This window comes from Bidens hawaiensis, unplaced genomic scaffold (genome assembly GCF_021521415.1).
Source record: "Bidens hawaiensis isolate Kalapana, Puna unplaced genomic scaffold, B.hawaiensis_p1.1 tig00011632_1, whole genome shotgun sequence".
Lineage (NCBI taxonomy): Eukaryota > Viridiplantae > Streptophyta > Magnoliopsida > Asterales > Asteraceae > Bidens > Bidens hawaiensis.
In genome coordinates, this window is record NW_027491910.1 from 430,295 (window position 1) to 502,383 (window position 72,089).

A 72,089-nucleotide genomic window follows, 5' to 3' on the forward strand; every position below is an offset into this window, starting at 1 on the left:
AGTTTGTTCATTCACATGTTTGGGGCAAAGTGAAATATGGTTTAGAAGTAGTAAATCATACTAATTTGCTGAAAATAATTTTTTTTACTACCTGTATGAACTATTCACCTGAGATTATGTAAATAATAATTAGATAAATGTAATAAATGAAAATGATACAATAAATAGAAATGAAACGTGAATAATTACTACTTTACCTGCGGATAGGAACCTAATAAGGTGCAAATGGATATATAAATTAAGAAAAATTTTACACGAGAAATCTACCTATTCTAATAAAGTAAAATAATTATGAGCACGTGTCAGTTTGTGGTTAAAACTCATAATTTTTTCCCTCCAAACTATTAAGTATGTCATAGATCAAGAATTATTCATTTTCCTTTTACACTCCATTTATATTATATCTATAACACGGTTAAATTATTCACTTTCCTTTAAACTTTATTTTATTATATCTATACATTTTATAAAAACAAATATTCTTATAAATTATAAATATATGCTTTAAATCTATCCATTTATTTTCTCAGTTAATTTACAAAACTATATATGTTAAAATATAATAACATATACCATTCACTTTCATATATAATAAAGTTTATCATAGTCAGTTTTTTGGTATTTTTATCAACGATTATTTCAGGTTTTTTTATGAAACTTAAATTTGATTGTTACGGGTCAAATGTTGGTAAATAGATGATGTGGTACAAGTTAACTACATTTGGTTCAAAATTTGTTACGGGTTAGAAATGGGTAATATGAGTATTTTTAAAAGTTTGAGAATGCAAGTAAATTTATCGTCAAATTTGTTGCGGGTTCAAAGTTTTGACTTGAAAATGTCAAACAAAATAAAGTTGGAATTTAAACGTGATTTAGGTTTTGAATTTATTTTCAATGACATTTTTGGAAATAATGAAAATATTCGGGATTTGGCTAATTGGCTATCCCCCCCCCCCCACTATTAAAATTTAAGAAAAGACGGCGAACACTTCCGACATGCTACCTCAAGGCCTATCAATGCTTCTAACTTTTATCAAATTTGAAACATTTTATGTCAGCATTACCTTTCCTTTAATGGTGATTAAAATGTAGCGTGTGAAACATGTCATACAAAATTATCCTAAAGTGAAGCAAAACATTCACAAAATTGAACAGTTTAACGTGTTATTTTTGTGTGTTGTCATTATGGCAAAGTCGAGAAGCCACATCAAAATTACAAAAATCATTTTCATGGCGTAGCTCAGAACAATTATTGTATGAAAAGTCTTTTTTGAAATTGGTTCATAACAAAATTTTTTTCAATTATACATATATGATATTGAGAATCAAATTTTCAATAGATGGACCGTTCTCAGGTATGTTTTTGCATTTGTGTTATTAATATTATTTTTTATTAAGTTATTTTTAAAAAAAAATCATTTTCTGATATAAATAAAATCAATATATGTACATATAGTATAGATATAAGCATAGATGTAATTATTTTTTTCATATACAGTATGTACTTATTTGCTTTATTTATAACTTTATTATTTAGATAATCTCGTGTGTTACACGGGATGTAAAGATAGTAAAAAGATATAAGAAAGTGATATAAGTAGGGATGGCAATCACATCCTGTAAGGCCCCGTCACCGGTAACCCTACTTTCGCGTCGGATTTACTCATAAACACAGTTCTTCAAATCAGAGTTTATTAAAACTTTTCGCGGAATATAAAACATCAATCATTTGTTACAGAACATTAAATCTTTTCTTTGATACCATAACACATAAACTTTATATTTAAAACATCTTTACTTCTTTCTTCAGATGCCAGCCGTTCAATCCATGCCGTGTGTCATCCTCATGCTAACTCTATAATCAGCTCACCAGCGTGCATACTAAAAGTCAGCTACGCTGAGTGAGTTCTAGTTAATCAAGCAACTTATCATACAACCACTTCATACAATATATACGTATCCGAAGACACATAGTCCACTGTCTAACATGCCACTGTTTAACCACGTAATTACCCCTACAGCTTAACCACTTATGCCACTGGTGCCACTTTATGCCACTTATGCCACTTTAATAACGAAGTCACGTATAGGCTTACCCTACCACGTACTATCGTCATGCCACTAACACTCTTACTAGACTCTGCCACTTCTATCACACTCTATCTCTACTTGTCTACAGCACACTTTATATCAATACAATATTTACATAATAAGCAAGTCACATCATAGAATACATACACACTAACAACCACTTGACAATCACTATCCTTGGCGGTACGTGCAATATCCGAAGATCGTTCACGTACCGACAAGCATTATATAATATCTACTTTGCCATTTTAATAACGTATAACCTGCTTACCTTACCTCTTAGCCTCTTATTTACCCCTACCACCGCACTTGCCATTTTAATAACGTATAACGTTATGCCACTTTGCCACTTTAATAACGTAAAACGTTATGCCACTTTGCCACTTTAATAACGTAAAACGTTATGCCACTTTGCCACTTTAATAACGTAAAACGTTATGCCACTTTGCCACTTTAATAACGTACAACGTTATGCCACTTTGCCACTTTAATGACGTAGTCACGTATAGGCTTACCCTACCACGTACTATCGTCATGCCACTAACACTCTTACTACACTCATGCCACTTCTAACACGCTCTACCTCTACTTGTCTACAACACGCTTCATATCATTTACATAATAAACAAGTCACATCATAACATTCATACACCCTAATAACCACTTGGCAATCACTATCCTTGGCGGTGCGTGCAATATCCGAAGATCGTTCACGTCCCGACAAGTGTTCATTTGTAATGTTCATACATCTTCCATATATAATATTCGTACCTTCATTTATAACCTGACAGTACGCGCAATATCCGAAGATCGTTCGCGTACCGACAAGCAATCATTCATACCTATCACATATATCACATATGGCATACACTTATCACTTAGGATAAATGTATTAACAACACATCGAGTATGCACACAGCCCCGAAAACATAACAAGGAATGGGGCTAGAAACTCACCTGGACTCTGCTTCTTCCTCTGGTAGCTGTAAATTCCTTCTTTAACTGAGCTCGGCTAACTGTACAAGTTACACGTATCAATACTCGCCTGACCTAATCTGGTGGCCTAGTATTAGCTTACTTTAACTTATCACTTTTTAATTTGCTCTCTAATCAAACTTGGCTTTAGGCGAAGTTAACCCTCGGGCGAACTTAGCTTCTGGCGAAGTTAAACCTTAGGAGAACTTGGCTTCAGGCGAAGTTAACCCTCGGGCGAACTTAGCTTCAGGCGAAGTTAAACCTTAGGCGAACTTGGCTTCAGGCGAAGTTAACCCTCGGGCGAACTTAGCTTCAGGCGAAGTTAAACCTTAGGCGAACTTGGCTTCAGGCGAAGTTAACCCTCGGGCGAACTTAGCTTCAGGCGAAGTTAAACCTTAGGCGAACTTGGCTTCAGGCGAAGTTAACCCTCGGGCGAACTTAGCTTCAGGCGAAGTTAAACCTTAGGCAAACTTGGCTTCAGGCGAAGTTAAACCTTAGGCGAACTTGGCTTCAGGCGAAGTTATCCTTAGGCGAACTTGGCCGTAGGCGAAGTTATCCTTAGGCGAAGTTACGCTTGAAGGCGAAGTTACGCTTGAAGGCGAAGTTCATCAGGCGAACTTAATCTTGCAGGCGAAGTTACCGCGCTGCAGATCTGTTTGCCCATAACTCCTCCGTTTCTTAGCCAAATAACTCGATTTTGGTACCCACGGAATCGTATGATCGGCGCCTACAAAACCCAACCATCAAATCGGCCTAAAATCGACGTTTTAGGGGTCCGATTTGGGCAGTTTGGGTTTCGGGTCCGGTTAACCCATCCAATCCTAACCATTTTCAGTAATACTAGCTTTGTTGGATTTGTTCTTACCTTACCAACTCAGATCTATCAACAAAATCTCGGGTCTCGGCTCCGAATCTTGATCGGTTAGAATGTGTGTGTATGTGTGTTAGGAGTTTTAGGGTGTAGGGTGAGAATGAAGATATTTTTGGGATTTTGGGGGTATTTATATCCCTGAAATCCTATTCTTATTTAACCCATCTTAATTAATCCAAGTCCACAACCAACATCCATTACCCAACACTAGCCCGACCCATACCAACTCATATTCTATTATTTATTTCCTAATAACCCGGGTAAACTTTCTCTCTAATATTAAGTAATATAATTAATATTACTTGGAAATTTCGGGATGTTACACATCCGCACCAGATGAACAAACCGGGAACGATTGAGGCATGTATGGGACTAGGTATACCAATTAGTTTATACTCCCTTGATTTCCAAATACATTTTTTTCATACAATTCTAATTTTTATGAAATTTGTAATTACTACAATAAATTAAGATATGATAAATTACATACAGATCATCGTCACTATAAAAAGTGCTATAAAATTTTCAAAATATGTATTTTTCATTATTATATAAATTAATCTTTCATATCATAAAAAATATATAATATTATTAAATACAATTTTCAAAAGAAAGGTTAATTATTCATGTAATAAAACTATTAGAATAAACCGTAAAAGAATTTTAAGTATATGTTTCAGGTAAAAAAAATATAGATTAACGAGTAATTAGGTCGGGTATCACCTAATCCATTTTGTTCTCATGCCCATGAAAAATTTTTAAACATAATCCTTAGTTCCTTACCTAGTCTCATACCCAAAAAGTTTTAAAACATGAGTTTTGTTTTTAAAGTGGGTTTAAGTTACATCTTGAATTAGAATAGTAGCTGGCTAGATTTAGTTAGGTGTTTTTATTTTTTAAGACAAAAATTTTCTGTAATCTGATATCATCTGATTTCATGTCTGCAACTGAAGATGTGGTTTGAAAGTCTACAATCTAAAAATATAATACTGTTTGTTTTATAAACTGGATATCGTCTGTATAAGCTGAAAATTAGTTACCTATCATACATATCACAGTAAATAGAAGTCATTTAACGTCTGTAGACTGTTAAAAGAATTGGTGGTGGTGTACGAACTATGGAAGTGGGTGGTGGTGGACGATTGGTGGCAGGCGATTGTAGTAGGCGGTGAAAAGTGGTGGTGGATGGTGGGTGTGGTGATGGATGGTTGTGGTGGGTGGTGAACAGTGGTGGTGGTAGTGGACGGTGGTGGTGGCCGACGGTGGTGGTGGCCGATGGTGGGTGGTGGTAGTGGACGATGGTTGTGGGCGGCGGTGGGTGGTGATGGACGGTGGTGGTGGTGGTGGTGGGTGGTGGTCGATGGGTGGACGGTGGGTGGTGGTGGTGGACGGTGGTCGTAGCGGATGGTGGGTGAAGGTTGTGGCCGACGGTGGGTGGTGGTGGGTGGTGGACGGTGGTGGTGGGTGGTGGCAACGATGATGGTGGGTGGTTGTGGTGGCGGACCGTGGGTGGTGGTGGTGGTGTTGGACATTATGTGTTGGTAAGTTGTGAAGAAGTGTGAATAAGTTGAATAATAGCTTATTTTTCAAGACCATAAAAGCATTTTTCAGATCTTTTTTTTTAACAAACAGTCCTTATGTCTGCGCGCCTGCAGACGTAAGCTCCCTGTAGACGTTTTAAACAAAAACAAACAACACCTTAATGTGCAAAGGAAAGCTGGAAAGGGCTAAAGATCACTTGCTGGAATTGGCTACGTATTAAGTGAACTCCATGAGGACTAAACACAGACAAGTTCATTTGTTGAAGGGACTTGTTGTAAAATGTGAAGAGTATACCCAAATCGTCTCATCATTCGAGTATTGTAGAATACACAATTGTCTCTTGTTTGGAACCCTAGACGACGCTTTGCCGATTGTTCTTTCACTTCATATATTGTATATCTACTTCACAATTAGATTCTTTGTAGATTTTATTTACTAAATTCTGATTTCTTTTGTCTTTTATACATGTTTTTGAGTATCGTTAAAGTAGCGTTTGGTATGCGGTAATGACAGGGGGAATGGAATGATTCATTACGTGAGAACGAAAAAAGTGGTGCTTGGTTGCTTAATGGAATGGAATCATCCATTACACATGGAATCCCATTCCATCAAAACCATTCCTTCCTACCCCCCTTCTTTTTTTTTCATTCCATCCCTCCTTCACCCTATATTCTCAACAACACCACCACCTAACAACAACCACCACCACTACCATCGGCACCACCACCTACTTTGTCGCCACCACAACCACCTTACCACCAGCGTTACCACCGCCACCGTCGCTGCCAACAACGTCGTCGCAACCACCGCAACCATTGTCATTATCGCTGCCTGACTATCACCGCCACCACCACTGTCGTTTCTTGACCGCCACCATCGTTTCATTGCCATCACTACCATTGCTACCACCGCTTGATCACCGCCACCCCTGTCTCTTGACCGCCACCGCCATCGCCATCGTCAACACCGTTTTCGTCGCCGGAGCTACCACCGTCGCCGTTGTAGTTTATTATTATTATTATTATTATTATTATTATTATTATTGTAAAAATTATTTTAAGATAGGATTGCTTTTAATATTTCTATTTCATTCTTACAATTTTTTTTGTATACCAAACAACATAAAGTAATAATTCATTTCATTCATATAGGTTAACCAAACAAGACAAATGAATGATAATGATCCTTTCCATTCCCTTGTCCATTCCATTCTTTGTTCTATTCTATTCCTCCTTTATTCCATTACCTCTAACTAAACATACCCTAAGTTTCATTTATATATTATCTAGGATTTGATATTAGTGATAAACCGATTCTCTAGATTCTCTGGTTTGATAATTCTTTTATCAAAGTTTACACCCTCTCTAGATTTATTTACTTATTTTGGTTTGTGTTAATTGCATTGCTCATGCATTTTCCTCTTGATTAACTAATAAATGGAAATTTTGATTTTAATTTGTGTTATCGTTGGGAATTGGGGTTTGATTCGTGACCTTTTAATTTTATAAAGCTCCCAATTTGCTAATAGTATACCAATAAGGCTGAGGGGTGTGGAGCGCGACAGGGGGCGCGTGAGCCCATCCGCTCGCGCCCCGGGGCGCGAGCACCACACCACCGAGGCGCGAGAGGGGCGCGAGCGCGGAAAAAGAGGCAGGCGCAAGAGGGGTAGCGGCTGGGAATACGCGTGAAGGTGTCTTGGGCTCATAAATAGAGCCGTTGGGCTCATAATGTTTATTAAAAAAAAAAAAAAAATTTCTCTATAAAACCAATATCACATACCACCCAAAACCAATATCACATACCAATATCACATACCAATATCACATACCATCAACCCATTTTAACCGTATCAAACACAACTTCACATACCAATATCACATACCATCAACCCATTTTTTAAAAATAATGTCGTCGTACTCGTCTGATTCCGACTCCTCCGAAGAGGATGATTTGCTTCTTCATGTAGGGGGAGTTTTGACCGCAACCGTGGTCAATCTCTTGCAAAATCAAGCCCATCAACCCCGACTCCCGAGGGTTAGAGCACCACCTCGTGATCGTGATCGATCGGGTGCTAACGATACTTTGATGAGGCATTATTTTAGCCCTCAACCGGTATACGCGGAGTCGGATTTTCGAACTCGTTTTCGAATGAGCAGGCAATTGTTCACGCGTATAGCGAGTGATTTAGAGGCACGGTATCCCTTTTTTCAACAAAGGGAGGATGCTAGGGGTCTTCCCGGTTTTACCCCTCTTCAAAAATGCACGGCTGCTATCCGTTAATTAGCGTACGGCATCTCGTCGGACGCTTTGGATGAGTATTTACAGATGTCGAAAAGGGTTGCACGTGAATCCCTTCATTTTTTCTGCCAAGGTAAAAAACATTAATTTTACTTTTTATTAAATATTTATTACATTTTGTAATATATATTGTACGTAGGAGTCATATCGACTTACGCTCGGAGATATCTGCGTAAACCTACAACGTATGACATCCAACGCATATATGAGGTGCACGCAGAAAAACATGGTTTTCCTGGGATGCTAGGTAGCATCGATTGTACGCATGTTGGATGGGCTATGTGTCCAACGGCCTGGCGAGGTCAGTTCCACCGTGGTGATCATGAAGGGCCGACCCTCATACTTGAGGCGGCGGTGTCACAGGATCTTTGGTTTTGGCATGCTTTTTTTGGTGTTGCTGGGTCAAATAACGACCTTAATGTTATCGATCAGTCACATTTGATCAACGACCTTATCGACGGGGTTGAACCACCTCAATCTTTTGTTGCAAATGGAGAACTCTTCAAGTACGGGTACTATCTGGTCGATGGTATTTACAACGAATGGGCTGTGTTAGTTCAAGCTTTTACAGATCCAATCGCCGACAAACGGAAGTATTTTACGAAGAAGCAAGAGTCTGCTAGAAAAGATATTGAAAGAGCTTTTGGAGCTATAAAAAAACAATATTATGTTCTAGCGAACCCGATACGTTATTGGACTCGGGAGAGGATAATGGACGTCGTCTACACGTGTCTTATCCTACACAACATGACGTTAGAAGACGAGGGCAAAGCTATATGCCAAAACTACCAAGGTGACATTCCGCCACAACCGTCCACAATCAGTGATCAACAAAAACTTCATAACATAGCAAATATCAAGAGCCGTGAGATACACGGGGATCTTCGACATGAGTTGGCTGAACATTTGTGGGCTTCGCGACCAGATGATCTTGTATTAGATTAGTTTTATTATTAAATATTATTGTTTGTTTAATTTTTAGTATGTTTTTTTTTATTATGAATTTTCAAAAAAATGTGTGTTTTTTTAAATAATTTCTTGTTTTTTTAATAATACGTTTTTTTAATACATTTATAAAAAAATAAAAAAAAAAACCGCTCGCGCCCCCTCTCGCGCCCCTCCACACCAGGGCCCGGGGCGCGAGCACCACAACCAACACCCATCTTATCAAGTTTCTCTCTCTGCCACACGTCACAATATTATTGACTGGAGCCCCCACTCGCGCCCCCTCTCGCGCCCCCCACACGCCTCAGCCTAAGTGAATGACTTAAACCAAGAGAATCTTGTTGATTTGAAAGATCTGAACAGGAGAATCTGACAACTTTTCAGAAATGGAACATCTCTTTATTGATATATTAGAGCTTAATAATAACGAATGTAAATAATATATAAACTAATTAATAATATTTTTATATTTCTTTTATCATAACCGTAATTGTGTGTGTATATGTGTAATGTTTGATAAATGCTTGAAGAAACACTAAATTAATCCTGATTGGGTTTAGCTTAATATATCAACCGAAGATGGATTATGACCGGATCGTTCATGGTTAGGACAGCTTCCCTTACAAAATAGAACGTCGTGAGCTCGTTACAAGAAGGGAATGGGAGGGGGGGGGTTTCTCATAACCCCCTCCCCTCCGGCGTGAGAATCAGTATGGTAAGTGATGAGTAATTTGTTAGAGAGAAATAGGTTGCAGTCCTCCTTACCGTTGATCCTCTATGAGTATCTATAGCTGAAGAGAAAGGGAAGGATTGGGCCAGCTTTCACACTCAATGAAACCTTCTAATTGTATGGTTGTGCATGATAACGATTCCTGATTGGAAGGAGAGCTTGCATACGGAGATGTTTGTTGTAGGCAGGTACAACACTAGCCCTCTACAATTGGTCCATCGTGTAGTCATGGGTACTGTAGGAATCTCGACCTGTGATGGTCTTTCTCTTCTTTGTCACATGCGGTTATGTCTTTTGATCCCAACATATCTTCCGTTGAACTCTTCGAGTTGATAAGTATAAGGTACGTCTTCTGATATATATCTTCTGCGGATGATCTTCCGCTTTCGCGGATGGTTGGCTTTGCTTTGCGTCACTCTTCAAACTATTTGATACCCAACATCCACAATTATCAATATTTTTGTAAAAAACATATTTATGAAATAAAGTAACAATAAAAGAGAGAGAGAGGGAGCCCCCCACCCCCCATACACAAGTGGCGGACTTCGTCTACCCGACACCCCTCTCTAAACCTTTTTTTTCAAGGGCCACCAAGAATCTTCCTAGTCCCTTCCTATTAAATCAATATAGCCGCCCAACAAATATAATCAATTTTCCCATATATAAATTCACAAACAAAAACCTATGATAAAGCAAATTCGAAATATTATATCTTGAAGATTAGATAATAATAAAGATTGGTAAACCACCACAACCATAATGCACCCTTGTTTCATATTTGACACCACCCTTTCATAGCTTTTACTGTTCTAAACCTTACTAAAAATCAATATAAACTAAAACCAAATCTTTTTTGTCTTTTTTTTTCTTAACAACCGACAAATAAAATCTGGCTATCTGGGGTACCTAATAACAAAACACGACATCATACGCTTGTGATCACATACAACGCTAGACAGCTCAAGCCTTTCTTCCTTTGTTTTAGGGTAAACTTGCCTCCCGAAGGTTCACTATGATAAAACCAGACTGTAAAATTCATGTTTTCAAGGTCCAATCCTCTTGTTTAGTGAAAATAAAATACCTTTTAATAGTAATAGTAAACTTAAATATATACAAAACATTAAAAAGCTCATTGGCTGCTCCGCACCTCCTCTCAAGTCACCATATTGTTTTATTTGTGAATGGAGTTTTCTCATTCATTTGACCCAAATTCACGAGTATTGGACTCACCACCAGATAGCCTTTAAACGGGTATGACATCTCATTAAATTAAAAATTAATCTCACCAAATATTTAATATGAAAATCCTATAAAATATGAATATACTAAAAATTAAATCCCAATTTAGAAAAAAAAAGAGATTATTTTAAAAGCGGTTTTGTAGTAAAAAAAATAAGTGAGTCATGGATCTCACCAAACATAGATAATTTTTAATCATAGTTAAAAAGTCTCATTTATTTTATGAAACCCTTTTACCATCAAACCCTAAGGGCGTGCTCGTTTCACAGAATTCGTGGGAATTCAAAGGAATTGGAATTAAAATACATGACATGGCGTATCCGTTTCATTGAAATTGGAATCTTAATTCTATTTTGGTGTATTCGATTGTCAAGGAATTAGAATTGGAATTGGAATTCAATTCCTTCAAATTTCTTTAAATAAAGGGATTCAAAATTCTTCCAAAATATGGAGGATTTCAAGTCTTCCAAAATGTGGAGGATTTCAAGTGATTTTGTTGGAATCTTTTTTGAGTATTTTTTTTTAACGAGAACAACGAATAAAATATTTTAGTTTTTTTTATTTTTTTGTTTTTGATTTATATTTTAAGTTATGATGTTTTTTTTTATTTTTGAATGTTTTTTTTTGAGGGATTTTTTTGATCTTAATAGAAAATCTCAAAAAAAAATTCAAAAAAAAATCATAACGCAAAATATAAATAAAAAATAAAAAATCTAAAAAAACTAAAATGTTTTCGCCGTTATCCTCGTTAAAAAAACTTGATTCCAATTTATTTGTCAAACAAACACAACAAGAACGGAATTGGATTTCAATTTCTATTGGAACATTCAGATTCCAAATCCAATTCCTTCCGATTCCAAAGCCTATGCCAATTACATTTTCAATTTCATTCCATTCCGTGAAACGAACGCGTCTTAATATATTATTAACTTTTTTACAATAAATAAAATTAAAATTAAAAAGTATATAAATAGTATAATGAGAAAAACAAATAAATTTATTATTACAATACATATATGTATTTATTTTCTCCCTCTTTGTTTGGTTTGATTTAAAAGGCGAAGACGCAGCGTAAACCTGGTGTTTATTAATTCAGGATCTTGCGTCTTAAAGCGTGAAGGATTGCGTCTACAAGTCTTTGAATACAGATCACTCAAGCTCTGCTCCTTTATTATTCCTCATTAATCCTCTTAATATTGCTCTTCCTCAGGTAATCCTCTGCAATTTAATCCCTAATTTTTGGTGGGTTTTTTTCATTCTTGATAAACAAAGAATCAGTTTTTTATGTATGGCTTCTTTAGATTTCAAATGAAAACAGACTAGTTATTAATGGGTGATCTGTATTCTCTTGAAAGCAATCTGATCAATGCTTCTATTGCTTTCATTGTTTTTGTTGGGTTAATTGCTTTAATTTCTGGGCAATCTTATACTAATATTCAGTTCATTATATGGATATGCATTTTTGCTTATTTTGATTTATTTTTATTTTTTATAATTAGGTTGTGTCTATAGTCTGTTGAAGAAATTGTTTTAATGGTGAGTGAAATCTTCATAACAAGTGTTTAATGAAATCAATTTTTTATTTTTTTATTTTTACATGTTTTTTGGTTGTTTTGGTAATTAGGGGGAAGCTCCAGCTTTACTTGATGATTTGCAAAGGAGTTTTGAACAAGGGTTTGATCTGAAACCAAGCGGGTTCGAAACAGCTGTTGTTGTTGGGCACAAAACTGTATGATATTGAACCAGTTATATTTTATATCAACTTTCCTTAAAAGCTTCTTGTTTCAATCTTTATGTTTTTGTTTCTTTTGTGCATTTAGTATGCTATTGGAGGGACTAATGATTCAACATCAAGTGGAATTCTTATTTTCAACAAGTTGACTGGTCAATGGTAAATTTTGAGTCTTTTTTATTTTGATTTTGCTTCATTCTAGTTTGAGTTATTGACAATTTCATGCTAATAAAGATTGTGTTTTTATCAATGATAGGGTGATACCGACCGTTCTAGGAACGAAACCGGAGTCACTCAAGGGCCACTCAAGTGTTCTTTTGAATGAAGATAGAATCTTGATTATCAAAAAAGATTCCAAATCCAATGAATCTGTTTGGTTTCTTGAGGTGGGTGTTTCTCAATAATTGTAAAGTTTGAATCTTGATCTTGAAATGATATCGTTCATTACGTTTTATTAGGTGGACACGCAATTCATTCGTGATCAAAACAAGAAATTTGGAACCGAGGTTGTTGCTTGGAGTAAGGGCGTTATTGGAAATGTTGAGCGGTCCGTGGTGATTAGTGGCCCGTCAGGGGTGGGTAAGGGTACCCTAATTAATAAGCTGATGAAAGAATTTCCGACAATGTTTGGATTCTCGGTTAGCCACACGACTCGTGCACCGAGAGAAAAGGAGCAAAACGGGGTGCATTATCATTTCACCAAACACATTGTTATGGAAGAAGATATTAAATCCGGGAAATTTCTAGAGCATGCTGCGGTCCATGGAAATCTTTACGGGACCAGCATTGAAGCGGTTGATGTGGTTGCTGACGAGGGAAAGGTACAATTACCATTTAGCTTGTGTTATGCAAAAGAGACTGGAATTAATATATATGACAGTTGTCTTTGGTATATACTGGAAATAAACCAGAAGCCCTGGTTCTGCAATATTAATAATATAATTTTTATGTTTTTGTGTAGAGATGTATTCTTGATATTGATGTTCAAGGAGCAAGGTCGGTGAGGGCGAGTTCACTTGAAGCGGTTTTCATACTTGTTCGTCCGCCCTCGTTTGAGGAGCTCGAGAATCGCCTTCGTGCAAGGTTTACTTTTTAAATTTTAAAAAAGTGTCGACGATATATTATTGTGTTTTGTTTGTCTTCAAGTTGACTAAGACAAGGTCTTTGACTTGGTCAACAGAGGGACAGAAACCGAAGAACAGATCCAGAAACGACTTAGAAATGCAAAGGCTGAGATGGAACAGGGGAATTCTCCAGGCCTTTTTGATCATATTTTGGTCAATGATGATATTGAAGTGTGCTATGACCAACTTAAGGTGAATATACATTTGAGCTTTATATCATCATCATCATCATCATCGTACTCAGTATATCCCACCAATAGCAAAGCTATGGTAGGGTCTGAGGAGGGTAAGATGTAGGCAGCCTTACCTCTACCCCATAGGGATAGAGAGGCTGCTTCCGGTGAGACCCCCGGCTCGATAGTAGTTTTGCATCAAGCCTTAGACATAAGGCACATAGCACTCAATCATCGGGACACCGGCTGATCGGTGCATGTACCCTTATCTTTCAGCTATCAACGCCACTACATGATGCCTGATTAACCGTCCGTCACTTTTAACGTTATTTTCACGAGATTAGTAAAATAACGTCAAAATTAGTGCAATTTCACTTTTGCCCACCCGAGGGTTCACACATATATACATCATATGTGCGCACCGCAAGCAGGGCTAACATTTGAGCTTTATATATGATTTAAATTCTAAAAGCCTTTCATATGATTTCACTTGATGAGTTGTTGTGATTTTGTTGTAGGATATTTTGCGCATTAGTGAAAGCATGAACACTGCACCAGTAACCGGTATGTGTTTAGAAAATCCCAGTTACACATTTGATTATAATCATTATATGTTGTTTATGCAAATTTAATTAATTCTTACTCTGTAAATACAGCAAGTAAAGTGTTTGATTTACCTGCGGACCTCTCGTTGACCAAAATCAATGAAAAGATCGTGATAAACCGCGGGGCTGATGAACAGAAGTATGTGTGCAAATTCTCTCAACAAAATAACGTTCACACTCTTTGCTATGTTCTAAATAAATTTACATCATCTTGCAGGGTTGTTCTTGATTTAACTTCAATGAAAGGTGGGGCCCCTGGTCACACGAGGGGGCTAGATATGTATGCATGCTTTTGACGAATAAACATTTGCAACTGTTGAACCGATCTTTATAGTACCGACTCTAGTGATGGATTAATGTTGTTTTCTTGTTGAAATGAAGAGTTAACAAAGTAACTTGTAGTTAGAATCCCATTTTCTGGGCTTTATGTTTGTGTTCTGAAAGTTATTTTATTGAGGGATATGATTATGGAGTAACTTTTGAGAATTTCACCTTTGAAGAATGAATCTTGACTATGCCAATTTTGTAAAATCATATATTTTGAACTAGTTAATTATGTTTTTTTTTTTTTTGAATCTTTTAACCAATTAAAGTGGAGAGAGTTGTGGGCCCAGAACATATCAAATGTTTACAGCAGCAAGATCTTGTGTTTGTTGGAAAATTGGATCTTGTGCGTTTAAGATGCTGACTAGACACCTAGTAAGTGGTGGGAGTTTATGATGGTTTTCTCCGGCAGTTGGCTGCTTGCAAGTTGCAACTGTCACAAGCAGCTTTCCACTGGCAAACATGTGATGGGAAAACAAGAAATTGATATTTCACCAATCACAACACTTATATCTAACATTCAATCATTTCTTGCAACTATTATGACAATTGTCACTTATAAACGAGTTTTTATAAAATCACACGTAGACTAGTTCCTACGGGCGGTCTTGGGGCATGGTGGGCGTCATACATCGCCACGGGGCGTGGAGAGGTGGGTGCGGAAGTGATGACCGGCGCCTTCTCTATCTCTTCCTGTCATACACATACATATGTATTTATATATATAATGGGGCGCCCAAGGGGCTTTAAACTATAGCGGGGCGTTATGGAGAAGGCTTTGAAGCCCCCGGCGCTGATGTGGCACTGTGGAGGGGCTTCGATGCCCCCCACCATAGCGTATAGTCTTAATGCAAATGTTGATGTTGTGCGTGACACCTTCATGAATTGTGAAATAGAAGCCTTCGAAGTGTTTGTAAATCTCAGTCTGTTCAGTTTGATCGAATTATATTGTACGGTACCAAAATCGGTCATTTTCGTAGATCACTCTTTGTACCGGCTAAAAGGTTTCTTGCATGTGATTGCTTGCACTCGTCCAATAAAGTGTGAAAAGTGACAATTCAAAGAAGCCTTGTGGTAGAATTTTAAATTGAGAAAAAAAGGTTGATTAAAAGGGAGAAAAGAAAACAACCTTTGATGCATCTTTAATCATGGATCACTCTATTCACATTTAAAAAGTGAGATAATGACTTACAAGTTTATTGATGTTCAAACAAGCCATTAGCATGCAAGTGTTGGGGCTATAAACCTCACTGAACGTTCAACAGAAAATTTGTTTATGTTCCATTCATTTAATGAATGAACGGACATGAACAAGGAATTTCATTCGATTAACTAAATGAACGAACACGGACATAGGCCATGTTTGTTCAATTGTGTTTGTAAACATTCGTTAAGATGTTCGTTTACGTTCGTTTATGTTCGTCGGTATTTGTTTGTTTATGTTTGTTCATTAAAGGCTCTTAATACTTTTTAATTACTTTTCTAATATTATCATATAGATTTAAGCACATTTATTAACTATGAAACAAATATATCCATATGAGCATTATGTTAATAATTTATATGCAAATTTAATGTATGAATATGAATGTTAAAAAAACACCAACACAAACTTGGTAGCTAGTCAAAACAGTTGACACTGACTATTTGTTTATGTTAATTTATGTTTGTGAACCATTCGTGAACAAGTTAATTTCTTTCACGAACAAAAAAATTCGTCTAGTTGGGTGTTTGTAAATTGTTCGTTTGTCTAATAAAAACTTAACGAACAAACATGAACAATGTCTTGATCATTATTATGTACTTTATTGAAAAGGAAAAAAAAATACAAAATAAAAATATGGCATCCCCAAGTATTAGGATATAATAACATGAAGATTGAAGTGAGACAATGAATTGTGATGTTTGGTGGATTGCATCACGGGTCCTATAAGACATACCACACAAACATGTGTTGGTCTCTTGTGTGCTTTAAGTGGTGAGAAACAAACATGTGCACCGTACCAAAACAACAAAATTACTTGTTACAACAAATAGACACGAGTTACCTATATATCGCTACATCGTATCGTCTCCAATAAGGATGTCGGAAAGCTCACTTTCATCTCCAAAAAAGTAACTGCCAATTTGGTCTAATTTCGATTTTAAACCCAAAACAATGATGTTAAAGATAGAGTGCCGGTAGGTGTTCACTAAAAAATAGTTACAACGTGTAGTTCAAGTAAAATTTTCCAATAGGATTAGGTTACTTCCTATTGTAAAAAGGCCGTTTAGGTGTTGCATGAGTGGATGACTTATGTTTTTGTCATGTGGACAGTGCAAACAAATCATCATTAGTCTTCTCATATCTTTATCATAGGTGTAAATATAATTATGATGCATGAATAAGCCGGGGTTATGGAATATGGTTACCTGTTAAAGTGCTCTGCCTAGTTATAGTCTTGGTTGAAATATTGATAATGAATGGCATCATAAATACTGGTGTAATTAAAGAAGATTTTGTAGTGTGTATGAATTCAGTTCGTTCTTTTATGGTGCATAAATATGTCATATCAAATCAATGTCTTCAAATCGAATTTTGTCTTGTCCATCATAGATCCAAATTACAGGTGGACAAAAAAACCCGGATTGAACCGTACCTAGTAGAAATACCCGCAACCGGGTATTTGGGAACCGAAACTAGGACTGGCTATATCCGTATGGTACGCATAGGGTATGCATTTCAATACAAAAATCCATACTCGGAACCAAACCTGATTTATACCAAAAAATTGGTTCTGAATCCATGCATGAAACCGGGTTTTTCCATATCCAAATCTAGTATTTCCAATAGCCCGACATATAAATATATGTTTTTATGTTTTTTTAAATGCTGTATCTAATATTTTTACTTTTTAATATACATATACTTTTATGTTATTTATCTAATATTTTTACTTTTTAATATACATATACTTTTATGTTATTTGCTTACATTTACCGTATCGATTTTGAAGTTTTTATGCAAAAAAAAAGGACTCATAAAAAATATAGAAAATAAAGCCCTTAAAAAACTCGATAACTGAAAAATATATGAATTTTTTACTTGAAAATAGGGTATTAAAATACCCGGTATAAGGTACCCAGTTCCATCCCCTATCCGGAACTGGTGACACCGGATATGGTTTTTCAAGCCAATAACTGGTTCCGTACCCTACCCAGTTATGACTAATACCCGATTTTTTCAACACCAATAACAGAGTATTGAAAAAACTTGGTTATGGCCAATACACTATTTCTCCACATCCGAACCAAAGCCAAAAATCTACCAATATAAAGCAACACAATTTTTTCACTTGTCATTCAATTAGACCCTCCACATAGGCTCCAAGTGTACAAGTTTCCATTTTTACAGTTTTTCCATCAAGAATGATAAAATGAAAAATATGTTGTTTGTGAGAATTGAACTCAATACCTTACTTTTAACATATTTATAGCTTCCCAACTCAGCTAGGATTAAATGATGTTAGTCTTCTCTTTTTCTTAATTCGTATAAATTCACAACCTTCTATTTTATTACTTTTAAAATGCAAATACAAATTATTCTTACTAATCTATTTATTTTAGTAAATTATTTATATCTTATGAATCCATAAGATATGTTAATAGGCATATTATAAAATTTATTTTACTTTTTAACAACCCGTGTATCACACGAGCTCTATCCTAGTAAATAAATAAATAAATCCCGGAATTGATTATTTTTGTACCCGGGTATTTTATATCCATAACCGAACCCGACCCTACCCTACCCGTAGAGTATAGATATGGTATTCATTTTTAGCCTAATAAACGCACCCGAAACCATACCCAATTTACACCCGAGAACCGGTTATACCCTATACGCCTTTCTTAATGCCTGATAGAATACCCAATTTTTAGGTATATTTTAATGTTTACTTCACAATTTTTATATTTAGTTTTTCTAAAAATGAATATCTTATCATAGAGCAAATACTTTTTATTTGAATCAGTTTATGTTATTGTATTCTTTAATTATTTTACAAATTACAAAATAAATTAGTTTTTAAATGAATTTATTTTTGTGTTAAAGAAAAAAAAAACTTCCCTTTTAAAATGGGGTATTAATACTCTGGCTCATGTCCGGTTATACTCGTACCGAACCCTATCCGGTTGCTTTCAGTACCCCGATCATTTTTGAATTTGGTTCCATGCCCGGAACCGACTATTGAAAATAGCCATTTTGTGCACCTCTAATCCAAATCATTGAGTAGGTTTGTCGGCCCAAATCAAATATTTATAGGTCCATAGAAGTATTTGGTGGCCCATATTTGAACTTTGGGCTTAGCCCAACTAATATGAAGCTAACAAGACCCAGATGTATGGACCAAACTAGGCTTTCAGACTTTCACCGGCCCAATTCCAAGCTATCGTTGGCGGAGTAATTTTGCATTGATTTCATTTCTGCCGTCACTAAATCAAGCCCAATCATATAATTATTAAGCTTAGTGTATCTGCACATTGACTACATTGTTATTGTTAATATATAGAAAAGAAGCAAATAATGGCAACAAAGGCAGGGCTGGAAGAGACCCAAGAACAGATTCACAAGATTAGAATCACTCTCCCTTCCAAGAATGTCAACAACCTTGAAAAGGGTATTATTATTATTATTACTACTTTCAACCATTCTTCTTTTTTATGATTTAATAATGTAACATCTTAGTTGAAGAATTTTATAATAGTTTGGCTTATTTGTTGGGATCTGATTCGTTGTTTTATGGGGGTGGTTCAAAAAACATTTCCATATCCGATGCCTATATTTTATATACATTTTTTTATACTTTGAAGCTGGTATTTCATGGACGAAGCAAACAAACAAATAAATAATATCAAGAATGGTGAAGTTAGCGTGGAGCTTATAGCGGGAAGTGATCAATGGGCTGGCCTGTTAATTAAAGCTCAACCTCTGATAAAATTTGGCGAGATGCAAGCATCGCTAGGCGTAAGATTGTTGAAGCCCCAAACTGAGATTAGAGGGGTGAATGTTGGATCTTTATATCCTATTTGTTCCAAACCCACTCGAGCATATGAGTGGCGGCTTCTTTTGGTTGATCATGCAAAATGGCAAATGGTCAACCGGATATAAGATATAGGTTTTGTCTCATTATGTATATATATTTAAAAGACAAGTGTTGGTTGTCTCACAACAAGTACTGTAGCAAAATGTACAGGTCTTTATGCTTATAATGCAAGTTACATATAACCTTGGTTCTTTACACGTGTTTTCCACCACACTTTCCAATGTTGAGACGGTTATTCTTATCTTTGCCCACCACCATCGTCTTTTACGACACGACGCGACACCTCTACCGTTGTTCTCAATAGTGCCGGAGGTCGATGTTGATCTGGAATACATTCCGTCACCCCCGCTTGTTTCTTAATTAATTGGAGAAAGTATAAGCCTAGTTAAATTAATAATTATATATACCTGAGCAGGTGGGTTGTATAGATCAAATGGTTGTACGTTTCCTTGCTCCTTCTTCTATTGTTGCTTCCATACTCAATCTGCGTTCTTGGGATATATGTTTATATTCACGTAAACTTGCCGTCTAGACCTTTATTTTCATTTTGTGATTCGCTTATGAATTTTGTTGTTCATGTTCAACTCCCAAATTTCTAGGAGGTTTTTCCTAGCTACCTCTTATTGACTCATTGGTAATTTGTTTTGCATGTTAAAATTTTGAACTTATTTTGAATTGTTTTGTACATTTTAATTTTGAACTAACCTGCTTTGGCCATAAGTGTACAGCAAAAGCATCAAAAAGTCAAAAACATGTTACAGGCTTATAGCATAAATGTAATCATGCGAGTAAGAATCTTTATGATACTATATTATATATATAGTTATCATAGAGTGTGATTTAAAACTGACCGTTGGATAAGAACCAAGATTGATTCTTAGCCCTTCGATAAGTCTATATGAAGTTTAAATCTAACCGTCCGATAAGAACCAAGATTGATTCTCAGCCCTCTGATAAGATAAAAAAACAGTTTTTTTCCCTCTACGTGTTATCAGGTTTACTGCAGTTACCAACGGTTTTCCCCCACCCCACCCCCCTATTTTGCTCCGGCATCCGTGGCATATTCATATCTCAGAATCCTAATCGACGTACAATCACATTCATTCATCTTCCAAATTCAGTTTTGCTACACCCACCGTCAGTCCTTCAATTCCATAGCTAACCCAAATTGCGGCCGGAAGGTGATCGCTTTAACCGCCGACAATCGGAAACAACCATTTGATTTAGGGCTCGGTGTTTGTTTGTTTGTCTGTTTGTTTGTTTGATGATTCTGATATTTAATTTTGGATTAATTTTGTACACATCGGTCTTTAAAGGTTTTTCGAATCCTCTTGTGTGATATACTTTGATTGATGATGCCAGAGAGGAGGAGCATGAAATGAAAGTTGTAATTCTAATTATGTTCTCAGTTCTCAAACTTTCAGGTATCATTACTTTGGGTGTTCATAATCATTACTTTGTATTGCAATTAGCTGACTAATGGTTTTAATTTCAATAGGCCAGGGGACCTCAACCAAATTTATCAACTACCCCACCCATGTGAAAATGATAGGAAGAAATGAAGACATTAAAAAGGTTTGTGTTACCGATTTTGTTTTACTAATTTAATCCATATTGTATTCATTAATTTGTAGTATGTTTATCGTCATCATTTGCAATCCTTCATTCATAACAGATGTTTGATGTTCCTACCTTATCTTGCATCTCCTACTTAATTTCTTTCAGTTATTGTCTCAAAATCTGTGTGAAGAATGCATGTTGTGAGTAAACCATGCTCCTTTCTAACCGACTAATATAAAAGGATAGCTCATTCTAGAAGCGTTGGCAATCACTCACAGAACAAAAAGGGTATGCATACTGAAAATTCATTAACAATGCACTACCAGTTAAACCAGATATAGTGATGCATTGAGCATCTATATTAGGAGCATGCAAAGTCGGTTCGGTTCTGTTATGGAGGATTAACCATAACCAAGCTTCGGTTATAGAAGTTTGCTTAACCATAGCCATAAATGATGAGTTAACCATCAGTTATGGGTCGGTTTGGTTAAGTTCGGTTAATTATCGAATATATATTTTTTCTTTGATCCAAAACAAGGTACACCTCAGTACGTATTTACCGATTATGCAAATGAACGCCTTTTGCGTAACAAACGAACGATTAACCGAACGGGTCGGGTTATGACCCAGATATCTCGAGGGGCCATCTATAAGTGATATACGATCTATACAAGCTAAAATATTAGAAATATGGCCTTAGTTTGATAGCAAACAAGTTAAACAAAAACATGCTCGTTTAACTACCCACTATAGATTTAAACGCGAAAGATAGTTACAAACCAAGCATTGTATCATCCGTTAAGCCGAAAAAGACTTATCAAACACTTATTTGAAATGTTTTAAGCGATCCGTGAAAATATTTTTGATTTTTACAAACATATAGTATGTTTTTATAATTTTACACAAAACTAGCCGAAAAACACCCGTTTTCGCGCTGTTTAACGCACTCGATAAGTTTTTCGCGCCAAAAACCGAACCCGAACTAAATTTGGACAGGGCTTTTCGTATTTGGGCTTGAGGAATCAGAAACTTGGGCCAAAATGGGCCCAAGGTGGGCCCATATAATCCCGATCGCAAACAGCAGCCCCCCCCCCCCCCCGTTTAGTTCTTTCACATATAAACTAGATACAAGATATTTTAACATCATTTTCTTGAAAATTCTGGACACAACTTCTTCTCCAGCCAAAAATAGCAAGAAAACCTAAGGTAAGGAGCTTAAGCTTAAATAAGTAGCTTTTTTACTTGTTTAAACTTGTTTAATACCATAAAAACATGTCTTGGTTACTAAAAATCATTCCTAACCGTGTAAAAATCCTAAAAATGGTCCATAAACATTTTTTGATCATACACATGGTAAGGAACCTGTTTTGATAGTTTTTTTTGGCCATAAACACGGATTAAAGGGTTGAAACGACGTTTTTACGGTTCAAAAGTTCGTTTTTGTGCATTAGCCGAAACCCTAAGTTAAGGGTTGTTATGTTGATGAAAAAATTTCTTGGTTTGTGATATAGGACTTTTACCTAGCTTGCTTAGAAGCACAAGAACCTGCAAACTTGATTAAAAAGTCGGAAACGAGCCAAACCAGCTAAGGTAATGCCGAAACACTCGCTTACGGGCTACTTAGGTTAAGGTTATGATGTCCATATTGTTAGGACTTGAAATTTTGCAGGGACATCAGGGAACATGTCAATAAGTCCCTGTTTAAATTTGGTAATTTTTCGACCATTCGAGAATATTTGGCGAATTTATTACCGAATTGGGACGTTTATTTGGGAAAAATAGCTAAAATACTTCAAAAATTATGAAAATTTTCTGGCAACTCAGATTTGATGTATTTTGATCACATATGAATTTTGGGATCATTTGGAGAAGTTTAAAGGTGTTTTGTTTATATGCGTTCGTGTGAATTTTTATAACCGAATTTGGGCCGAAAAGAATATTGCACGAGCTTTTTACTTTCTTGTTTTGGGACATGATTTGAGTATTCAGGAATTTTTTTGGAATTTTTGGAAATTGTTTGGGGGTAAACGGACGATTTCAGGCGAAATATAGCTGATAAAATGAATTTTTATAAATTAATAAATCATTAAATAAATTCCAGAAATATTTTTATTAAAATATACATATTTTAATTGATAAGTGGTTAAATTTTCATAATTTAATGATTAACGGTTAATTAATTATACTAATTTGAATATTAAACAAATTCAGTTTTTATAAAAACCGGCAAGTTTACAACTAGCGAATCTGCGGGAATATCAAAACACCAAGAGTGATCAAAAATCATATTTTTGAACTAATTAAGTAAAAACGAACTTTTCTATGAATAACCTGGACAATCCGGATGGATTGTGCGCGTGTCTTCTTAAATCTAACTGAATAAACGGAAACGGGCCCCGTGGCTAATCCAGGACCCCAGTATGTGATCTTTCTTTATAACTTAATCATTTTGTTAACCAATACATTTACCCAAGCTTATTTTCCCATAACTGTTTTCTGAACGCTTAAACGAACAACTTGGCACAGCTGGGAAAACGGGAATCTGAGCCAAGTTCAGTTTTTAGTATTAGACATTGAACAACATCACAACATAAGCCTATTGCCACTTTCTGGACGTTCCAGCTACACCCAGATTAGTTATACAGCCCAAATTAGTATTGAGATTATAATAATATTAAAATATTAAAATTATTATAATATTGATTATAGGAACTACTGATAGCGGACTGAACAAACCACGAGTTGATACAGTACTGAATATCTACTAAACCGTGAGTTTCATGACCCCACTTTTAAACTGTTTTACGAACTTTTGGGGTGAAAAGCATGTTTGCTTATATCTATATACTTATCCGAAACATGTGATGATGTGAATTATCTAAGTGCTAACACACGAAAGTCCTCACGATCACAGTGATTAACTTCGAGCCAGTGGCTTATGAATAGTACTATTGGTTTGACAAACCCAGGCGGGGCCAGCACGGTTGCTGAGGCATTATCCCGTTTGCACATGTCCATATTATTTGTACGAACCAGCTATGTAGTGTTAGACATAGCTACCGGGGCATGTTGTGGGCAGAAAGGGGCCACAGTGGTTGATTGAGCGTGGGAAATGGAGGCACGCAGCACGAACAGTCCAGGCTTCACTGTAGCTTAGCATAATTACATCACATACATCATTTACATACATACATACTTATTTCATGATTACAAGTGTTGACTTGTGAATACTCATTACTGTTTTCTTGAAACTCGTGAAACTCACAAACTCTAGTAGTTGACCCGTTTTAAACTGCTTTTCAGGTGTACCTAAATCGGAATGATTTGGTGATCTGTTACTGCTCAAGGTGTGTGGTTGATGCTATGTGAATAGAGGCAAGGGTGTTAGTGGTAAGAACGTATAGTTAATGAACCAGTTTTGTTTGTATCGCCTAGACTGTAAAACAATAATAGAACAATGAGTTGTAATATATTGTAAATTAGTTTGTAATGTTTCTTTATAAACAATGTGTTGATACCAGAGGTGTCTGTTACATTCCCGTTTTACGCTTCCGCATTGTGCTAGTCGGGGTGTGACATAAGTATTGGTGGCTGGTTTTTTTTTTTTTTTTACCCTTTCTGCAAGTAACTCAGAAGTGCCATTTGTCCTAAAGTTTTTGCAGCAGGGGAAGTTAGGCGCGAAGAAAGTAAAGTACTTATGTGCTACTTGAATCAATTTATAGATGCCACCTGATGTTAAGAATTAGTTTTGTGGTGGCAATTTTGACTTATGTTTACCAGGAAAATCAGAAATGTTAGCTTAAAAGGAATTGGGTCAAATGGGTCGAACGCTGCGAAAAAGTTTATTTTTAATGCATAAAAACTCATAAATCTTCTTTCTTTCTTTTTTTTTTCTAAATTAGATTAACATAAAAACCAAATAATATAAAAAGATAAAATGAATCACTACAATGATAAACTTGTCAAAAGTGTATTTTTAACGCATAGAATACTCTACTTAGATGGTTTTTTTATTTTCAAAGTTAGATTACATTTGAATGATATAATTCTTTGTTTATGTGACACATTTCAAAGTTCCATAAAAATTTATAGAAATATGATTCTATTTATTATTTTACGGGTTTCAGAGCTAAAAGGCATTGCAAGGTATTCACCATCTAATATAAGTTATCAACCAATATTGAGCTATTGAATTTTGGGTTGATTTGGGTTGTGTTCGATCTCAAACGCGTGCTAAAGTGAGTCAAATGGTTCTATCTTTGTTTGGTTGATTTGGGTCGTGTTTGGTGATTGATGAAGCTGCAGCTATTCAACTTTTCCATGTCCTTACATAGGCTTTCCAAGTCCATACTCCGTACTCAAAGAACTCTGCAGTCAACTGGTCTCTGTCAGGCAAAGATCTTTGTCTAAACTGTAAAAACATTCTCAAATAATTGAATGTATTTTAAGGTTGTTGATGAACCTTATGAACAGTTGAAGCTAACTTTTTTTTGGTTGATTGATGTATCAGGTGCAGATGGTTCTGAAGGCATGAAAAAAACGTTAAACCGGTGAACTTCAGCTTAGTTTTTGATCTTTCGTTAAACGATTTTCTTGAATTGTATTATAAGTCACAAAATAATTAGTACAGCGTTATTGGATATGTTAAGAAACTAATATATATTTATTGCGTACGTTATTATTTTACTATTTTCTGAAAACCATTGGTAAGCAAGTGGTTCCTATATTCGTGAGCCACCCGTTCTACCGGGCTCTGTCAAAGTTTGACAGCGCATCCTTTAAGCAACATGGAGTTACGGTTCCATCTACTGGTTTCTTTCTTGCTGGAACCACCGAACCTTGGTATGAATTTTGTGTTGTTTTATACTTTTATTCCATTTTGAGATGATGGTTTTTTAATTATCATTTTTGGGTCAATTGAAGGTATAACAATTCCAAGGTTTCTTGTGCTCCCGCTCAACTAACCATCTTTTATGGCAGGATGGTGAATGTGTATGATGATATCTCCGTTGAGGTATATAAATCAAATCTTTATTGTCAAAAATTAAATCTTGTTGATAAAAACTTTAAGTGTTTATTATCTTCTAGACTATTTTATTTAGGCTCAACCTGTCATGTTGTTGATGGGAAATGGTGCATTCACAAGCACACCTCAGGCTAGGGTTCAAGCCCAGGTGCCGGTTTCAGGAACACCCATAGGAAACGTGGTTTATGTGATCCAACCGGTTAACCCGCAGCCTTGCTTAGCCATCTCGAGCCCGATGTTGGTGTCCTCCCACCCTCTTGGCCCCACTTACAAAGATGAAGGTGCTACAACGTTTGGCGGCTCATGTTTACATGTTAGCAAAGTGGATAGCTCAAGAGTTATTAGTTCACTTGAAGAAGTTATGAAATCAGGTATTCAGCTATTCCCCAAGCGCAAGCAAGGCAACTTTGGCTCAGTTTCTTGAGAAGCACAAAGAAAGGAATATACCTTCAAGAGTGTTTTGGACTTTTAACCCAGTAGTCAAATGTAAGCTTGGTAAAAATGGGTCAAAGGACTCAAAACAGGTTCAAAGTTATAACTTTAGACCAAATGTTGACACAAACATATCACCATTGGTCCCTAAAATAAATGGAGGTTATTTTTTTCCATAAAGTGCACATGAAATGACCAAAATACCCCTAAGTTTAAAAATGAAAAAAAGAGTTATTAAAATCTCATGGCCCCCACTCTTTTTACTAATAAATTAAATAAACCAAAAAACCAAAAACAAAAATGTATTACTAAACCTTAAAAAAGGTATTTTAGACATTTAACCCAATAGACAAATATAAGGCTGGCAAAACAGCAGGATTTGGTTGGGTGACTTACGGGTCAAAACAAGTTTTGAACAAAATGGGTGCGGGTTAAAATGAGTCATTTTGAAAATGATTTTTTAATTGTGTTTGTAGCTTTTACCATTAAAGATAACATTTTTATATTAATGTTTGATTACACAAAGTAATGTCTTCGGTTCCTTACATTGTGACCGAGGTTTCAATTGTCAGCGGTGGACCAAGCAACATGAATGTTGTAGCTGCAGCTGATGTCGGTATACTTAACTAGTGTTGGATGTTTTTTGTTCATTGCATGTTTTAGGAACTTTGATATATGTTTTATTGCGTGTGAAGCATATAAGGGAATTTGTGTAGATGTTGACCACGTAGGTAAAAAAAATACCATTTTTAGTGAACGGGTAAAAAATATAATTTTAGTAAGCGGGCCAAAACTTTCGATTTTAGTAAACGGGGCCAGCATATTAGTTTTAATTAGCAAACGGGTCAAGACTATCATATTAAGTGAACATGTCAAAATTATCATTTTTTTAAACGAGATAAAATTGTTGTTTTTAATAAACGGGCCAAACTTCTCATGACATGAAACATGTCAAACTTGTCGATTTTCATGAACGAGTCAAAATTAACTATTTTCAGTGAATGGTTATGAAGACTACAAAGCTCAAATGTTATGCAGGTGAACAACATGTCGGCTTATTTCATGAGGTTTGAAATTCTTTGCTAAGGCCCCCATTTTTTTACAATTTGCTACTGAAAGTCTAGCAATAATTTTTTAATGTTTTTTTAACTATAAACAAAAAAAAAAAGAGAAATTGGAAATCTATAAAGGGGTCAGGTTGGACCAGTTTACATCATAACCACTATACGTCTGCTAAACTCATAAAAGTTCTTTAATATCCACAAAAAACTATTTGGTTGACTTGGTGATGCAAGTTTTAAATAATATGTTAACCTACTTTCTTGCAGGTTTTGGTTGATGTATATGAAGATCCAATCTACTGGTGGCATACGGTTAATAGGTTATTATTTTTTTTAAAATGTTTTGTTCTCATACAAACTTGTAATCTACTTTCTTGTGGTGTATTGAACCACTTTCAATTATATGATATATGGTTATTTTTTTGGCAACTATCTTTATGGGATTTTAGTAAGTATAGCTATCGTTCATGTTACTGAACTGTGTAGCGTCATATTCTTGCATTGATATTCCTGTCCACCAGACGGATAAAGTACTAGTTTTCTTGGATGATCATAAGCATAAAAAACATGTTAGGATTTTGTGAGGTGAGTTTTAGTGCAGTTGTTGAAACTTTGACGGTGATTATTTTCTATGGACTATGGTTACTTTTTTAGACAATAATTCTGTTGTAGTCAAATTCGAGGTTCTTGAAATTCACTTTAATAGTTGTTGAAAGTTGATGGCTACTATTTATTAATCAAATCCATTTCAATCCCTTACCCAAGTATGTTCTATGAGTGGATTCATAACAATATCTAATAAGTTCTTCGGGTTAGTGGTCCTTAAACATCTAAATTTATTTAATAAATTTTTACTCCTACTCGACTACTCTACACCAATACTACATGTTTTTGCCCAAATTTAAATAAGGGGCCTCCCCTCTAATAGACATGTGCGTCTACCAAATGGGTTAACCCACACACACCCAAAGACTCTAAATTCAAAAGTTTAGGAAGTACAAAGAAATTTATTTTTTTAAATAAAGAATTAATAAGCTCTATCTACGCCCTAGATTTTTAGGGTTACTTGATGTGCATTTTAGAGCATTCTCAATCCATTATTCATTTTCATTTTTAAAATTACATAAAAAATTGCTGCATTCTTTCTCTTCTTTTTAATTAAATAATATTTTTTTATATCTTATCATTACATTTTTTTCTTTCCTCCACTCATAACCACATTAAAAAATATTAAAAAGTTTAGAGTTTGAACATTGTTTCTCTAAATTTTGCCGTGAACAATAAATTTTCTCTATACTCTACTCACAACCATTAGAGGTGCACAAAAAACCTGAATCCGGAACTGGACCCGAAAAAAATACCCGGAACCGGTTTTTTTAATACCCGGGTTTTTGATACCCGACCCTGCCTATAGGGTACGGCTAGGGTATGCATTTCATTACCAAAAATCATACCCGGAACCGAACCCGATTTATACCCGGTAATACCAAAAAACCAGAACCGGTTCCATACCCGGAACTGGGTTTCTCCAATACTCGTAACCGGGTTTTTCAAATACACGAAAAATACCTGAAAAATACCCGAAAATACACATAAAAAGTGCAACATCTTAAAAAATCTAATCTATACCCGAAAAATACCCGGAAAAAAGCCCGAGACAACCCATACAAAACCTGAAAATAGGGTTTATTCAATACCCGGAAATAGGGTATTCAAATACCCGGTTCTATACCCGACCCGAACCCAATGCATAGGGTATGGTTTTTAGAGACAATACTCGGACCCGAACCCGACCCGGGTATTGCCAATACCCGATTTTTCAATACCCGGTCATGTCCGAACCCGATTCCATACCCAAACCCAGATATTTAAAAAACCCAATTTATGCACCTTAACAACCATAATCTAAAAAATGAAGAATGAAATCACATAAATTTGAAATGCTCTTAAAACTCTATATCTAGCATCTTTAAGGCCCATTAATCATTACAAAAGATATTTGTAATTTTTTTTGTATGGAAAAGATATTTGCAAAACAATAATGTTTTATTTCTTGTAAGACAAAAAAAATAATGTTACACGCCAATTAGTGTGATAATTATTTTATCAAAGTCACTTAAAAGTATTTTTTCATGTGACCTTTGTTACTAGTTGAATTTGATTCAATCTATTGTAATCTTTTATATGTAAATGAATCGTATTTTAGATCAACATCTACACTACTTAAAACTTTTTTAAAAAAATAATAATGATTTATAATTGGAACAAGTTCATAAGTATCTCTAAAATGCTGTGATACTATTGTACTTACTCAAAACAAAAAGTAGTATCAGATATATCATTTAAAATAACTTAAACGTTTGAATATTCTTATTTCATTTACTTTTATTTATAATATTATAAGACAACAGTATTAATGTTAGAAATATAAAAATGAGTATAGTATGTATATGAAATTATCTTTATTCTATATACATTATTCGTTCTAGAAGAATTTCATTTTCATTAAGAGAGTCAGTCGTTAATAAAAAGTCATATTTGACTTCCAAATATAAAACCAAAGATTTCAGGCAGGTTGATGTACCCAATTGATTCATTTCTGAAATAGTTGCTAAAATGAAAAAGACATACTTTCAAGTAATAATTTCTAAAATGAAAAAGACATACTTTCAAGTAATAATTTCTTTAAAAACTAATGTTGTAAAAATAGGTTTATTAAGTATTCGCTACAAACTATGTATCAAATGGGCTAACCCACACACCCAAAACTCTAGATTCAAAAGTTTAGAAAGTACAAAGATATTTATTTTTTAAATAAAGAATTAATAAGTTCTGTCTACGCCCTAGATATTTAGGGTTGCTTGATATCGATCAAAGCATGCCAACCTCATCCAAAATCACATCTTATCGATGAACCATCGATGAACCTGTACCGATTTTGACTCAAAAAAATAAAACCATAACTCGCACTTCTATAATATTAAAAAAACAAAAATATCATTTTTTATTAATTATTAGCAATTTTTAGATTATTATATTATTTAAAATGTATTGCTCTTATTTATATTGATATTTACCTATTTTGTTATAAATATTAGTAAACTTATGATATGTGACACATAAATAATATTCAAAAACTAATTTTCTTTATATTTACCATGTCCGAGTACTCCTCGAGTTTGAGTACACCCGACTTTCCAGTCAGCCGCCTAACGACTTTTGCAACCTTGTTAAGAACTCACTTGGTCTCTGGCACATGCAATAATGATCATACTTCATTTTCTTTTAAAATGATTGTTTCTTTATTTTCAATCCGTTTCGAAAAATAATAATAATCATTTCAACCACACTAAAAACAAACCAACCTACCATATAATTATTAGTTATCTTTTTATAATTATTGCAAGTTGCATAACAAGGCGAAATTATGAGAATTTTGAAGTCATATGAGCATTGAGCAAGTCAAGTTGAGCAACTTTTTAAATAAAGTGACACAAACAAAATAGAAAACGTCTAACGTTGGATTAATTCATCAGCCAATTCAAAAAACTTGTACAAATCTCTAAGTTAGGCTTAAATACAAACAACAAAACAGCTAACAAAATTTGGTCAATGCATCACCACTAATCACAGTCACTAGCTTCCTAAACATCCGAGTCCGATCCCGTCCCGTACTCTTCCGTTGGCGGTCTTCCCCGACTAGCGGAAGGCGGCGGTGGCGGATCAACCGGCATCGCACCCTCCAACACGTTCACCACCTCCCCCATTGTCGGCCTCATACGCTCATCCGACTGCAAACACCAAAACATTATCCTCAACACCCGCTCCAATTCATCGTTGTCAACACCGCCTTCTATCGGTTTATTCACAATCTCCGCTGCATTGCCACCCGCCCACATCTCATAAGCCGAGTCACAACCGTTGTGACCGCCTGGACCGCCACTTAACACCGCCAAAACAACGTACCCAAAGTCCATAATGTCCTTCGCGCTACCATCCCCATCATCCACACCGCCACCTAGAAAGCTCGTTAAACCGTATTCGGTTACCTTGGCTTCCAAATTCTCATCCAAAACAACATTTTCACAACTTAAACTACCGTGACCGATAAACTCCCGACACCCAATGTGTAAGTACGAAACTGCCCTTGCGACAGCTAAGCATATATCCAACCGTTTTCGCCATGCCAGCCTCCTGACCGTCACCGGGTCTGCCAAACACTTGGCAAGCGACCCGTTTTTGAGGTACTCGTAAACAAGATATTTATAACCCGATTCGCAACAATAACCCTCGAGTCTAACAAGGTTTCTATGATGAATACTTCCGAGCTTCAAAACCCCACATCGAAACTTTCGTGGGTCTACCTTTACTGTACTATAATCTTTCACCAAAACGGGCTGCTTTTCCGGGAGAATACCCTTGACCGAGTTTGATCCGACTCGATGCTTAAAGTTATCGGTAATGTCTTTCACTTCGGTGTACGATAAAGCGAGACAGCCACTCAGATTCGGCCCGTCTTTGTAGGCTGCATAGTCGCGACCCGTGAAACTATACCGTTTTCGGTAAACCCAATATCCCATTAGTCCAAAGTGGATAATAATAAACACGATGATCGTCCCGGCCCCGACTCCAACCACACACGAAACACAGACCACGGGATTATCTTGTTTTGAATCAGTGTTTTGTGAGGTGGGTTCGGGTTTAGATTTGGTTAAATTTGGTATGCCCGCTAATGGATCGTTACATACTTTAACGAAGGAAACAGAAGATACAGTTAACCCCGACTGACCACCCGCGTACTGGGTTTTCTTGATCTTGCAACTTGTGGTTCCATCGTTCATAAACGTTGCAGCCGTGCAAAGATGGTCTTCTTGACACAAGTTTTCACATTGTTTAGAGTTGACTTGAGAAACAACGGTCTCGTTTGGCGGGTAAATAGCATATAATAAAGTGTGATCGAGTTTAACCATTGCAGAGCCCGATTCACAGCTTTGCTGATAAGGAAGCAAGCATTTGGAAGCCGAAGATGATAACACAGAAAACGGGCATTTACATACAGGCGACCCCGACTCGTTAAACGCACATATCCCCGCGAGCCTGCAAGTTGCGAAAACGTCACATTGATTCTCAACAGCCTGCCAAACTAACTTCCATGAGGTTGACTTTTTTGACCATGAATGTAACCGAAGGTTTCCGTCAACATCCAACCGAAGGACCCGAAACTTGACATCCGGTTCACCATGATCATCACTGAACACTGACCATATTGGGCTTGACATGTTATTAAACAGTTGGAAGGCTCCATCAGAAGCTAGCACAGCTCGGAGAGCCGGTGAAGCGAGTGATGCACTTTTCCAATAAGCGACATCATTTTCCCATTTGAGCTCTAAATCACCCACTGCACCAATCCTAAGACTATAATAACTGGAAATCGAGTTTCGGCTAGCAGCCCGTAAAACTTGATTCGTTGATAAATTCTGGCCCGGGAGAAGCGTATCGGATGGGGTATCAAAGCTTTGCCAGACAATGTCTTTATTATTATTATTCAAAAGAACCAAATTGCCATCATCTTGTAGAACTGCTGACTCAACAGATGAATTAGTGGTATTACTAGCCCAAACAGTGACTCCTCTTGTGGAATCATAAAGAACCAACTCCCCGGTTTTCATTAACTCGAAATAAGACTTGTCTCCTACTCTTAAGTCACCACCAGCAGCCCACACAACGGGCTGTTTGTCAACCGGTATCAAACCCGAGCTTATACGGATCCCGATACCGTACTCGTTCATGCGGTTAAAGAACCCGATTTCAAAATCGCCATTTGGAGATACCCAGTGATTCTTATCCTCCACCGATAACTTTGAGCCCAATGGAATATTTGAAGAAACAACCGGTAAAATAGCAATAACGAGCAAAAAGATTGAATAAAAATGTGATAATCTTTCTGTTCCAAGCATATCTGCATATGCATAAAAATGCAATCTTGATCTCTGCACATTCATAAAGACTGAATTTAGCTTAAAGATTTTTATAAAAAAAAAAAACTTAAACTAATGGCTTCTAATAATAATTAATTAGCATGTGATGAATGAAGAATCAATTCTTGTAATTGAGGGCCCACCATAACCAAACCATGTATGAAAATAACAAAATTCATGGGCATGAATGTATGTTCTAACTAAAATGTTATGAATTTATCAAAATATTGATTAGTTGGTGAATTGAATTTTTGGTAAAATGGGTCCCAGATTAGGCAGATAAGATGATCATTTGAGCTTAAGTAAACACTTTCTACATGTCAAACAAAGTATTATAAATAAGTTATGCTAAACAACTTATACATTCAAACCATGCATTTATTTTATTAATAGTAAACTAAAGATTCAACTTTGACAAACACAATCAATGAGCTTAATCTATTTTTAGAGCAGATTTGGTTGAAAGGTTGAATATAATATATATATTGTTTGTGAACACAATTGAGAGTAAACTATAGAAAAAGCAAGAAATGAAAAATACAATGGGAACCCACAAATTAAATGGGTAAGAATAGCACACAGTTGGGAAAACCTAAATAAGGAAAATAAAACCTTGAGAATCATTTGATTGGACCCATTCAATCACTTTCATATCTAAAGTTGAATCAAGGGTTTCAAGAACAGGCAACTCACAATGCTGCATCAACATCCATGAAATAGTTAAGAGTGTGAATTAAAGATTGTGTTTGATAGTTATGTAACAAGATTGAAGAAAATGAGGAAATATGAGAATCCCAATAATAAAGTTTTGTAATTGCATGAAAAAGGAAGGATCTTGAAGATGAATCTTGATCTAGAAAAAATTCTTGAATTTCAGTAAATGCAAAAAAAAAAAAAAAAAAAAAAAAAAAAAAAAAAAATTCTTGAAGTTTTGTGTGGCTATGAAAGATTATGAATTAAAAGTACAGAAAGTGATAACCCTAATGTTAAAATCCATGTAAATGAAGATAAAAAGGGATAATGTGCTCACACACATACATTCAAGATTAAAAAAAAAATCAAGAATCCATGGATTGGTATTGAGATTGTGAATATAATTTGGGTCAGATTCAGAAAGATGAAAAAATGAAGTGATAATTAGAGAGACACCCACACCACAAAAGTGTAAGTGCATCAAATAGAATAAAGATAACAGAATAATAAAGACAGAGAAGTAATACTAATTGTACTAGGTTGGAAAACAATGGTAAAGATGTGAATGTGACCAACCAGGAATGAAAGGTCAAATCCAAGTGTAGCACATTTATGGTGAGGTTGAGTTCATGGTTGCCGGAGTGAGCTGAGAACTGGTGGCCGGAAGTTGAGTTTTCCGGCGAGTAGACGGAGTGGTGGTGGGATGGGTACAGAGAGTACAGAAAGTGGACGGGTCCATGAAAAAGAGTTTGTGGACTTTTGTAGCTTCTTGGTCTGTCCTTTAGTTACACACTATTATTAACTTTGGTTGGAAAGAGGAAAACATTTATTTGTTCTTTACAAAGTTGTCCATAAGTTTGTCAAAATTTCATAAAGGTCTCTTCTTTTTTTTTTCTTTTTTGAATTCATGTTATACTTGTTATTTACCAACATTAACTCTTGCAACTTCTTTAGAATGTCATTGTTAAGACTTTAGCTTTTGGGCTGTTAAAAATTGGGTGTGAAGGTCAAACCCTATACAAATTGGAAATTTACAAGAATCCAAACATTATATGATCTTAAAAATCATGTGTCACATATGAACTAGAACGTGACATGTGTAATACACTATATAAAGATGTGTATGTGTATGTGTATGAGTAGATATACGAGAAGGTCAAATATGGTTCAGGATGATTTCAGACTTTGAAAAGTTAAGGGATTAAGATTGTAATTTTACAAAGTTTAAAGTTCAAGGACTAAATCGAAATTTTTGAAAAATAGGTCAAGCAGACCGTATTGTTTGTCAAATCGTTTGTATTTTAAGTTGTCATCTATATTTATCAAGACGAAGGACTACATTTAAGACATTTAGACTTTATTATGGTAATAAGACATGTATCATGCTCTACACAGATCTGCCATCTTTTGACACTGAAGAGGTAGGTCCCAGCAGAGCCCAGTTGGACCCGCAATGCTCACCTTGAAAAGGGACGTCTGCGCAGAAACCAACTAGATCCGCAGGACCAACCATGCTCAGAGACGTGACGTCCTTACGCGCAGTACGCAAGCTGTTCCCGCAGGAAATGCCTCCCAATGGTGAAGGACTCTGCCTGTTCCCGCAGCTGCGGATACAAGCCATCAGGGAAGGCCACCCGCGCAGCAAGGCTACACGCACAAGGCACTTAGCTCTCAATCACTCAGTGTCACCTGAAGGAATGAGCAAAGCCGGGAACAGTCCCGCACAAGGGCGGGAGGGGGAATACTCCCGCCCAAATAAGCCAGTCCGTACGATACGGGAAGATCTTCTGTACTGTACCTGACGAGGTATGGGCAAAAGATCTGACTAAAGATACGACAGCTTATTGACAACAGTATGGCGAGCAGCATGCTCCTGTACTGTATGTCACTATTAGCCGCTGCCTACTCACCAACTACTGCCATACCACGTGCATAGCCGGCAGTTGGTGGAAAAGGAATAGTACACAGCAGGCCTGGTCACTATCAGCAGCTTCCTACCCACCAACTACCAGCAGGGCACGTGCGTAGGCCACAGTTGGTAGAACAGGAATACTATTCAGCCGGCCACACCTCCTTGGAAACCTACATTCGGCTATAAATACCACAAATGGTATGACCATCTCATCTCATCATATCTTATCATATTATACCTGATATCTGCTCTAGCAATCTTTTAATATACATTTATATTTAAAGAGCAATCTAGTCTGATTCTAACGCCGGAGGGTGGTCACAAGGAGGAACCCCCCCCCCCTTCTCAGTGACAAGCTCACGGTGTCTGTTTTGCAGGTTATCAGAAGAACCATCTTCTCCGGGTCTAACCCCTCGTGGGAAACATCTATCTAACCCCCAGGTTACCCGTAATCTGCCCGGGGTCCGGTTAGTGTTTCTTCATTGGCGCCATCCGTGCATAAAGCTAGAACTTCATTTCTTTTCAGTTTTTTCAAACTTCTAGAAAGATGGTTAAAGAAATTCCGGTAACCACAACCCCAGCTACTGGGGGGAATACCGGCTACACAGTCTTTACAAACACTACCCCGGTTACCCAAGCCGGGGCAAGTGAAGTAAATTTTACGAACACTACCCCAGCTGGGGCAAGTGCAGTAAATAATCGCTCACTGGGATTCACCGATACCCAGTTAGAGAAACGAACAAGACTCCCCCGCCAAACACTCGATGAAGTTAAGGCATGGGCGGAGGCACGTCAGAAGGAATTCCAAGCTGAGTTGGACGAACGCTTGCGTTCCGTCCAACAGGCTGACGAATTCGAATACTCGGACGATGACTCGGAGGAATCCGACTCCGACGCGAACCCTCTCCATAGGGCAAAAGGGAAGCGTAAGGAAACGGACTCCCAACCGAGAAGGCATTTTGGAGAAGCCTTCAAACCAAAAAACACAGGTGGAAGTCCACGTGACTTCTCCAAAACATTCAGACCAAACGTTGCAAATGCGGGAACGTCCAAATTTGCAAGGGACATTGCGGAAGCAATTGCCCCAAAAAGTGCCAAACAAATGTCCAGCATAGGCACATATGATGGTATATCTGACACAGATGATCATTTGAACAGATTCATAGCGGGGGCAACCGTCAGTAGTTGGACGGAACCTACGTGGTGTTACATGTTCCAAATGACGCTTGTTGGGGCTGCTAGAGCGTGGTTCGATCGTCTACCGGTCAACCACATCTACGACTGGGCAGACTTCCAACAGAAGTTTAGCCAACACTTCAGCCAGCAAAGAAAGTATACGGAGGAGCAATGGACAATCCTCAAATGCATTCGAGAGGAAGATGAATCTTTGCTAGACTTTATCACTCGCTTCAACTCGAAGAAGCTAAGTCTGGGTAACATTAGCGAAGATCTTGTTCGCGCTGCTTTTATTCAGGGCGCGAACGACCCAGAGCTCATCCGCACCTTAACGGGTAAAGATGGCATGCCATCCACATGGGATGCCATCATGACAGCAGCTAAACGCTTTGCGGAAACGGAGAAGCAACTGGGTAGAGATCTCCCACAGAGCACAAACCTCTACACCCAGAAAACAAGGGAAGACAACGTCCTTACCGCCCGATTAAACAAAAAGCGAAAGCTAGGCATTTGGCAGTCAAGGGTAAACTTTGACACCTCATCCGGCTTGCAGCATCGGTTAGGCAGAAGGGATAACGTACAGTCAAACAAGAACTCCAGATGGACGCCGCTCACCAAAAGCGTCACCGAGATATTCGCTACTGAGGAGCTCTCATGGCCAAAGCCTCAAATAATCCGACATCGTCACAATGCTGATCGGAGCAAATACTGTGACTTTAACAGGACAAAAGGCCACAACACCGAAGAATGCATAGACGTAAAGGACATGGTCGAAGCATTTGTCAGAGATGGGACGCTCGCGCACCTCGTGGCGCAATGAACGCTGAGCAGGCTGATGCGTGTAGAACCCCAGCTGGGAAAACACGAATAAAAATTCCAGCTTCAATGTGGAGACTACATGCTGCGTAAAGAACGAGATCCCGAACCAGGTGCGTATCAGCTAGATGGCACTCCCATCCCAACAACATGGAAGGGAGCTCAATTACACAGTTTGCATGTAGATCAATTCCAAATTTGTAAAGAAAAGGCCAAGAGCCACTTCTAATGGAAATGATTCTCCTTAGAACATCGACGCTGATGATTTTACATTTATACTTTATGAACTATCAACACTGATGTCGGTTTTCACCGCATACATAAGTGTGAAAGTCGTTGCATGGGGAAGGCGGCAAAACCCGCATAAACCCAAAAAACGGCAAACCTTCACGCAGGTCAGTTGAAGGGGAAAAGTTCAGTCATCCTACTAAATGAAAGTGCCGGTCTATCCGCATGAATCATGATAGAGGAAACTGAACACTAACCTATTAACAACCGCGCGTCGAACGGTTATTTTATTCAACACGGATATGCCGGTTTTCACCGCATAAATACGTGGAAAGTCGTTGGTTGGGGAAGGCGGCAAAACCCTCATAAACCCAAAAAACGGCAAACCTTCACGCAGGTCAGTTGAAGGGGAAAAGTTCAGTCATCCCATTAAATGAAAGTGCCGGTCTATCCGCATGAATCATGATAGAGGAAACTGAACACTAACTTATTAACAACCGCGCGTCGAACGGTTAATTTATTCAACACTAATATGCCGGTTTTCACCGCATAATTACGTGGAAAGTCGTTGGTTGGGGAAGGCGGCAAAACCCGCATAAACCCAAAAAACGGCAAACCTTCACGTAGGTCAGTTGAAGGGGAAAAGTTCAGTCATTCCACTAAATGAAAGTGCCGGTCTATCCGCATGAATCATGATAGAGGAAACTGAACACTAACCTATTGACAACCGCGCGTCGAACGGTTAACTTATTCAAGAGAATTTCTAACAAAAGGATGAGGAAAACCTACACGCAGGTCAGATATGCGTAAAGTTTAGCCATCCTACTAAGTGCAAGTGACGGTCCTACCCGCACAATCACGAAAGAGGAAGCAAAACTTCAACCTATTATCTACCACGTTCAAAGGTTAACTTATCCTAAATACTTAGAAATTTCAAAAAAGATGAGGAAAACCTCCACGCAGGTCAGACGTAGGTAAAGTTTAGCCATCCTACTAAGTGCAAGTGACGGTCCTACCCGCACAATCACGAAAGAGGAAGCAAAACTTCAACCTATTATCTACCACGTTCAATGGTTAACTTATCCTAAATACCTAGAAATTTCAAAAAAGATGAGGAAAACCTCCACGCAGGTCAGACGTAGGTAAAGTTTAGCCATCCTACTAAGTGCTAGTGACGGTCCTACCCGCACAATCACGAAAGAGGAAGCAAAACTTCAACCTATTATATACCACGTTCAAAGGTTAACTTATTCTAAACACTTGGAAAATTGCTAATTTAAACTAAAGTATGCAAGTCATATAACGTTTACAAAGCAAGGAATCCAATGAAAGTAGCGGTCTTACCCGCAAAAAGATTTATATTTCACAATGATTCATTACAAGAATGGCCGGGTAACTACCCGCCTACAAGAAAATAAATCTATACAAGCTAAATCTATCCTAGCAGTGGGAAGGGATCTTCAGGATCAGGCTTCAGGGCCACTTCCACTTGGACCCGCACCATCAGTAGAACGTGGCGGTTCAAGGAAAGCTTTAAGGATAGCTAGCCCATCATCAGCAGCAGCAACTTGATTCACCTTCTCCACCACCGGATGCGGGAAGGCGGCGTACTCATTCACTGCTTGGTCGTAAACAGCTTCAGTATCAACATTGTACAAAGGGAAGTTGGAAGGCGGGATGCCTTTCTCAACGAACCCTAGACCAAGCAGGAAGCCGGCCTTTTCCCCATCCTCGTGAGAAGCGTTGAGGGCTGCGCTCATAGCATCATCATAAGACGTCTCTGAGAAGACTCGATGCACAACCTACAAGGAAATATACAAGTATCAGAACCTTTTCTATTTACAAAGAAAAGCGTAAAGACATGAAAAGCATACCTGAGACAACGCTTCTCGAAGAAGCCATTCCTTGGCAACCAGAGCTTCTTGGAGGGCAGCTTGAGCTTCGTTATGGGCGCGTTCGGCTTCACTCTTGTTGAGGTTGGCAAGCAACACTTCTTTAGCCGCAGCCTCTTCGACGCCCTTTAGCTTCCGCTCAGTATGGTCAAGCACCCCCCTCTGGTCCAAGATCTCCTGGAGCTTTTTGGCGTCTTCCATCGCCAAGGCATCATGAGCCTGCTGGAGAGCCTATAATTTGGCTTTAAGCTCTTCATTCTCCACGCGTAGAGGCTCAGCAACAGCTTTTGCCTTGGTGGCCCTCTCGGTTGCGTTCCTTGCAGTTTCCTTAGCCAGCCGAAGCTGTTCATTAACAGCTTGGGCAGCCTTGGAACGGGCCTCGAGCCGGGCCTGAACTTCAACCTCGAGGGCCTTGAAGGCCTTCTCCTTTTCCGCAGCAGCTGCGGTAAGCTTTACGTTCTCCTCCCAGACAGCCCGCGCCCGAGCTACTTCTTGAAGACGAGCTGCTTTTAACTTGTCGTTTTCACGACAAAGCAGCTCGACGCGCGGCTGCATCCGGGCCAGGAGAACCCGAAGCTCATTGGTTAGCCTACCCTCCTGGTAGCTAGCCATGGCTTCCCCCAACGCACCACTGGGAGCAGCGTGACGAGCCCACTCCACGCACTCCACAGGGGTGCGAAGGGTTGTTCCTCGGCGAATGTTCCATCGTGGAACATACACTTCATTGGAATCCGACACTGCAAAAAACATAAAGCAGTTAGGAAAAGATGATAAAAATATATATATATATATATAAAATGGGCCAAAACAACCCTACGCACCTGTAAGGTCAATAACAGGCCGATAGCCGCCAAACCCATCACCTGAACCCAAGGGAAATCCATCCAAAAGGTCAGGCAGATGGGAAGGAGGCAGAGGTTGGCGATAAACCCCATGCATACCTGAAGGTTCGGCCGTCGTTGCCGATGACGGAGGCATGGTAGAAGCCGCCGCGGTCGCCGCCGCGGAATCCGCAGCAAAAGTAACCGCCGGCTCGGTGAAAGATGCGGTAAAAACAGCACTCACAGCCGGCGGTGACGTCATCACAGCTGGAACAGTCAGCTCAAAGGAGTGAGCAACTGAACCAGCGGAAGCAGGCGCAGGCGCCTGGGTCGTCGCCTCAGGTAGGCTGACCAAGCCTACCGTCATTGGCGGAGAGGTACTCCTCTGCGCTCCACCCTGGAATGCGTCAACATCCACGCCTGCGTAAAGAAGATAAGTATTAATGATGGAAAACTATGAAGTTAAAAGATAAAGGAAGTTTGTACTTACGGGTTTTCTTGAGCCTAAAGGTACGGAGAGGCGGGGACGAACCCGATGGAGCCGGCCTCTTTGCGCCGCTCACCGTCGTCTTCTTGGGCTCTCCGGAGGTGACAGTCGCAGCCTCCGGAGCGGTGGTCTTATCACCACCGGGATTCCCCGCCACCTCTTCGCTCTCGGTCTCCGAATCAGACCGAGGCGCCGGATCGGCAGTGGAGGCCACCTTCTCCTTCCCCTTCCCGCCGGCAGCCTTCTTCTTCTGCACCAACGGAGGACCATCTGCGGATTCCTCATCAGAACATACGATTAAAGGAATTCCAGCAGAGGTTTCAACATTGAGGGGTCGAGGGTCGAATAGCGCCTTACCTGGCCGCCTGGCGCTAAGGATCTCGTGGCCTAGCGGATAGACCTCCACGAACCGATCCGCCGTTTGTTCTAGGATGGGCAACTCGTTCTCGTCTAGAGCGCGAGTACCCATCCGAGCGGGACCGTCAGCCTCCCGTGGGTTCAGGAGCGACTGCAAGTCGTTCCCCTCTGAAACAGGAAAAAAGTTAGAAGAGATTCTAAATCAACAAAAAGAAACAAAGCATACCGTAAGGAACAGAGTTCGAACCGTATTCGAGGACGATTGGGATCTTATGCGCATCCGCATCCTTCCACACCCGGCTCATCCCCAGCATCACCATCCCGGACTCCGCAAACCGGTAAACCGGAGATTGGACTCGGGATATCTTCGAAAACCATTCCGCCTCCTCGTAGTTGGAGGCGTGAAGGCTGGGAAGTGCTTGCCCGTTCTTAAATTTCATGGCAAGGGGGATGGCGCGAGCGGAGATGTAGAAGAACTCTCGCTTCCACGAGCGAAGACTGCGCTCGGTTGCGCAAATCTTCAAACCCTTAATCCGGTTTATCAACGTGTACCACCCCTGGATGCACCTCCAAGTGTAGAAGGTCATCAGGCGGTCAACATAGGGCTCAATGCCCAGAATCCGGCACACCCACTCGAAGTGCCGAATCTTGGCAATCGCCATCGGGTGCACCTCGGTCAGGTGCACACCGTGCCTCTCAAGGACACGGTAAACAAACTTTGTCAATGGGAACCTAAGATTCCCATAGACAAAGAATGCAGCATAAACCCCGATCTTGCCTCTGGGGGCATCATACACCGTCTGGTGGGGTTCAGGAAACTCAGGCTCGAGAGACTCGAGCATGAACTTCCTGACGACGTACTGGTACAGATCGCCAGGCAGAGCACACTGGCACTCGCTAGCAGTACTCTTGTCATCGGCTGTAGATTCGAGATCACGAGACGACATCTTGCAAAAAGAAAGAAGAAAACGATTTCAAGAGAATGCTCGACTGAAAGATGAGTATTCGCCGGAAATCGTTCTTAAGATGAAGAGAAGAGTGAAAGTGTGGATTACAAAGAACCCTCTCCCCCTTTATATACTAATCGCAATTAATGCGATGCATTTAATGCGGAAGAGAGAGAAATCGAAGGTGCAATGAAACTATGACACGTGGCAAAGAGCAAGCTGGCAACAGCTGTTGACAGGACGCATACCATTAATTTCGCGGCCACGCGCCCGAAAAATCGCGCCCACGCGCCTGAAAAAGCGTCTGGAATGACCATGTACTGTCACGTCACCATAACTTCCTGCACGTCCTGACACAGTCAAAAGAAACCGTCGCACGACGTTTCAGAGGTTTGGACTGTTCTTATCCTTTCACCAACTCTTCGAATTTCAAAATTCAAAAAGATTCAAAGTAAGCGGGAAAATACCCCTTACATTGGCAACCAAGTAACCATAAGACGGGTGCGGGTACAGTGTAAAGGCAAAACCCTTCACATACCTAGCACCCGCAGGGAATTGAAGCCAAGAATAACTTGGCAACCAAGTAACCGTAAGACGGATGCGGGTACAGTGTTAAGGCAAAACCCTTCACATACCTAGCACCCGCAGGGAATTGAAGCCAAGAATAACTTGGCAACCAAGTAACCGTAAGACGGATGCGGGTACAGTGTTAAGGCAAAACCCTTCACATACCTAGCATCCGCAGGGAATTGAAGCCAAGAATACCTCGGCAACCAAGTAACTATAAGACGGGTGCGGGTACAGTGTTAAGGCAAAACCCTTCACATACCTAGCACCCGCAGGGAATTGACGCCAGGAATACCTTGGAAGTAAAGTAACCGTAAGACGAGCGCGGGTAGAGTGTCAAGGCAAAACCCTTCACATACCTAGCGCTCCGCTGGGAATTGAAACCAAGAAGGATCTTTTGGGCAATGCTTGCGGAAACGGAAATAACATCCCCGCATAGCGGGAACGTCGAGAACTACAATGTTTGAAGTTCCAGGATGGAATTGATGGTTTTAACATAATTGATCACTATGTTCAAAACTACCAAAACCTCAGGGAGAATCCACACAAGTGGGACTCAACGCTCCTGACTTGCGAGGAGGTTACAGACCTACCCGCATCATACCCAAAGATCAAGCAGGAAAGTCGGGAATTTCTGCAAGTGACAAGGACTTCCGCGGGAAGAATCCCCATGGAAAACCTTAAAAAACCCTTTTCAAAACCCTTTGCTTAAGTCCAAAAGTTCACCTCACTTTATTAAACACTCATGAGAAGGACATTGGACTGGGGGGACTTGAAGAGGTAGGTCCCAGCAGAGCCCAGTTGGACCCGCAAGGCTCACCTTGAAAAGGGACGTCTGCGCAGAAACCAACTGGATCCGCAGGACCAACCATGCTCAGAGACGTGACGTCCTGACGCGCAGTACGCAAGCTGTTCCCGCAGGAAATGCCTCCCAATGGTGAAGGACTCTGCCTGTTCCCGCAGCTGCGGATACAAGCCATCAGGGAAGGCCACCCGCGCAGCAAGGCTACACGCACAAGGCACTTAGCTCTCAATCACTCAGTGTCACCTGAAGGAATGAGCAAAGCCGGGAACAGTCCCGCACAAGGGCGGGAGGGGAATACTCCCGCCCAAATAAGCCAGTCCGTACGATACGGGAAGATCTTCTGTACTGTACCTGACGAGGTATGGGCAAAAGATCTGACTAAAGATACGACAGCTTATTGACAACAGTATGGCGAGCAGCATGCTCCTGTACTGTATGTCACTATTAGCCGCTGCCTACTCACCAACTACTGCCATACCACGTGCATAGCCGGCAGTTGGTGGAAAATGAATAGTACACGGCAGGCCTGGTCACTATCAGCCGCTGCCTACCCACCAACTACCAGCAGGGCACGTGCGTAGGCCACAGTTGGTAGAACAGGAATACTATTCAGCCGGCCACACCTCCTTGGAAACCTACCTTCGGCTATAAATACCACAAATGGTATGACCATCTCATCTCATCATATCTTATCATATTATACCTGATATCTGCTCTAGCAATCTCTTAATATACATTTATATTTAAAGAGCAATCTAGTCTGATTCTAACGCCGGAGGGTGGTCACAAGGAGGAACCCCCCCCCCCTTCTCAGTGACAAGCTCACGGTGTCTGTTTTGCAGGTTATCAGAAGAACCATCTTCTCCGGGTCTAACCCCTCGTGGGAAACATCTATCTACCCCCCAGGTTACCCGTAATCTGCCCGGGGTCCGGTTAGTGTTTCTTCAGACACCTAGCCCTATGTCACCCTGTCTACACCTTGACTCCACTACTTTATTTATGTCCCTTAAGACTTTTTGATCGGCTCCACGCCTCATTCAAGCATCCAGACTCTCTTTGAATCTCTCTTATTCCAAATTTTGGGAAGAACTAGGTGTTCTTCATCTTGTACTTCAACTTCAAGTAGTTTTACAAGTTTTAGAAGATTAATCATGTCGGAAAAACCTTTTGGAAGTTGGTGGTTGAAGCATTGTTGTTGTGTTTGTTCTTTGGTGGTATGTTTTATATCCTATACCTGTTATACTGGCCTGGATTAACATTTTAAGCAACTATTACTTTACTTGCGGGTTGTTTACGTGTTTAGGAAGCTGGATTTGATCATGTAACAAACATCAAAAACCGGGCTTTAAGCTCAAAATAATCAAAGGTTCATATAGGCCCAACTGAAAGAGGGGTTGAAGAGGGCGACAGACCCAGACCCATTCTCCTGAAAGACCCATAATTATTATAAAAATTATATGTTGTTTTTTATATATATTTTGTTTTAAAACATAAGGCAATAAAATGACCCTTGGTACAATGGTAAGACCATGTGTAGTAAAAAAACCCCTTCCCATGGGCATTTTGTGCCATGTGACGCCTGATCAGCTTTTCAAGTTTTTGCAAAAATGGAGGGTAGTCAAATTGCTCATGCAATTAAACCTAAACAATTTTATTTTTGATTTCTAATGTTTTTTAATAAACCTAAACAAGTTTGAGCATATCAAGTTAAGAAAAGGAAAAACGAAAAAGAATAAAGAAAGCAACATCATCAAAATGTGTGTCACACTAACTTTGTGCACATAACGCTACCTTGTAAAACACCACCCACAATACCTAGGGGGGCAATGTTCTCAGGCATTATGGCACTAAAACACCACATAAAAGTCCCCACTACGGATGGCCTAAGAGTGGTAGTGTATGTAATTAAAGGGCATGTATTAGACTAAAATAACTCTAAAGATATCAATCACCAAATCATTGCCTTGATTCCCTCTACGTCAACAATCACAATTAAATACTGTATATTCAAAATCTTTTATTATTGTAACTGTAGCATATTTATCTCCTTAATTCTCTCATTTGTTTTAGTATTTATGTATCCTCTTCTATAGCTGTAAAGTATGTGAGAAGAAATTAAATAGCTTGGTTTATATGGTATCAGCCAAGTGCCTATCCTAGCCGATCCTCTATCTTTCTTTTTCCCTATTCACCCCGTCCCTCATCATGTCCACATCCGATCTAAGTGCTATTCCCCTTCATTCTCTAAGCCACCTAATTAACATCAAATTGAACTCCACAAATTACTTACCATGGGAGAAACAAATCACTCCTGTCCTCTCGTATCTCAATCTTCTCAATCATATCGATGGTTGGGCAGATCGTATGGTCCTTTGAGAGGTGGAAAAATTTTCAAACGATGCACCGAGGCCACAAAGAAAATAGTGTCATTTGTCTTCGTCACTTACCGGGTGTCCGATAGCGGCGAGTTAGTCTAGCTAAAGGCACGTGCGAAAATGGCTTTTATGTCTTAACTCAAAGCCACAAGTCTCTAGTTGCCGCACTCTCCGCTTCAAATCTTCGTGCTTCTTTCAATAAATGGCATGATCGTCTTGGACATGTGTCTTTTGACACTATATCTACTTTAAATAAAAACGGTCATGTTTTTGTTACATCTTTGTTACCCAAACCGGGATTATGTAATTCGTGTAAAATGGCTAAAGCTAAACATTTACCTTTTCTTGAAAACTACAAATGTGCTAATCATGTTTTGGACCTTATTCATTGTGATTTGTGAGTACCCGCACCGGTCTCATCCACCAATGGATACCGGTATTATGTCATCTTTATAGACGACTATTCTCGCTTTACTTGGTTTTATCCGTTAAAAGCTAAATCGGAATTTCCTAACATTCTTAAAACTTTCTTAACATTTATACATAATCAATTTTCTTCAAATGTTAAGGTTTTTCAAAGCGACGGAGGAACCGAATTCACAAACCACCAAGTACAAGCATGCTTTCAAGAAAATGGTATTCATCATCGGATTTCTTGCCCTCGCACATCGAAACAAAATGGGCGAGCCGAACAGAAACACCATCATATCACCGAAACCGGGTTGGCCATAATGTTTAATTCCCATGCACCCACAACCCTCTGGTTTGATGCTTTTACCACCGCCACATACATTATCAATCTACTCCCCACCAAACTCCTTAACAACCTCTCACCCTTTGAAATATTATTTCATCAACCACCAACCTACTCAAACCTTCGAATCTTTGGTTTTCGAGTATATCCATACCTTAGAGACTATGCCAAAAACAAACTACTTCCTAGAAGCACTCCATGCATTTTTATTGGTTATAGTCCTAGGTACAAAGGTTTTCGTTGTCTTGACCCCACAACGGGACGCATTTATACAACTCGACACGCCAAATTTGACGAAGATATTCTTCCGTTCAAAACCAACTCTACGTCATCCGACATCTCCTCACTACCCATTACCAATTTTGAAGAACACTTACCTACACCAACTACAAATATTCCTAATCCTCCTACCACACCTAAAACCACTACTATACCATTTTCATAATCCCATTTTCATTCCTTCACAGCCTATACCACAACCACCCCAAAATCAATTACCTACACCCTCACAATCACGTACGGACCCATCTCATACCTCCCCAATTTCTGAGCAAACCTCACCCACGGCCCACTCAACTCCACCAACACATACCCAACCCATGGACCAGTCAACAGAACCGAACTATTCCCCATCCATGGCCCAATCTTCCACTGCCAACTCTTCCGCTTCAAATCCAACCACAAACCTACACCCGATGACAATTCGCTCCAAAAACATTCTGTCAACATTTCTCACCATCACTCTCTCTTCTCAAGCCACATTCCCAAAGGGATCAAAACCGCCCTCAAAGATCCTAAATGGGCCACAGCCATGCACAACGAACTTGATGCCCTACATCATAATCATACATGGAATCTTGTTCCACGACCAACCAACACCAACGTCATCGGATCCAAATGGATCTTTCGAATTAAATATAAATCCGATGGAACCGTTGATCGCTACAAAGCGAGACTTGTAGCCCAAGGCTTCTCTCAAATCCCGGGTCTCGACTTCGCTCACACATTAAGTCCGGTTGTCAAATCGTCCACCATTCGTGTTGTTCTTATTCTCGCAACCATAAATCGTTGGAAATTACGCCAACTTGACATGAACAATGCTTTCTTAAATGGCCATCTAAATGAAACGATCTTTATCGAACAACCTCCAGGTTTTGAAGACCCGAAACATCCAACTCATGTGTGCAAATTAAATCGTGCTTTGTATGGCCTAAAACAAGCACCAAGAGCTTGGTTTCAACGCCTAAGCACTTTTCTCATTGCTCTTGGTTTTCGAAATAGTAGAGCCGACCCATCCTTATTCATTTACAATCATCATGGAGTGCTAGTCTACCTTCTTGTCTACGTAGGCGATATCGTTGTCACAGGTAACAACGATAAATTCATTAATACCTTTACATCTCGTCTTGACAAGGAATTCAAAATCAAAGATCTCGGCCTACTAAATTTTTTCCTCGGTTTGGAAGTCACATACCACATCTGGTCCTTTTTTAAGTCAAGCAAAATATGCTTCCGACATTCTCTCTCGTGCGGGTCTACTCGACTCAAAACAGGTTTCAACTCCGTTAAGATTCAAGGATGTTTTCACCAACCAAGGTCAACCGTTCCATGACCCTACTCTCTATCGATCTCTTGTAGGGGCTCTCCAATATCTCACTATAACATGTCCCGATCTTTCCTATGCCGTAAACCAAGCCAGTCAATTTCTTCAACAACCCACCACTACTCACTTTCAATTACTAAAACGTATTCTTCGATATGTAAAAGGCACTTTATCTTATGGTTTAACATTTGATCGCCCGCCTAACTTTTTTTTGCAAGGTTTTTCAGATGCAGTTTGGGCTCGCTGTCTAGACACTAGAAGATCTACCTACGGCTATTGTATTTACTTGGGAGGTAACTTAGTATCTTGGAGCGCCAAGAAACAACCTACCGTCTCTCGCTTAAGCTGTGAATCTGAGTATCGGGCCATGGCAAACACCGCTGCAGAAATAGTTTGGATAACCCACCTCCTTCGTGAACTTCAAGCTTTACCTTCCACTCGTCCAACGCTTTTATGCGACAACAAGAGTGCTTTGTTCCTAAGCCAAAACCCCATTTCTCACAAACGAGCCAAACACATTGACATAGATTATCACTTCGTTAGAGAGCTCGTTACCGCCGGTCACCTCGACACCAAATTTATCCCAACCGATCAACAAGTTGCAGACATCTTCACCAAAAGCCTGTCACAACCTCTTTTCAACAAGTTTCGTTCAATGCTTCGTATCGGACCACCTCCATCCTTGCATTGACGGAGGGTATTAGACTAACATAACTCTAAAGATATCAATCACCAAATCATTTGCCTTGATTCCCTCCACGTCAACAATCACAATTAAATACTGTATATTCAAAATCTTTTATTATTGTAACTAAAGCATATTTATCTCCTTAATTCTCTCATTTGTTTTAGTATTTATGTATCCTCTTCTATAGCTGTAAAGTATGTGAGAAGAAATTGAATAGCTTGGTTTATAGCATGGGTTCAATTACCTCCTGTTTATTTTTATTTTTATAGAAAAAACTTTAATTTGTGTTTTATATGAGTTATTTTTGTAACCTTTTATTGTTATTCTTTTATTTTTTTTTGTTCGTATTATGCTTTGGAAATGCAACAAAAAATTGGTAAAATTGTTAAACTATTTATCACATAATTAAAATCTTGATTTTAGAGGTCTTTTTTATGCTCGTCCCGAGCCCAAAATTTAAAAAAATTCTTGGAGGCAGCCCTAGATTCATACAAATTGTATGATCCATGATACGGTCTATATGGGGCGTGAATTTTGAATCAAACTGTTCTAAATAAAATATATACTCAGTTACTAAGTAATACGGTACGTATAATTCTAAAGAAATAACCCGGACCATTTTCAAGCACACCATGTAAATATGACACTATACCATGTAAATGTGGCATTATATACTTTTTAGAAACTTTCCGATTTCAACCACTATATCATAGATCCAATAATCTAGATTTATTCTTATGTTTCTCTCAAAACTGTTTTTTTTAACCCTACCCTAGGGGAAATGCCCCATCCTTAGTATTTAACTCAACTCACCTTTTTTTCAATACGATCAGTTGTGGACATATGTTATAGGCATGGGTAACCTGGGTTACTCCTCAACTTCCATTACGTAGTGTAAAAAAATTTTATTTTCGTCGTTTTATGTATCGGGTTACCCCTAAACGAAAACTAGGTTACCCCTCAAATGGTTTGATAAGTCCACACATTAGTTAAAAGCCCACACATTAGTTAAAAGCCTATACAACTTGAATAAAATAAAATAAAACATAAAATAAAACATATTACCAGATACCATCGATACCTCTCCCTCTACTCCCACCACATCCAGACCAGCCACCACTCCACCAGGTCCACCACCGTCGTTCGCCGACCCCTTCTCCAGCCAACTCCACCATCCACCTCCGATTCACCATCAAGAACATCTGTTTTAGTCAAATAATCAAAGATTCAAAGGTATTGTTCTTTTTTGTTTTTTTTTTTTATTTTAGGGTTTATATGTAAAAGGAATGAATTGGACTTTAGGTTAAGGTTTGGTTGCTAAATTTAGTTTTTATTTTGTCTTTGTTTATAATTAAAATTGTAATTCTTACTTTCTTATATAATTAGGTCATTAGGGTATTTGAAACTTTGAAGATGAAACCACATCCTAAACAAGTTCTTATTGGCAAATTTTTTAAAAGAAAATTTCAAGAGTTTGACGACATTGATAGAAGTCCAAATATGCGTAATGATGTGCAAGAACAAGATGATGATAATATTGGTCCAAATATTCCTTCGACTCCAAGTCCTTCAATTCCACATACAATTGATTTGAATGATCTTCATTCGGATCCCTTTGATAGGCCACCTATTGCTAGTTATCACCCTAATCAAAGAGATGACATTATCTTGTTAAAAAGGATTTTCACCCACATAATCATAACTTTCCATGCAAAGACTATTATGGTAAGCCGAGACGTTTTAATGTAGAATGGTTTGATAAATATCCATGGTTAGAGTATAGTATTAAAGTAGACAAAGCATATTGCTTATGTTGCTACTTATTTAACGAAACCGTTGGTAATCAAGGTGGAAGAGATAAATTTTCAACTGAAGGCTTTTGTAATTGAGTAAACCGTGTGCTTTAAAAGAACATGTTGGGATGGTTGACAGCTACCATAATAGGCGATGCAAAAATGTGGCAATCTCTTGAACCAAAAACAATCTATTCATGAGAAATTCCATAAGCAAAGTAAAGAAGAAAGGATTGGAAATCGGTTTCGATTAATGGGTTCTATTCGTAGTATCATATTCTTGTTAGAAAATTCTTTATCATTCTGTTGTCATAATGAATCGGAAGACTCTTTTTCTAAAGGTCTTTTTCTTGCAACTTTAAAGTTGATTAGTGAAAATAACCCGGATATTGGTAAGTACACGTTAGGGAATGCAAAAATAATAACAAGTTGACAGCTCCATCAATACAAATAGATATTATCGATGCTTTGCAAAAGAAGTAACCAAAATGATTTGCGAAGAAGTTAAAGACATTATTTTTGGTTTGTTAGTAGATGAGTCTAGTGACGTATCTTTAAAGTAACAAATGGCTGTAGTCGTGAGATATGTTGATAAACTTGCAGTTGTTAAAGAGAGTTACATTGGAATTGCTCATGTGAAAGACACATCTTCCTCAACTCTTAAACAAGCCATTGTTTCTTTATTAGCAAGTAACCAGTTGAGCATAGATCACGTAAGTAATAAGTTTCATACTTTAATTAAAAAAACTTTAATAGAGATGATTTAATTTATCTTATAGTTTCTTTTTGTTAAAACAGGTTGGGGGTCAAGGTAACGATGGTGCAAGCAACATGCCGATGTTCGGTTTATTTGTACATATTTATGTGTGTTAACTTACTCGTTTTACTTGTTTAGTTTAGGAACTATGGTACTTCATACATGTTTATTGTGTTTCAGGTCACATGTACTTAACGCGCTTAATTTGGACCTGTACGAGCATGGAATGAAGACCCGGGTTGTCCAGCATGCTTACCGAGACAGTTATTTGAAGTTGCTGAGAAGAGAGATCCATCGCGTAGCGTAATGGGTGTTGAAGGTGGGGCATCGCGCTACGCGATGCCCTGTATTTTATTGGCGTTGACTTTGGTCAACCGCGTAGCGCGATGGACCAGGAGAGAGGACCATCGCGCTACGTGATGGTCCCAAGATTCGTGAAAGTTAGGGTTTTGTTTTATATTACGTTTTGACGACCCTGGACGCCATTCAACACCTTCCAGGCGATTTTCAGAGCAGAAAAGAGAGCCCCCATCACTTCCAATCATCTCTAAGCATCATATATGGCCTACCAGAACATAACCGAAGCCCGAGAGATGCCGATGCGCGGCTAGTTCCTTCGAGTCATACCCGGGTTGTAGAGTATTGTATCTTTCAGTTTTTCTCATGTATTAAGAACGAATTGAGTGTAACTATCTTTGATTAATCTATGAGTATTGATGTCTAGTATTATTGTGCACTCAGTCAGTTTAGGTTTATTTCAATCAGAACGATTATTGTGCCAGTTGCTATGATAATTGCTTATAGGATTGTAACTAGTTGAATGTGATGAAGCATACGCTTTCCCTTAGTTGAGTCACATTGGCAGGGACTGTTTGATAACCAATGCCGTGTGTTAGTAAGCGTGGATGCCTAAGGTTTATCTAGTTAGTCAATCGGTATTGATCATTGATTGTTAATCTGTTAAGTTGCATGAGTTTGCTGTTAGGTTAACTGCTTGGATTCCCGGGTGTGATTTGCTTTTGTTAATTGTTTGACTGTCGCTATCTAGTCAAAAACTATTAAATCAGTGTTCTTAATCACCTAAGCAAGCTAGGGTAAGTAGGGTGTCGAACCACGAGGAGTATGTGGTCAGTGTGCAGTGACAATGATTCCTAACATTATGGAGATATTCAATTAACTAAGTGCTGATCACACTAGCAAACAAGTTGGTTTTAATATTAATTAAACAAGCAAACTACTTTCAAACAATAAACAAAAGCAAATCACACCCGGGAATCCAAGCAGTTAACCTAACAGCAAACTCATGCAACTTAACAGATTAACAATCAATGATCAATACCGATTGACTAACTAGATAAACCTTAGGCATCCACGCTTACTAACACACGGCACTGGTTATCAAACAGTCCCTGCCAGTGTGACTCAACTAAGGGAAAGCGTATGCTTCATCACATTCAACTAGTCAAAACAATCCTATAAGGAATTATCATAGCAACTGGCATAATAATCGTTTTGATCGAAATAAACCTAAACTGACTGAGTGCACATTAATACTAGACATCAATACTCATAGATTAATCAAATATAGTTACACTCAATTCGTTCTTAATACATGAGAAAAACTGAAAGATACAATGCTCTACATCCCGGGTATGACTCGAAGGAACTAGCCGCGCATCGGCATCTCGCGGGCTTCGGTTATGATCTGGTAGGCCATGTATGATGCTTAGAGATGATTGGAAGTGATGGGGGCTCTCTCTTCTGCTCTGAAAATCTCCTGGAAGGTGTTGAATGGCGTCTAGGGTCGTCAAAACTTAATATAGAACAAAACCTTAACTTTCATGATTCTGGGGACCATCGCGTAGCGCGATGGTCCTCTCTCCTGGTCCATCGCGCTACGCGATGGACCAAAGTCAACGCCAGTAAAATATAGGGCATCGCGTAGCGCGGTGCCCCACCTTCAACACCCATCGCGCTACGTGTGACATTCGTCAATTTCGGGTCTTGTTTGTATTCGTTTTTGTATTTGTTTATTATGTAAACCGACCCGATTTGTAAACCAAAGCTTATGTTATAATCAAAATAATGGATTTATGTTACAATATTGTTTCACACTTGTTGGATCTTGAAAACATCCTATTTTTATTTTTATTTATTTATTATTTATTTATTTTTTTGTTGTTTTGTGTTTTTGCCTTGATCCATTTTGCATGAAAACTCTTGTGTCTCACACCCATATTTGACCACCAACATTACTCTATATATACACCACCTTTCCTCTTCATTTTCCCTTGCTACAACTCAAAAAAAAAACTCTCTCAAACATCAAAGATTCAAGGTTATCTTCTTAAGTGTTCTTGAAGGATTTTGGTCTTTCATCTTAATTAGTTTATGTAGCCTTATTAATACTTGTTTATGGTTGTGCAACATATATATAATATACACCCCTTGTTTACCTTTGGTAGTTACTTCTCCGATTCCGGTCGGTGAGGTTTCGGACCCCATAAGGCAAGGATTCATGGAGGACTTCGTGTCCTTGATATATATACATCTATATAACTTGTTCATACATATTAATCTTGCTTATTTTAGTTTGTTGGTCATGTTTACAAGTTCCATGGTTATGGGTTTTTAAGAGTCTATGCTTCGGTTTAACCGTAAATAGCTCTAAACCGTAAACCGAACTTTGTTACTAGTTTTGTTTGTTTAAACATACTTAGTGTTAGATCTAAGTTTCTAAAATCATTTTTACAAATTCTATGGTTATGGGTTTGTAGAATCTTACCTCGGTCTTAACCCGAAACACGATCCGAACCGAAAACCGAACTTTTGTTTAAAGACTTTATTGTTAACTTTTGGTATTTTTTTATTTGTACATTATTATACAACCCGGGTCTTCATTCCATGCTCGTACATGTCCAAATTAAGCGCGTTAAGTACCTGTGACCTGAAACACAATAAACATGTATGAAGTACCATAGTTCCTAAACTAAACGAGTAAGTTAACACACATAAATATGTACAAATAAACCGAACATCACATCCCCACACTTATCTTTTGCTTGCCCTCAAGCAAACTCTAAAGTAAACATTAACCGCCATCATAGGTCAACCAATTATCACCATTAATACTAGTAAGGTTTAAGGTCATACCTAGTTTCCTAGACTGGCAATTTCTAGATTGACAACCCACAAATAAAGTTAATGCTACCATAAAACTATAGAATCGTCCAGACAAGTGTACTTTGTTTCCAGTTAGAGCATACATGTTCACACCCCTCACACTATCAACACTCCTCTCGGTTTAATATCTAGACTGACAAAAGATGTGCCAGTATATGTCTCTGCCCTCAAATACCTAGTATGAGTTACAACTTAATATGCTTGCAAGTCAGTCTTATCTCCACCCATTAACCACCGGTTAGATAAAGACTCGGACTAAGGTTTTGTTGAGGCTTAGGTTTGGGTGCGGATTAGGCTTATTTAGTGACTCAAGTGGATGAAACCCAGTTAAACAAACCAATGTACAGACTCACAAATACAAACAAACTAAATACAAACTCAACTGCTATTAACAACTGAAATACTGAAATGATAACTTCTTTTTATCTTTTTGCTAATTTTTCAATTTTTTTAATACTACTGAAATGACTGATAATTACAACTCAGAACTTGAAAACTTTACAACTCGTCCGACTAAGTACAACTCGATATATACAATTCGATAACGAACCGGATTTCATCACACGCGTAGAAATAAAATAAAGGCTAAGGCTGAAATGGTGTGTAATGTTCAGTTTAACAAACGAAAAAGGAATATGGTCCAAACGGGCTCGTAGGGGATAATGTCGGGTAAGGAATTTATTTAGTGAGGAAAATATGTACGGAATGGGTTTTCTAAAGTCTAATCTCCATACAAGTGGTGGTATTAAGATCTCGAAAAGCATGTGACAAGCAAGTTCTAATTCTGTAAAACATACCAGTTTCCCTTAATAAATGACAAGACATGTTTTATATCTATTATATAATATGGGTATTAAGTATAGGGGCTAATCTCTCCTGCTCTGAAAATCGCCTGGAAGGTGTTGAATGGCGTCTAGGGTCGTCAAAACGTAATATAAAACAAAACCCTAACTTTCACGATTCTGGGGACCATCGCGCTCTCTCCTGGTCCATCGCGCTACGCGATGGACCAAAGTCAACGCCAGTAAAATACAAGGCGATCAACACCCATCACGCTACGCGATGGGTCTCTCTTCTCAGCAACTTCAAATAACTGTCTCGGTAAGCGTGCTGGACAACCCGGGTCTTCATTCCATGCTGGTACAGGTCCAAATTAAGTGCGTTAAGTACCTGTGACCTAAAACACAATAAACATGTATGAAGTACCATAGTTCCTAAACTAAACGAGTAAAACGAGTAAGTTAACACACATAAATATGTACAAATAAACCGAACATCACATGCGAGGAGAGTTTAATGGGTTAAAAGCTTTGATTTTGAAAGATAATAATCCGCTAGCACATTACTTACATTGCTTAGCTCATCAACTTTAGTTGTTGACTATGGCTGTTCCAAAAAAACATATTGGTGTTAAAATTTTTTATGAATACCTTGCCATGACTGTTAATACGGTTTCTGCTTCTTGCAAATGAAAATATATGATACGGGCAGCAAAAATATAAAGAGTAGAAAAAGAAATTCAAAAAGGTGAAATAAGACCGAAAAAGGATTAAACCAAGAGTTTTCCCTTGTACGAGCTGGAGATACACAATGGGGTTTTCATCATAGAACAATCATAAGTTTGCTTAGATTATTTTCAGAAGTTGTTGACGTGCTTCGTTATATTCAAAAAGAAGGAAATGCCACTCGACAACGATCTAATGCAAAAGGTATTTTATCATATATCGAAAAACTTGAATTTGTTTTTTATGCACACTTGGTGGAAGATGTTTAAGCCACACAAATGCCCTTTCAAAACATCTTTAAAAAAAATAAAAATAAAAAGTCAAGACTTATTAAGAAACAACTAAGTTGATAAATGGAACAAAACGAACATTGAATGATTTAAGGCAAAACGGGTTTGCTTCGATGTTGGAAAAAATAACTTCTTTTTGTGTAAAAAAAATATCAAGATGTTAGATATGACAGAAACGTGTGCAAAGGCTAGAAATCAAAAGAATGTCATTACTAATCGACATCATTTTGAAGTTGACATTTTTAATACGGTTTTGGATATGTAAATTCAAGAATTTGAAAATCGGTTCAATGAGGTAACAGCTACTTTGCTAGAAAGCATGCCGGGTTCAAATCCTTATGACCAATTTTCTAAGTTTGATACGTTTAAGAAAATTGCATTTTCTGAGATGTATGAGAACGATTTTACTACAAGACGGATATACGTAATCGAATGGGTGACGATTATTTTAACAATACTCTAGTTTGTGCGGTCGAAAGAGAAACATTTGATAAAGTAACGGAAGACGATGTAATGGCTCGATTTCAAGCTATCAAATGCCGAAGAGGAGAGATCATCTATTAGGTAGGCGTGTGTGTTAACTTTATTTGTTATTGTTGTTTTTTTTTCTTTTTACATGAATGTATGATAAAAACAAAATTTTTAGTTACCTCTGGAATTTAGTTCTAGATCCGTCACTAAATACGGTTATAATAATTTTAGATTTGAGACATAGTAAAAATTTTAAAAAAGAGTACCGTTTACAAAACAAGTCAAGTGTTGATATATTGATCTAATGTAATAAATTACATTTCAACAATGGGTTGCGAATTATGTTTGTTCTGAGCAAGCATGTGAACCAAAATATGCTGCGTGTTCAAAATATTAGTAAATTGGGTTTTATCTTTTGTATTACGGGGTTGTTTTATATTTTTTATTTTTTGCATTTTAATTTTATTTATTATAAGAAAATTAATAAAATACTTAGGGTTTAATGATGAAATGGTTTCACAATAAATAAATGATATGTTATAACTCGTTTAAAAGCTATCTGGATTTTGTGACCATAACATGCTTATTTTTTTTTACTATAAAATTGTTTCTTAATTATAAATAATATATATTTTTTTAAAAAATCAGATATTTAGTATATCCCTATTTTATAAAAATAGGATTTTCATATCAAATATTTGGTGAGATTAATTTTTAATTTAATAAGATGTTATAACCCGTTTAAGGGCTTACGGGGGTTGTTTTACATTATTCGTTTATAATATTTATATATTTTTTCGAGTACTAATTTTATTTATTGTTATGAAGTTAATAATATACTTAGGGTTTGATGATAAAAGAGTTTCACGAATAAATGAGATATTATAACCCAATTTATAAGTTATCTAGGTTTGGTGAGACCCAAGACCCGCTTATTTTTTAGTATAAAATTGTTCTTAATTATAAATAATATTTTTTTAATCATATATTAATTTTTAGTATATCCCTATTTTATAGGATTTTCACATAAATATTTGGTGAGATTAATTTTTAATTTAATGAGATGTCATAACCTATTTAAGGGTAATCTGGGTTTGGTGAGACCCATACCCATAAATTTGAGTCAAATGCATGAGATCTCTTCATTTATAAATAAAGTAATCTGATGATTTGAGAAAAAATAGGAAACAATCAGAGAAATTTTAAATGTTTCATTTATATATATTATAGATAGTTATGTAATTTTATTTTTTAAAGCTCAGATGTTGTATTATTATTAAAACCAAACCAAAAGTGCTTGAAAATTTTATAATGCTTTTGGAAATAAACGAAGGGCACAACACACACACTAAGCTTTTGTTTGGTATGGATAACAGAATGAATACATGAATAAAATTGATGAGAGAATGGAATGGACAATATAATGTAATTGATCATTACTATTTCATTGAGATGCTTGTTTATTATGTAAGAATGAAATCAGTTATTACACTGTGTTGTTTGGTAGCCAGAAAAAACAAAATAAAAAAATGATAATGATGGCAGTGGTGATAGGTGGTGGTGTCGGGCGGTGACGGCGATAGCCGGGAGCAATAGTTAGTGTCAGTGGGTGGATATATGGTGGTGAAGGTGGCGGAATGTGATGGGTGGCGATGATGGTGGTGGTGGGCTGTGGTGGTGCCATTTGAAAGAGGGAACATAATTAAAAAGAAAAAAAAGCAAGTGAGTGGATGGAATAAAATTGGGATGTTTTAGGGGAATAAAATTTATAATGTAATGGGTGATTCAATTCTATTGACGAACCATTCAACCAATCACCCCTCCCCCCCCCCCCCCCCCCTTTTCATTACCTAATAATGATCCATTTCGTTCCGTCTGTTATTCCTACATGAAAAAACGCTACCTAAATGAGAAACAATGTCCATACATATAACTCATTACTCATCCCTGTTTAAAAAACCCTTCTAAAAGACATGTACCTCACTCTCTCACATTTTTTTTCATCTATATTGCATTAGCCTAGAAAGATTACATTGACTTATTCTTGCGTAGGAGTTTGATACGAAACATCACATGACTACCGATGCTTTTTTAAGTTTATTTGTCTTAATTCGAGACAGTCGAACCTTCGAGTAACAGTGGAGTTGTGAACTATAAACTTTTGCATCTCTTTGGTTTCAAGAAGGCCATACGGCATGGATTTCCAAACACACCGTGGTCTAGATGTAGCCGTAACCACTGGGAACGCCGCACCCTCCCTCGTGGTTTATAGACATGAATAAGTGGACAACGAGCACGAAGAAGAAAACTGAATTTGTTTTTTATAATTAATTAGGAAGATTCCCGGCGCGTTGCGCCGGGTTGATGTTATTGACAGTCGTACTCATAAAACTTATCAAATCATGCAGTGCGTCTACTAGTCGAGGTGAATTTGATCGGTTCCGGGTTACGAAACCAATAATAACCCCCCCTCCTCCCCCCCCCCCCCCCCAAGAAAACTTTGTTAACGCAAAAAATACAACAAATAAACATAACAAAACACGCATTGCGGTTACGAACCAATGAAACTTCGGTTGTTATCTGGTTACGGCACCAAAAATAAAGCAAACCATAAATTCTTCTACACCAAATACAAGAATTTAACATATTTAAAATATAAAAAAAAACGTGACGAACAGAAAAAACAGGCACGCTGCAATTGCAAATTGATACGAATTCGTTGATTCTGGAATCGAGGGACAAAAAAAGGGTGATAAAAAAACCCGTGTGCTGCATTTGCAAACTAACGTGAATTCAATCGGAATTGACTTTGTCAACACTAACTCGTACACAGAAAACCATGTGTTGTGGTGGTGAACCGACACGAGATCTGTTGGATCAGGTTACGACACCAAAATTAAAGCAATAAGTTAATTCGTCCACAATCAAAATACCACATATTAACATATTTATATAAGAAAAGACCGCGACGGAAAAAAAAATATATGTCCATTATGGCCGTGACCTGACGCGAATTCGTTCAAAATCGATGAACAAGAAAAAACTCGCTGGAAAAAGATCTTAGGTTGTGACCGCGAGTTGATGCGAATTTGGCCGGGATCATTTGACGGTATCAACGTTAAAAAACCAGTATTTTACGACGGCGAACCGACGCGAATTTAAAAACGAAAAACAAAAGAAAAGCAAACAAAAAATCCGACTAACCACGTGAGGTCACGTGGACCAATCACGTAATTGCGCAGCCAAACTTCTTAATTATTATATATAAATATAATAATAATTATTTTAGCACCTCAAATGAATTCCGGTTATAACTTGTATTTGTAAACGTTTTAAAATAAAAGTACTTACAGTTGTTTATCTTTTCTGTGAATATTTTGATAACTATTTCATTGAAAACCGAATATGCATCACAGTACAATATTAATTTTGGTCGTCTATACGGGTTTTAGCACTCACTTATTTCTGTAATTTTAATAATGTAATGTGTTTGACCATTAATGTAACTTGTTAAATTAAGTTTCATTATCGTTCTATTACAAATTGTTAAAACATAAAACTATTATTCGTATTTAAAAAATTAAATATAGCGTGGCAGTAAAAATTTATTGAAGCAGTGGAATCACATACTCAAAGTGTAGAGAGATTGGTGAAATTTGACGTGACGCTAATATAACAGTGACAGCTAATTGATATAAGAAACAACACCTCATACTTAGATAATAATAATAATAATAATAATAATAATAATAATAATAATAAAACAAAACCACTAGATAAAATAAACTTAAACATATTATGGACATCGTCTACTTAGTGTACATTTAGGCGGGCGATAAATCCCCTAAAATTGGGGCGATATATGCGATAAGTGGGACGACAAGAGAGGGGTGACGAATATTTGTCGCTGGGTTGAGTTTGGAAATAATAATATTTTAATTTTTTGTATGTAACATATATATATACACACACTCCACACACACAACTAAATTCTTTCAAACAAAAGTTTATCTTTTACTAACCGGAGGTCACATGACACTTATCGTCCCAATTATAACCCTTACACAACACATGACTTTATAAAAGAGTGTGTCCGATAGGTAATTATTTTCTTTTGCAGATGAAGTGAAAGTTGAACCCCTCACATCCAACTTTTAAGCAGAGAGAGAGAGGAAAAAAGTTGGTCGAAGTACAAAGATTCCGAGGGGCAGGTGGAGAATGTCGGGAGATGCAACTCAATTGTATATTGACGAATTTGATCATGTAGTTATTTTATTAGAGCATTCTCATCCAACCCCTCATATTATGTGAGGGGTGTTTTTATAATTTAAAGAGTGATTTAGGGTGTTATGAGTGAAGAGTTTTTATATTTTAGAAAAAGTAGTGACTTTTCTGTATATTTGAAAAGTTACTGTTCATCCCCTATAAATTTTTAATATATTTTTAAAGTGGTTGTGAGTGAAGGAAAGAGAAAAGGTAATAATAAAAAGTATAAAAAGCATTATTTAATTGAAACAGAGAGAGAAAATAAAGTGAGTTTTAGTATAATTTTTAGTTTGAAGATATGGTGTGGGATGAGAATGCTCTTAGAGCATTCTCAATCAATTCTCAATCTTCATCTCTATAATTACACTAAAAAAAAATCTTTTCTCTCTTCTTTCAATTAAATAATACTTTTTTTATACTTTTATCATTACATTTTCTCTCTCATTCATTTACAACCATTTTCAAAAATATTAAAAAATTATAGAGATGAACAGTATGGATCTTCAAATTTAACCATGAACAGTAACATTTTCTCTCTTCTCCTCTCACAACCACTTTTAACCATCTCTAAAAAATAAAGAACCCCTGAAATAATTTGAAGATTTCATTTGGAATGCTCTACAACCTAACACTTTCCTTTCTAACATTTTTTTCCATTTTGTTTTTAGAAAGTGTGACATTTAAATATTAAATTGAGATGATTTATGAATAAGTAAAGTTGTCCTTGTATTTTTCTATATTTTTATAATAATAAATTTCGATGCAACGTTTTGATCATAGTGCTTCATGTGTCCCTACTTTTGATGTCTCGATGCGTTCAGGCGCTTTTAACCATTCCCACGTTGTCCCACGTGATACTTAAATATTTAAAAAATGTCTATTTGCCTATTTTGTATGTCTCTCCTCCATTTACTTCCAACTTAAAACGGAGACCTTTTTAAGCTTAACACTTTCATAGCCTGGATGATCATCTAGTTGGACGTCAATTGTTTATGTTGGCTCAAAATGTTGTTTTGTGTTGGGTTTCAGTGGTGATCGGTCAAAATTTTATTATTAAACCCGGTTTAATAATATATGACAAATAATTAATTAATCCAATAAATATGCAGTGGAAAGTAAACGAGTAATCAGCATCGAAACTAAAACCCTACAGGATCCGGTTACCGACAATACGAGTACGAGTCAAATAATAAATATATAATTAAAACTAACAATATATTTAAGTTTACCTCGGTTAATAAATAACCGGTTGAGACACCGAAGGTTAACGAACTGCGCTAGGTGGCACAACGAGACAAACGACCGACAGTGGCGGTGCACGATGGCAACTCGGCAGCGGCGGTGGTATGCGGGCAGCAGCTGGAGGCGTGGTCGGCAGTAGTGGACTGTGGTTGGTGGCAACGGTGGGCAGCGACGGCTGGGTATGGTGGCGGGCGGCGTCCGGCGGCGGGCAGGCGGCTCAGGTGGAGGAGGAGTGAGTTAATGACTTGTATTAAGATTAGCTTAAGGTTATAAAATATCATATAATTATATAACCTTTAATTAGGTTATAACTAATCTTATTAGTTATATACCCAACGGGCTAATAAGTCCATCTCCAACTCCAAAGCCCGCTCCATGTAATTCTATCTCGTTAAAGCGTCTATCTCGGTTAACTAACTTAAGCGGGTTTATTGTTCTCACCTTACGGTGTAACTCTCACGGGTCATAACCCGGTTGGCCGTATTGACTTACCTTACGGTGTAACTCTCACGGGTCAATAACGTAAATGGAAATACCTTTAGAGGAGCTTTCACCATTGGTCCTCTGCCTTTTCAGCTCAGCAAGATAGTCGGGACGGTTACGCTTCAAGTGCCCCATTTTGTTGCACTTGTAGCACTGGCGCTCCTCAGGAGGCGGCGGTGGTACCTTTGCAACACCCTTGTTAGTGTTGGTGGCATACTTGGCAGCAACAGTAACCTTCTTCTTGCTTTTACCGTTATGACCCCGGTTCTTGGGTTTAGGCTTCATGACACCAGCATATCGAACCATAAGAACTTGATTAGTTTTAGCGGGAATATTTATCTAAGCCGTTTTGAGTATTCCATGAAGCTCCGGCACTGTCTTCACCCAGCCATTCATATTGAAATTCATTACGAATTGGTCGTAAGAGCTGGGAAGAGAGTTCAGGATGAAATCCGCTGCCATTTCATCTGACAGGGGATAATCAAGTTTCCTTAACTAGTCGATGTACCATTTCGTTTTGACGACATGCGCACTAACAGGTGATCCTTGTTCCATTTTGCAGCTAATGAGCTACTTCATGGTGTCATAGCGTTCTTGACGGGCTTGTTTCTGGAACATGCCATTGAGTTGCTCAAGCATCTCATAAGCACCAAAGTCTTCCAAGCCTTTAGCAAGCTCGTAAGACATGGTGGCTAGCATAATGCATGCTACTTCAGCAGAGTCGTCCATATGTTTGTCAAGAACCTTTCTGGCACCAGCAGTATTGTTTTCAGGCTCGGTTGGAACAGGTCCATCGAGAACATAGTGCTTCTTTGCCATCTTGAGAACTAGTCCTAAGTTGCTTTGCCATTCAAGAAAGTTGGTGCCATTTAGCTTTTCTTTCTCATGAATAGCCTTGAGGGTGAATGAGAAGTTATTATCAGTTGACATCTGTTTAAATAAGCAAAGGTTAATTAGTATTTTCGATGTTTTAATCCTATTATCAATGACCCAATAACAGTAGTAAAATAGGAACTTGAGAATCTGGCTTCCAGTTAATAATGGCAGCTGTAGCACACAACAATAGTAAGTGGTTAGGCAGACAGACAACGATTGCCAATTATGAATAAAGCACAACTCTCGGTTATGAGGCCTATTAAGACAACACTTGCCTAAGTAGATACGTTTAGCCTCATCTAGGCCTGTAAATGAACCGAACGTTCGGTGAACCATCGTGAACCGTTCGGCGGGAAGTTTGTTTATGTTCGTTTATTCAATAAACGAACGAACATGAACGCATGTTCCGTTCGTTCATTTATGTTCATGAACGTTTGTTTATGTTCGTTTATGTCTATTTATCTATGTTCATTTATGTATTAATATTAATAGAAAATAATTAAATATTATCTGAATAGGCCATCTGCTTAAAGGTTTTATATTTGTTAATTTGTGTTTATTTAAGTTCGTTTATATTTGTGTTCATTTACGTTTGTTCAGTTATGTTAGTTTAGATTTTAAACAAACAAATACAAATGTCCATTTTTAAATAAACGAACATCAACATAAATATTTGTTCGATTAAGTGTCCGTGTTTTTCTAAAGTTAAATGAATGAACACGAACATGCCCTCATTCGTGTTCATTCGATTCGTTTACAGGCTTTCATTATTCACATTGATGAATACGTCGGTCTCAATCTCTAGGCTCTGCCGATTTTATTTGTGTTTGTTTGTGTTCGTGGACCGTTCGTGAACACATTAATTTCCTTAATGAACGAACACGAACATAAAATATCGTTCGGTTCGTTTACATCCCTAGCCTCATCTATGCCTACTTTAGTCTCCAGACAGCTGTAGCACGTAACATGAGAGTAAAATAATAGTCGCCCTAGTATAGCCACTTGTGAAAGGGCTGGATGTGTCAACGAAACCATTTTACCTTGAAGGGATAGGCTAGAAATCAAGTGCGGTGCTGTAGCTCCAAACAGTTGAAGTTTCGCAGTATGCCTCAAGTGTGACTTATAGTAGGATGACATAGACTATTGATTTAAGATTGAGATTAATTTTAAATATTACCGAATAGAGTAAAAGTTAATTTTTACTGTATTAATCGGGACAACTTGATGAACCCTTTCATCTCTCAGACACTTAGTTTTATATAACCTATTAAAACTAAGTTTGTCGCGATAATAACCAATTCCCTTAATTCCGACTGAGGGTAATTGGGGCTAAATTTGAAATTTTATTTTTAAAGCAGGTGTATTTGAGCTATTTAATTTTTAATCACTTGGGTTTGGTTTTTCTTTTTAATTACAAATTGAGTAATAATATTTGATAATGGCGAATAAGAGTTTGGGTATAGGCAATGTTGCAAAAATCACGACAAGGCATTGATTAATCTCGCTAGTCCATACTTCACTGATTAATTTTGGGCTAGTCGGCCAATTAATCGGTCAATGGTCAAATATGACCAAAATCGACGGTTTCCGGCGAGATTCCGACCTAAATCAGCGGTTGTTGGCGAAATTCCAACCAAAATCAACGGTTTCCGTCGATATTTTAGCAAAAATCAACGGTTACCAACGAGATTCCGGCCAAAATATGTTTGTATATGTATAAAACTGAAAATTACATATAAAAATGTGTGCATGTGTATAAAACTGAAAATTATACATTAAAGTATGATCCGTTAATCCCAATTAATCTCGATTAATCCTAATTAATCGCTAGTCCCCACCCCCACCGCCTGACTAGCGATTTTTACAACTCTGGGTATAGGTGTGTAAGAGATGGTCAGAGAAGGGTGTCAGATCAGAAACCTCAATTTCCATTGACAGTGGCGAATAAGCTTAATCTCGTTTGATAGTGGCGAATAAGAATGATTTGACAAAAGCTCACGCGACTAGATGCTATTTATACGATTTCTCATCAAACATTCTCAACCTAAATACACCACCATCTCTAAAATTCTATGGTTGATAAAAAGCGTAACCGGCTTTATGATTATTTTTCAAAAATAACAAATTGTTGGCTAAAGGATCGGAACTGAAACGCCGTGCCATTTTTTAACATGAATGAAAACAAATGATATGGAAGGTGATCAAAGATGTATTGTTATGCGTTTTTTAAGAAATAAGAAACAACTATCTGGGTATTTAAATTGCAAGATATGAATGTGAATACTATTTTTGAAAGATATAAATGCATGTGATATGTAAATGTGATTTTTAAGAAGCAAATATCTCCAAAAGCTCTATGTGAAAATTAAAGAGAGGTGATTTTTGGAGATGATACGAAAGTGCCATTTTTTAGGCTTCTTACTTTTACTATTTCATTTTTTTAACAAAGTTTTAAGCATTTGGTACAACATTATAATGTATATTCTTTTTGTTCACACATGGGTGGATAGAAGTTACCAACAAAACCAAATCTTCAAAACATTGTTACACTTTTACACCTCAAATTTTATATTTCACTCCCTTTAAATTACACATATTTTTTTTTGACAAAATCTCATTTCTTTGTTTTTTATTGTTTCTTCTCTTATTACTTTATCTACTTTTTGATGTAAATTTCATTCAAAACGAAGATATGTTTTCATAATGTACAAGTCATCGAAGCACACATACAAACCCTCAAAGTTGTTTCAAGGTTTTGATTTTTTTTACAGATTTTTTTTCTCTTATAATATTAAGAACTTGGGTGCTACTGTTTTTTCAGAGGTAAAATGTCTGCAGTCTGCGGACCACATCTGCAGACATCTGTAGAAGAAGAGGTGGACCAAGCCTCTACAGTCTGCAAGAAGAAGATTGTTTGTTTTTTAATATCCACAGATTGCTAAAATAAGCTGGTTGTGGTGTACGAACTGTGGTAGTTGGTGGTGGTGGTACTGGATGGTGATAATGGTATTGGGTGGTGGTGGATGGTGGTAGAAGGTAGTGGTGGTGGTAGAAGGCAGTGGTGGGTGGTGGCCAATGGTGGTGGTGGCAGACGATGGTGGTAGACGGTGGTGGCAGTGAGCGGTGGGTGGTGGTGGCGAACGGTGGGTGGTGATGGCAGACGGTGGGTGGTGGACAGTGGGTGGTGGTAGGGTGTGGTGTTTTAACCCTCTACATACCTTAAAAGATCTCAAAAGTGGATGGGCCAAGTCAGCACCAAGAAGAGCTTGCATAGACGTTTTTTAATGAAACGTCTTCTAAAAAACAAACAGTCTACAGATAACAATGTCTGCGCGTGGTCTGCGCGGCCCAGACAAAAGAGCCTGCATAGACATTTTTCAGAAAAACAAACAATACCTTGATGTTTTACAATATTCGGATTTTCCATTGCAACATCTTTATTTTTATCAACCTTTTGATTAAACAACGTTAATTTTTTTCAAAGCTTAGCGTGCCGTAGCGCGACGGTCCGCGGCAAAGCGCGGGTCCTAAATATTAGTTTTGATTAAAAATATGAATATTTGATGACACAAAAATGAATTTAATTCAATCAGTGGATTTTTTAAATCTCGCTTGGATCAATGCTAGAATTTGGGAATTAATATAAATAATTTGAAACATTTCTTTATATAACACAAAAGACCTACATGTTAGTTAAAACAGGTCACGACGCATTAGTAGTCAAAATAAATATCATAAGATCCACCTACTGGAATTACATACTTAATGTGGCCTTAAGACCATTTACATTAATTAATTAATTAATTAATTACTATTATACTTATGCTATATAATAATAGTTTAACCAATATGATATAACTAGTCCCTAACAATTATTTGATGGAAGTAATTGTAATTATTGATTAGTTAAGGGGGCAATTATGATTACCCTTTAGATACCTTTAATTAGTGAGAATTGCATGAAACTAATACATGACCATTCAAATCAGATTGATTCTTATAAGAACACCATCACGAATTATCTCTTAATTGCTCCATCAAATCAAAGTATCATAACGGGAATAGATTATAGTTGATTATGGTGCTGTCTTTATTATCAAGGGCTTCAATTCCTACAAGTAAGTCCCCCTAATTTTGATTTCTAATTTCATGTTTATGATTGATTCTACATGATTAGGGTTAATATAATTGTTCATGTTTATATAATCAACATGTATCTTGATTATATCAATTCAATTATGAAAATAAGTTTGACAATAGGAGATTCATGTTTTCTTCTTGAAGTTTAAATTGGTGTATGTTCTCGAAAATTAATAATTTCGTTTTCTGGACATAATAAATCAATTCTGGTAATTCAGTTTAAAATTTATTTGCGGCAAATGTTTTGAAAACTAAAAAAACTTGGGATTATCAAGACATGTATTTTATTCAACAATATTGGCGCTCCATTATAGCATTTAGAGAACGAATTACCAATTTACCACATAAAATTTATTTGTGTGGCCATTTGAGTGGCTTTTAAGTTTCTGCTGAACAAATTTTGGGAAATCTCTATTTTCATGAACAAATTTGATTAATCAATTTTTCTCAAGGGTAATGCGGTCGCAAATTTTCATGCGCAAATTGCATCTGTAAATTAATTTATTTGTGAATATTGTTTTGGATAATTTGACAAAATTAATTGACATCGGATAATTCATGGGAGCATAATTTATTTCGAATGGCCAGACTAGCAAATCAAATCTTTACTTTGGATGTTGTTGGCTTACTCAATCGATTAAATCTTTAGTCCGAAGAGATTATCGGTTCAGTCTATTAAAACGAAAGAATTATTATTATTATTTTTTTTTGTAAACGGATTAATATATCTGTACTTTTGTATAAACCTCACAAAAGTCAGAATTGATACATGGATTTTTTTTTCGCATGACTTAAAGCATGAACCGTTGAAACAATGAAACCTTATGCATGGAATAAAATCGGTTTCATGAGGCCCACAATGAGTGCATACAATTTCGTATACAATTTATGTATGCTGAAAACAAAACAAAGCTTCGTGATTATTTTGCATTGATCACATACTGAAATGTGCTTAATTTCATTTCTTTATGTAGTCCAATTTGGTTTTATTTCGTGCTCAAATGAGATTGTTTTGTATGGCATTAAAGTTTCGCACATTAATTTCCGGGCGTACGAAACCAAACAACTTCCGTGTTACGAAACTAAACAATTTTCACACATTATTAAATTTTTATTCATGAAACTTAAACTTTTGCTAATGAATCTTACGCGTGATGTCGTAGTTTTGTATACGAATAACTTACGAATGGGCTAATTTTGCATAACTATCCGAATGACTTAATATTCGTATAAATGTTTAGAAATTTATGGCTTAATCTCTGGAATAGCCTAACTTATGAATAGCCAAAACTTTATGTATGGCATGCACTTATGCATGGCCGAATTTTCGTATGGTCTCACATTTGCATGAAGACTCAAACAAAAAATTTAACTTTTGCATAACTTTCACCAAAATTTTTGCATACATATTAACTTTGTTATGCAATATAACATTTTTTTAGCTGAAAAATTAAATTATGGAACCAACATAATATCATTTGATTTGACATTGAGGTTTAAATAATGTCATCTTATGTAATTATGTGTGTTGTTAAAACAATATAAACCAAACAGCTACTTGTTTTGTGATACACATGGTGAATTATTAGCCTAATTTACATAAATATTTCATTTCTGTCTAAAGGTGATATGCTGCATTTATGTGCATTATTTCTTGCGTATTTTCATCATACTTGGATGTTGGCCATAGCCAACGCGAAGTCAACATTCAAGTAGAACCTTACGTTAATTATGTTCACAATACTTAAATGTTGGTCATAGCCAACACAAAGCCAACATCTAAGTATAACCTTATTTTAATTTGTCCATAGCACTTAACAATTGGTCATGGCCAACGTGAAGCCAATGTTCAAGTAGAATATTAATTTAATTTGTTTATAACGTTTGAATTTTGGTCATAGCCAACGTGAAGCCAACTTTCAAATAGAACCTTACTTTCTGCCTATTATTTTGATGTTAGAATAGGTTTTATATTCAATGTATTCAATTCTACCTACACTAGTTGATTACCCCTAATTTAAAATAATTATTTGTATCAATCTAATAATATCCACTTTAAGTCCTAGCCTTAGAATTGATCTTACCTACGTGGTGAACTTTACCATACGGAGGGACTCAATTAGACCAACTCTTGGAACAATGGATCTTGATTATGAATGGAGGCATGACACTCACAGTGCTCTTACTGCTGAAGTCATAAACTAGAGCACACAAAATAGGAGAGGTTAAACCAAATGTCTTTAATGGCTATCAAGAATTCCATCTCAAGTGTCATAAGGAAGCTATACCAAATTCAAAGAATGCCAAAGCCAATCTGAATTCAGTTGAGGTTTAATTTAATTGATCTTCTATAACACATAAGAGCACTCTAAACCAGAATATGCTCACTTCTAAGTATGATGGAGTAAATATTGTGCATGATCACATAATGATGATTAGCAACATGTCCCATAAATTAAAGGGATTAGAAATGGAAATAAGTGGTGGTTTTCTAGTGCATTTCATCATGACTTCTCTTCTTGCACATTTTGATTTTTTATAAGATTAATTATAACACTCAGAAAGATAAATGCTTAATGAGTGGGTTGATGCATTATGTGTGTGCAAGATGAAGAATGATTAAAGCTAGACAACATAAGTTGCTTACATTGTTATCACTAACTCATATAAGAGGAAGAAAAATTTTAAAAGGGGTAACTAAGACTAAGGCCCTAAAGACAACGGTTCATTTACCAAATAGGTTTCCTTCTTAATTTGTTACTAAAACTTGTTTTGAGATTTAGAACAAAAGAGTCCTAAACTTAAAGTATATGAAAGTATATGTTGTCCTACCAAAGCTACAAAAGAAACATGACTTAAGGACGATTAGTTGTTTCTTTATAGTATATCACAAACGTTCAAAAGGATTTAGATTATATTTCCCTTCCAGTACATTGTAGTTACAAGATATCTCTAAGGTCAGTGGGAGTAGCACAAACCAATTCTTTTATGTCCAAGAAGTGCAAGAGAAAGAGGGGAAGAGCTCTTCTTCGAATTTACCTCTTATTACACCTCTTGTATATAACACTGCACCACCTCATGTTTCCTCATAAATGAATGCTCCTAACATCTTTGATAACAAAGGCACATCAAACTCACAAGAGTAGAGCCAAATCACTAAACAAATTAATGA

The 72,089-nt window shown here is 37.4% G+C and overlaps 1 protein-coding gene and 2 pseudogenes across 1 annotated transcript; 2 read left to right on the top strand and 1 right to left on the bottom strand.

Moving 5' to 3' along the window:
• The first annotated feature begins 11,796 nt into the window (after nt 1–11,796).
• LOC143538461 (guanylate kinase 2-like) lies at nt 11,797–14,650 on the top strand. Its single transcript, XM_077032025.1, has 11 exons — nt 11,797–11,901; nt 12,191–12,227; nt 12,316–12,420; nt 12,512–12,582; nt 12,680–12,809; nt 12,882–13,244; nt 13,385–13,506; nt 13,604–13,739; nt 14,239–14,284; nt 14,377–14,464; nt 14,543–14,650. Exons 2-11 carry the CDS (start codon nt 12,225–12,227, stop codon nt 14,619–14,621), a joined length of 1,143 nt encoding a protein of 380 aa, XP_076888140.1. The 5' UTR covers nt 11,797–11,901; nt 12,191–12,224; the 3' UTR covers nt 14,622–14,650.
• A 4,563-nt stretch (nt 14,651–19,213) lies between these two features.
• Nucleotides 19,214–27,484, top strand: LOC143538472 (protein TIFY 6B-like; annotated as a pseudogene).
• A 3,961-nt stretch (nt 27,485–31,445) lies between these two features.
• On the bottom strand, nt 31,446–33,797 carry LOC143538463 (G-type lectin S-receptor-like serine/threonine-protein kinase SD3-1 pseudogene; annotated as a pseudogene).
• Between the last annotated feature and the right edge of the window lie 38,292 nt (nt 33,798–72,089).

Bases quoted from the DNA above. Each gene is read 5' to 3' on its own strand.
- LOC143538461 (XM_077032025.1), top strand. The intron at 13,245-13,384 runs GTACAATTACCA...GTTTTTGTGTAG, and splicing joins TGGTTGCTGACGAGGGAAAG to AGATGTATTCTTGATATTGA. The intron at 14,465-14,542 runs GTATGTGTGCAA...ATCATCTTGCAG, and splicing joins CGCGGGGCTGATGAACAGAA to GGTTGTTCTTGATTTAACTT.